The sequence below is a fragment of the Corvus hawaiiensis genome, chromosome 26, assembly GCF_020740725.1.
Source record: "Corvus hawaiiensis isolate bCorHaw1 chromosome 26, bCorHaw1.pri.cur, whole genome shotgun sequence".
Classification (NCBI taxonomy): domain Eukaryota; kingdom Metazoa; phylum Chordata; class Aves; order Passeriformes; family Corvidae; genus Corvus; species Corvus hawaiiensis.
The window spans coordinates 20,786,053-20,851,432 of NC_063238.1; the positions used below are offsets into that span (position 1 = coordinate 20,786,053).

Here is a 65,380-nt window from a genome sequence, read left to right on the forward strand (position 1 = left end):
ATGTTGCATTGTCTGTGAAGAATCTATCTTCAATAGGAATTAGATTGAGCCCTCGTTAGAAGAAAGTACAGACTGCAAAATCTGTCAAATGAGATGAAAGCTTGGCAGCTGGCACTTGTTTTTAAATGTTTGATGAACCAGAGGAGTCACTCTGAAGGCAAGCAGGGCAGGCAAAGAATTCATCTATGAATCAAGACTCTTTTAATCAGTTTGTCTAATTCATTCTTGAAAACAAAAATAAAAAGAGCAGCATAGTTTTGAGCTTTTAATGTAAGAGGTCTGATGTCTTCAAGATAAAATTACTTAATACTCATCTTCAGCCTGCTGTTTCAACAGCCAACCCAAGAAAAAACTGATTTGTATCTCAATTTCTAGCATTAATTGGATCAAAATACCATTTTCCCTATCCTGTAATAGTTGTCAAGGACTTACAGGGGTTTTTTTAGCTTTTAAAAATCATTACGGTATTTTTATTCTGTGTCATGTATCTTTCCAGTGGCGTGCACGTTAGAAAGGGTTAATAAATAAGCAACTTACCGCCTCCTGCAAATGAAAACCCTACAAACATTTAGACTGAAAATGCCAATGGAGAATTGGTTTTTGTTTGCAGAGAACAAACAGTTGCTATCCCTTTTTTTGATTTTTGTTTTAGCAGATTTCCCGCAGAATGCTAAGAAAAGATGAAGAAGAGGAGGACGAAGAAGATGAAGATGAGGTAGAAGAAGATGAGGAGGATGAATCTGGTGCTACTAAGGAAGTGAGATAACAAAGCTGTTCAAGAGGGGGGTTCTTTTACGGGGGGGAAAAAAAAAAAACCTTTACCTAAAGGCTTTTGTGTGTTGGATCTAAAATTTCACCAGGGCTATATATTTAAAATTCCAACAGGAGCAGGAATCAGCACTGATTCTGGAGTGCCAGATAACAAATGACCCATTTCAAAGAATGGAAAAAAATCTGCTGAAAGTGGAGAATTTCAGTAGCTAGAAAATTAGAAAATTAAATATTTAAATAGATGCCTGTATAATATTTGCATAGATGTTATATTGTAATCACATTTGCTTAAGCTTACATGATGAACAGTGTCCAAACACTGCACTAAGCTTTCAAGCAGTTATGAACATTGTTTTCTTGTTACTTTGCCATTACCTCTCTAGCTACACACCTCTTGAATTTATTAAGCACTCTAGCTGTACCTGTTATAATTGGGTTTATCCATCCTAAAGTAACTGTAGTAATCAAGAAACTGTTTGCAGCAACAACCTGTTAAGATTTCATTTTGCTATCCACCCTGGATGGCAGAAGGCAGGGTGAGGTGTACTTTTTTCTTACTTTTCATTTTCCTCAGGCTTTCATCAGGCTCAAATGACTTTTGATTCCTTTACACATACAGAATGAACAGTCACAAATAAGGACCTGGCCCAATATCTATGTTTAATGCTGCTTTGCTTTTAAATAAAAGTGCCTTCATGATAAAACTAGTGGATATTTTATGTAGTTGATGTTTATTATATTAGTTGACATGCTATACATAGTTCAAATTTCATGTGTTTAGCTACATTATTCAGTTACTGATTCCATCAAATATACAAGAAATTACACGTTTTGAGTGTAATTTCTTACCCTGTTTGGAGATGGTGGTTATGTGTGTTCATTTTTTAACAGTGTATGGTTGTCTGCCAGAAAGCTGATAGATACCACACTGTTCACCTCCAGCTTTAGTATCTGCTAAAGAACGAACGCAGAAGAATTCAAATTCGTCACTGGGAAAACAATTTTAAATTACAATGAAATATTCTTTCAGTTACAGAACTAAATCAGGAAGTTCATTTATAATATTGATGCTACTTTTCTCCACTGATGCGAAGTATGCAATGCATACCTGTTTTGACCTGTGAAAAAAAAGGTTTTGCCAAAAATTAATGTGATGAAAGTGAAAAGTTCACAATATAGGGTTGTTTTAAACCCAGAAAATAATTTTACACCAGCATTACATACTATTGACACTGAATTATTGTTGCAGTAAATACCAATGAGCAAAATTTTAAAAGTATCTAGGTAATTTATTCCCATCTATTTCAGCAACTAAGGCACTTCAATAAATAGTTGTATCACATCAGAATTCTGGTGATCACCACTTTACCATTTCATACAGAATGAAGTAGTCCGTCTCCAAAACAGATGGCTAACTTCATAACAATTTCAGGTTTTCATATACACATATGCAAATAGCAATTATTTGTGTACTATGTCTTGAGAAAGCAATTCTGAAAAAAAAGGCAGATGTGTTTAGATTAATTGCCCTCTAAAAGATTGGCAGCTAGGGTACAGAAAGAGATTTTTGTTTTCCCCAGCAGCATCAAATTCCTTCTCCCTACGTCACAAAAAAAAGTCAACTTTAAGAATTACAGAAAAACTTACAGAAAAGAAGTACAGTGTTGGGCAATTTTGTCCTGCATGTGTGATGTCTTAAGTTTGCACGTGCACAGAAATTGTGACCTCAAAACTATATATGAAAAGTCCCTGATTAAAATACTTCACAGCCAGAATAATTTAGAATGTTACTAAACAGTTAAATATTACCTAAAGATACTTCTGCAGAGAATTTTCTTATGGTGCATGCTGCAAGACTGACTTGCAGTTATTCCATTCACTCATTTGTATTTTTTATTACTGGCACCTAGGTGAGGCAGGTTTGTATCCATTCTCGCCTAAACTATTTTGCCGCTCTGTTGAACACACTGGCACATTCCTTTGGGATTAAGCATGGTCATCAGACTGTCCAGTTAGACCTTCCCTAAATGCCTCAAGGTGCTTTCCTAGCGATCACTATTTCTAGTTTTTGACAACAGAAACTGTTCTCCGTTACATCAGAATTTTTGGACAGTAGTAGCAAAAGCAACTTCAGAGAAGGCATAACTAAGGAAACTTGCTATGTTTTATATCAACATCACAAACTGTAGCATTTCATTTGTTACTCTTTACTATATGGATGGTACTTAAAAAGGAAGAACAGTATTTCAAGCCATGTTAATTATAGACAGTCTCTGATTTGTCCTTTGTACTGGAAATACAGTGCCTCCAAATTACTAAACATCTGATATTATAAAACCCAATTATCAGGAAATGCTGTCACCACACCATGCACCTGTACCACCTATTCAGGCAGAAGCAGAATATAATGCCCAATCTGGAGAGGCAGGGGGAACACAGACGGACACACATAGACCCAAAACACCAACCAGGTAACAGCTATAAACTAAGAATCAACTGTTCTATTAACCGTATTATTTAACTGATGTACTGGCATCCCTTCCCAATTTTCCTATGCTTCAGTGCATCTGTACATACTTCGGGGTACAGCTCTTCTCTGTATAGACCTTGAAAAAATAATTTTTTTTGGCCTACCAATCAAACATTTCAGATTAACCTAAAGTACTCATAAACTCTAATCTGGCTTTAAATGAAATACAAATCAGCTACAGGGCAAACAGAAGACCATTTTTAAATGCCTTAATTATGACCTCTGCTATTACAAGCTTTATGATACTTTTTATATGTTCACTAAGGGGGAAAAAACTTTTACCATCCCAAAAACTAATGCTATCTTACCAGCAATTACTCTTAACCTTTTCTGAGAACAGATAATGGTTTTTCTAAAAGAAAATCTCACTTTATTGGCAAAACAACCTACTAAACACCCTTACCTTTCCAGCCTGCAAGTTTGAAATCTCCTGTTGTGTTGTAGCTAGAAGAGCTTTAAAATCAACGTATCATCAAAAATGTTTAACTGGAGAAGTTAGTTGTATCCACATTTTCAACTCACCTTAGTAGTAAAGATACTAGTTTACAAAAACAGTCACAATGAAGTTTTCAACATGATGGTAACGTATGTGAAGTTTGAGGATTCTCATGTCTTTATTTTCCCTGCAACATCTTCTGGCTTCTTCATCTCTTTTACAGTAGCTATTTAATAAAGCACAAAATTGTTGAGTTTTAATTCCTTTTAAGTTCAGAGGATTCAAAACTGTATGATTCTGAAGCTAATTCCTACCGGAGAGCAAAAACCAGTATGCCACGTGTTCAGAATTTGAAAACTTGGCCATTACATTTCTTTGCTCAGAGGACTCTACATATACAGACCTTGCATTATCATTCAAAAAGCTTTTTTCCTGACACTTAAAACACAGAACAAATAATATGCAGAAGAAATAAAGCTACACTAACCTTTTGAAAATTACAGAACAAAAAATTCCACTAATTTTGTTTGCTTGTACCAAACAGTTGGCATGGAAGTCTTGCTTGCATTCATATTGACGACTTTACATAAAGTAATTAAGATTTGACCACCAGTGAGGGGAGATCATTCACTGGAAAGGCTGCCCAGACAGATCTAGCCTTAAAGCTATTAAAGATGCAATGGACAAGGCCTTGAGTAGCCCATTCTAACTTAAACTGCTTTGATGAGGGGATTGGAATAGAGACTTCTCCATGAATTTAGAATTTTTTGGTATTGCCCAAGCAAAGATTAAAAGTTTTCACTGCCAAGTTGCAACTTTGTTTGAGGGGACTGAGACTTAATTCTTTAATACTACAGATACTATCTTGCACAGTTGCAATGTCAAGGAAACTCCTCACCCACACAATGGAAGTTTCCTACTAAGCCTAGATTTTGAAGACACAGCTTTTCCAAGCTACCTTTTTTTTCCTTCCTAAAATTTAAATATGCTGGTACAAAACCAATGAAAACAACCCGTTCTAAATGCTGACACAAGCATTTATTACATAAGAAAATAACATAGTTGGCTGTCAGCTTGGTTGCCAGTGACAGCTGTTACTTAAAACTAATCAGAGATTGACCTGGAATACATCCAGACATCATTAGCAAGTTAGTATTCATATTATGCAGCATGTGAAGATAAAACAAAGACCACTGAAGTCAGAATTCTTGATCTGATTCCAACATTCATCTTCTGCCTCAAGGTACTACAGAGAACAAGAAAAAAGCCTGATTAATACAGCCTCTGCAATCTCTGTAAACTACCCCATCCTTTGCTGTGTTGACAAACTACCAGTTCACTCTTTCCAGAGGAAGCAGCCAGCATCATTCTCACCAGGACCCAGATCTGCTGAGCATAATAGTTGAGATCATTAAGTATACAAGTTTTAAATATAAGACACACATTTAAATGGCAATTTCCTTTTTATTTTAAAAAAGTTGCAAAGCCAGCTAATGAGAACAGGAAGCTCTTTAACAGGAATGCCTGCAAACACATGAAACCGAATAAAACCTGAAGAGTTTACACAAAAGGAAACAACCAAAAAAAATCCTCAGTAATTTTTAAAATTTTATTAAGCTAACTTCAGTAAGAATTGTCATTTACTAATGCAGATAGCACTGAAAATCTTCTATTTGAACCGTTTGTGTGGTCAGTCAGCCAGCACTTAGTTTTTATTTGATGCAAAGACATAAAACTGGAATTAATCTTAAAAAAAAAAAAAAAACAGAAAAAAAAAAAAACAAAGCAATATAGCTCCATCCCTTTACACCTTGATGTATGACATTCAGTATCCTACAGATATTTCAACCAAGAGCTAAACAACTGAACTGCGTATTATTTACAACTATTGATGGAAACTGTTTCTTTTGCATTTTCCAGTAATTAGAAGTTAAAATAACTGTCAAGACTGTCAAACCTAGAATGTGTTATTAGAGCATCTTGTCCTCCTTTACAACAAACTCAACTTAACTTTCCGTGGACCAATGGGCCTATCATTCAGTTCATTAATAGCAGCCATAGCTTCCTCATAGTTTGTCATAGCAACGATGGCATCACCGGAAGGTAATCCTTGTTCATTGTACTGCACAGAAACTGATTCCGGTATCACTCTGTAGCCATAGAAAAAATCCAGAATCTCATTAGGAGTAGCTTTAAAAGGTAAATTTTTCAATAGAATAGGAACAACACGCTCAGAACCACCACTGAAATTTGGATCTGGCATAAATCTTCCTTCAGGAAAATTTCCCATTTTATTATTCCCAAACTCCATTCTGCCAAAAGGTTCATTGTCACCACCAAAATCCATGAGGGGTGGTGGACCCCTAAAATTCTTAGGAGGGCACATGAAGTCCTCAGGAGGATTTCTAAATTCAGAATGATGCCTAAAGTTCCCAGGGGGACCAAACGAATGCATGGGTGGCCCTTGTGGTGGCCCAGATGGTGAACCAACTGGACGGGAGAGGTCACCTCTATCATACAGATGTGAACGACCATGCATTTCATTTGGTGCAGATAATGGTGCTGCTACACCAAACTTCTGCATCTGGTCTTGAGATATAAGTCTTATTAATACTTCTGTTCCCAGAAATGTCTGACGATTTAAATTTTCTGCTTTCATGGCTTGTTCTTCAGATTTAAATTTCACTAGTGCTTCTCCCAGTCCAACTCCTTTTTCATCATAGAGCAAGTAGATATCATCTTCATCAATATCAAATCTTGCAAAGAACTTTTGCACTTCAATTTTTGACACATCAAATGGAAAATTCCTTACATAAACACACGTCTTAGGGCTGGAATGACCTTCCCGGTAACTCTTTTCTGATATGGCCTGTCCAAAATGATCTCTGTCTGGTGATCTTTTCCTCTCACAAGAGTCAATTATTTTCAACATTGACTTTCTTGAAATTGGGAAAATGTACACAGGACGATTGAGAAGAACCTTTCTATGACATTCCAAAGCAGCCTGATATTCTCTCTCACTCCTTAACACTACAAAGGCATCTCTAGTCCTTTTCTGATGCTTATCTGTTAGAATCTTGATCTGTTTGCTGTGTATATCCAGATCAGGAAAAAAATCTCTCAAATCTCTCTTCTCCACATTAAAAGATAGATTTCTTAAGTGTATGTAATATTCCTGGCTGGGAGATGAACGAGAATGTGTTCTTTGTCTCCTTGGTGACCTTGAACGAGAATGCTTCCTTGAATGCACGTAGCCTGAACTTTTTGGAGAATGGTCTTCGCACAAAAAGTGATCCATTTCATCTGGCATGTCTATCCTCCCACCACATTCAATCCACCGTTCCTCTGTAGTTGGACTAATTTCTATAAACCTCTGATCCATGTATTGTCTATGACGCTTAAGTCCTTCTAAGGCATCACCAGGTGTAGCACATTTTACCAAGCAATCACCATTGTTTAAACCGTTGCGGTGCTTTATCAGAATCACCCCATCCACACGTATCCCCGAAAGGAAAGCACGTACTTCAACTTCCGTTGCAGAGTAAGGTATACCACGTAGAAATAGGTAACGATCATCTGGGTTAAATGGGTGAGAATCCTTTCTTAACTGATAGTTTGACTTAGGTATACCCATATCACCGTATCTTGTGCCGTTGGTATGGAAACCAGCCTCCAGGCGACTTGGTGGTCCGTAACTAGGTTTTCTTATTCCTTTTGGAGAAGCTGTAACTAAATGTGGTATATCTCCAACACTTGATGTACTAGAACCATTAGTACCTGTTCTTCTAGAGCCAGACATAGTTTCTCGTCCCCCACGGTCAAATCGTTTCCGGCTCATTTCTATGGTATTCTGCATCTCTGCCTTGCTGCTGAGAAAGAGCTCTATGCGCGAGTCCTTGATAAACCCTCCCGAACAGCTCATGGCACGCCGTGCATCTTCATCTGTTGCAAATATAATAAAAGCCTCCCCAATCTCTCCTCCAATAATATGCACACCTCCATCAGGAATATTCAATCCCAAGAAGAAACGACGAATATCTGGAGGACCCGCAACAACAGGAAGCCCCTGTAAACGGATGACTACAGCCATGCTGAGCTCAACCCACAGCAAAAATCACCTGCAGACAAAAAGGTACACATGATAGCACGTCTTTAGTACTCAGCTATTACAGTATCTTATCACTTAAGAAGCTAGAGCCTTTTTAATGAATGCCCTTGTCTCATCAAGAGAGAAAGTATCAAAAAACCCACAAGTTCACAAGAACAAGATTAAAACACAATTCACTGAACGTTGATTAGTCAGAACAATTAGCTACTCCACCAGCACACGTGCACAAATCTATCACTATTCCCTGCCCTAAGGGCAACAAAATCAACCTAAGTCACTCCGCACCATCCACAATACCTAAAGAACACCTCAAGTCTTTCACGGCATAGTTACTACATGCCAGAGATCTCTGCCCAGTCCTAAGGAACAAAAGAAATCCAGTTTACTTTTGAACAGGACACTAGCTGATAAAAGGACAAAGGAAAAAGAATAACTATGTCACTGGAAAATGAAGTAATTCAGAAACAGTGATGACTTTACTGCTTTGACAACTTCCTCTACCCAATGATCAGTTCTGTTCAATAATGTATGTTTTCTCAGCATTCAAAAATGTTGTATCTTTGACGTAGTCAGAGTATTAATTGCAGCGGCCACAAGCATATCCTAGGTGCCAGCCACAAGTCTGTGAGGAAAAAAGGCTGTGTATGATCTTGTCACAATACTCAGTGAGAAGTGTTAAGCTTTTGGCAGCTTACCTGTTTCTGCTTTGGAGACCTGATAAATTCTGTAAAATCAACTTAACTGTGGAAAGAAAACGAAACATAATTAATGGCCGATACCTGTACTTTGCTTTACACACTGTGCTACACTGCTGCAGCCCATCCATAGCAGTGGCTAATACTAAAACCAAGCATGTTATAAACCCATGTGAAGAATTCCTTCCATGTTCCAAGATGCCATGCACTGCATCTTTCTGTTTCCATTTTAGAAGCAAAAGAAATTCAAAATTTAAGTTGACTTCTGGAAATGATGAAAATACGATGAGATTACTTGGTCATCAATTGTGCCACTGAACTGTTGCAATGAAACAGACTGACAGTGTATCGAGGGAACAGTTCTCAACTGAGCTCTTCAAAGTTGCTTAGGTCCATCTCAGGATTACAGGACATGTCCATTCTTCTGAAATCCACCTGGTTTCAAAGTTCACAACAAGAGTATGCTACTGACCAGTCCAGCACTGCACTTAACATACACAGTGAAGACCATCAAATGAAAGAGCAAAAATATCCAACAAGGAGAAACTTCAGAAAGTACCTGAATTTACAAAGCCAACTTCAGTATTTTCCTTATATCATTACTGCCTTTCAAACATAAGAACAAGAAAAGCTTGAAAACACTGACTTAAACATACCCTGATTTTCAACATTTTCTAACATCACACAATAAATAGCACAATATTCTCAGAACAAACACAAGCCTCTGTAGCAGATTACTGCATCCCTTTAAAACAAACACAACAGCCCAACACTCTGATCGTTTGAGAACACTCCCCTACAAACCTTGCTCTATAAAGCACTAGATCCTGATGACGAGTTATCGGTCAATAACCATAACTGTCACTCCACCTGAACTTAGGAAAACAAGACCAAAATCCAAATTCTGTAACTAATGGACTGTGTCTCATTTCTGCACCAGTACTCTGTAAGCACAACAAACCGAAAACAACTGCCCATTTAGAAACTTCACTAAAGACCATCTGTTCTCTGTACTTTTGTGGTGAGTCGACCCCAGCCAGCAGCCAAGCACCCACACAGCTGATTGTTCACTCCTCGTCCCCATCAGCAGGATGGGAAAGAACAAAGTCAAGAAAACTTGTGGGTCAAGATAGAGACAGTTTCATCAGTGGAACGAAAAATGCAAAACAAAGGAAATCTCTCACCACCTTCCACAAGCTGACTGATGTCCAGCCTTCCTCCAAATAACTGCCTTGGGAGCCAAGAAAAAAATCCCCCCAAAGAAACCAAAACCATCAAACAAAATACTTCTTCCTCTACCTCAGTTTTTGTTGCCAAGCACGACGTTACATGTCACAGAGTATCGCTTTGATGAGTTTGGGTCAGCTGTCCCAGCCATATTCCCTCCCAGCTTCTCACCTACTCTGAGCACACTCACTCGAGGAACAGAGTAGGGAAAATAGATAAAGCCTTGATACTGTGCAAGTGCTGTTCAGCCACAGCCAAAACACCGATGTGTTGTCAACATTCTTTTAGCCACAAATCCAAACTGAACTGTATGGGCTGCTGTGAAGAACGTTAACTCCATCCCAGCCAGACCCAGAACACTTTACAACGTGTCTTCTCAACAGATGCAATGGCAGTGCCAAAAAGCATGGAGAATTCAAGGGAAGAATTTTCATACGGCACCTTCGTGTCTTGAAAAAGCAAATCCGCTGCCCTGCTACTTCATGACGTATTTAATCTGTAGTACTTCTGGATTCACAACTCCGTTTTCTTATCCCAATTTTTAAACATCATTCACAACAGCTCTCCTCCATAATTCTTCGGTGATAAACAGCAAGTTCTCCACGATGCACCAGGGATACAATACAAAACCTTCAGTGGTGAAAACCAGACACACTGATTCCAGATCATAATGTCATCTCTAAGAAGTCCACAAACAAATACAAGTTCAAATAATCAGCTCTTACTGACTGTATAATAAACAATCAAGCATGGGTAGAAAGCATAGACAAGCCATCCAACAATTTAAAGTGCATAATCAAAAAAAGTTGACTTGTCATGAAAAGTAAGAGCAATTCATTAACTAAACAAGGACTTCAGAGAACAAGGATTTGAAGAACAGACAACTTCATGCCACAAGTTAAAAGCACAGAAGTACATACAGTTTCATGAAATTTTATATATAAGCAAAATTGGCTAGAAAACAGTACAATACCTATTCTTCCACGGCCTCGGGAAATTCCAAACATCATTAAAACCGTTTAAGTAATCCACATCTTGTAACACAGTAGGAAACTAAGTCTGCACTAGACTAATATTTTTATCATAACACTGAAAGATTACACAGACTGTATGCAAGCTAGAAAGAACACCCACAGAAACACCCCGACTATGAAACTGGAGCAGTATAGAATAACCAGCGGAACAGGGAAAGGTTTCTTACTCTGTTCCTCAAAATAAGCCTTAAATAGAGGAAGCAGCCTGCTACTAATAGCAGTTTTCACAGTGCAGAGGGAAAACGTGAGTGAGCTCTGCAGCTGGGCCCGCTACATGGTCGAATGCAGCACGGAACCGCTTCCGAGCAGGTGGCCCTGCCGGCACCAGCGCTGCTGGAGGGCCCGGCCGCGGGCGGCAGGGCAGGGAACGGGCGAGGGGACGGGGCGAGGGGAGGCCGCCCCGCGCCACACGCGCTTCGGCCCGCCAGAGCCGCCGGTGCTCCGCCCCCACGAAGAAGCCCGTCTGCTGCCCGACACCGGGACAGGGCTGAGGGAGGCACCAGGAGCGGGAAAGAGGGGTGGGAAGCCCAGGGACAGGAGGGGGCCGGGGCACACGGAGCGGCCGCGCAGCGGTTCCGCGGGGGTCGGGCAACTGAGAACTGGCAAACTCCGCGCCGCCCGCGTGGTCTGTCCCTCACGCAATCCATCCACGCACCCACCGGACACGCCGCTCGGACGGGGCCCGCAGCTCCCGGCACGGCTCCGCCAAGATGGCGCCGCCTCCACTACCCCCCCCCAACGCTGAGGAGAAGCTGCGCTGCGCGAGCGCTTCCGGCCCGCGAGCGCGGGCCTGCGCGCGCACCCTCCGGGCGGAGCGCAGAACGCCGCGGCCCCGCGACCCCGCCCCCTCCGCGCAGCCGCGCCTGCGCGGGCCGCGCGCCCCCGTCGGCGAGGGGCGAGGCGCTGCAGGTAGTGCGCATGCGCTGTCTGCCCCGGACGTGCGTCTGCGGTCCCCGTCTAAGTAGATCTGATGGAGCTGTATAATAATAGATCTGTATGATTATAGATTTGTATACTGATAGACCTGTACGATGATAGATCTGCATATAGACATCGATCACACGGTGGCCGAGTGCCGCTGCCGTGCTGTGCGCTGTCCTCAGGCTCGTTCCCGTTCGTGCAGGCGCGTGCCGAGCCTCAGGCGCCCCTCAGCGCTGCTCCTCCAGGACCTACAGACACGGTTTCTGACACATCTCGGGGCTAGCTCAAGTCTGAGTTGTGAGAGGAAAGGAAGGCAGGGATGGAGGAATGGAAGAGGAGAAGGAAAGGTTCAAGGTGGAGGAAAGGGAAGGGCAGAGGCAGAGTACTTTGGTTGTGCAAGCAAGGTATTTTATCCTAATGTTTATCCTACCTGCCTTTCCCTGTCTTTGCTTGTTCTCCCCTGTCTTCCTATGCTTATCAGTATTTGCCTGCTCCATTTTACATAGAAAAAAAAAATCTGTACTATTTATGATAGATTCACCTAGCAATGTTGCCGATTTTAGGAGCTTTCTCAACACAGGCAGAGTCTTGTTTAGAAAAAAGACATTGTTTATTCTGTGCAGGGTACAAGGTGGAGGTTTCCACAAATCAAGCACACCAAGCGGTAAAAAGTTACATCTTTACACAGTCAAATTTACATAAACTTGAGCCTGCGGACAGGTATTTTGACTTGAAAACATCAACTCAACTTTTAAACATTTGTTGAGCCAGCAAAATATATTCAGTGATAAATAAACCATGCTAATGTCGAAAATCATAATAGGGAATTAGCATGCAGGAGAGAGACAATGAGAAATAATTAAAATCCAGGACACGGTGTCTTGCCAAGTTTTGGTAACATCTGAGGGAATAGGACAAGAGGCAAGAGGCAGAAACATGCACAGAAATTTCCACCTGAGCATGAAGAACTTTACTGCTCAAGAACAGGTTGCTCACTGATTCAAGAACTGTCCCAGTCCTGTGCCGTGTGCTCTGGGATGGCCCTGCTTGAGGAGGGAGGTTGGACCAGACGAGCCACTGTGCTCCCTTCCAACCTGACACATTCTGTGATTCTGTGGAATGCGAACAGAAGTGGGCTGACAAAGGTGTAAAAGGTAAAGGGGAGTAACTTTGGTTGTGCATCCATTGCTCTAAGCATATTCTGTGTTTTCACCTTGTTACAACTTTCCGTTCTGGGGAGAAATTACAAACACGTGTTACATTTGTATGATATACTGTGCACCAGTTCTAGAGACGAGGTACCGGAACATGCACGGGGCTCGGAGTCCTCTCGGTTCTTGCTCCCGCTCTCGCACAAGACGAACAAAACCCTCTGCAGACCGCATAGATAAACCCGAGCTTGTGCAAAGCGGACGCTTTGCGTGCTGCGGCGACGGGCCCTGGGCGCTCGCCGTACCGCGCGGCTCTGGCCAATCGGCGTGCGCGGGGGGGCGTGCGGTGGCCATGGCGACGCAGGGCCGCGGGACCGCTGCTGCCGCGCTGCTCATGGCGCTGTCGGCGGCGCTGCCTCCCGCCCGCGGCTTCTCCGTCCCGCTCCAGCGCCCCGCCGACTGCGGCGCCGACCGCTACTTCGACAGCTCCCGCCTGGCCTGCGCGCCCTGCGGGGCCCACCAGCGGCAGGGCGCCGGCGGTGAGCGATGGGGGAGGCGGCGCCGCCGCCGGCGCCTCGGGGCAGGCGGGACTCGGGCGGCTCCGCGCTGCATCCGCTCGCAAGCAGCGGGAGATGCACAGTCGGGGCTCAGGCTGTGGCGGTAAAACAGCAGCCCTCGGGCACGTCTGGGAAAGCCGCGAAAGGGCCAGGGTCCCGCAAAGACCTAAGAGCCCCCAGCACAGCTATGATGTATCTGAGATACAGCTCAGAGAAATGACTGTACACCTTTTTTAATAATCTTTTTTTTCCTCAAACATTATAGGTATTTGCATTTTCATCTGTAAAACTACACAGGACCCTGAATTTATGTTCTCGAACACTTCTGTAACTTGAAACTCATTGTCAAAACTTGAATTGGTCTGAGATACCAAATGTCTGAGATCCTCAGGCTGTGCCCATGCTCGTCCGAGTCGCACGTGGGAACTTGGAGCAGATACAGCACAGCTGGACAGTACTAAATGGAAAATACAGATAATTGGTTGCTTTCTTTAGGGCATAAGGAGGTATTAAAGAGTCCATCTTTTATAAATACACAGTCCAACAAGAGTGGGGGGTTCCCTGTTGTTTGTACAGACACAAATTTGAGACTAAGACCCAGCAGCATCTCTCTTCAGAACTGGTACTTCAGTCAGAAGCAGTGATGTGAATGGCTGTGTTCACAACTGCTGCATAAAAGCTGGTCACCTTTTCCACCGCCACCATGGTACCCTAAAGAGTAATCCCATAGTGCACTTACTGAAAAAAAATACATTATTTTTTTTCAGATCTCCTGATGACATGGGTATCTAGATCCATAACTCCCTTTTAGGCTGAATCTTCCTCTAAATCAAGGGCTTCAAGGAGAGGAGAATTCCAAGGGGAGGTCAGGGGTTTATTTTTTCCTTCAGATCTGTCTGGAGCAGTGTAGGTAGGTGCCACCTGGTGCACTTTGCATCTTGACTGAATTCCACTTTTGATTGCCCATATTCTCCCTGGCTAGCTCATCACTGTGGATTCTGCTTTCAAGTGACATGCCCAAAAATCTAGGTATTGTCATCGTGAGTGTCGCAACTCAAACTTTTCATTGATCTAATCCAATTGGGCTTTTTCTTCTTTAGAATTAAGTATAAATGGTTGATCATTTTGACAAATGTTTCTGTACAACTGGTCTCATTAGAATGTACTTTAAGGTTATAAAGCTTTTCACACAATTTGACGTTATTTTTACCCGCACAGTTCAATAAGCTTAAATGATAAAAACAGTTTATTAGTATATGTAATCTATTTTGGTTTGTAGTATGTGTTTAAAAGTACAGAGAGAAATTCACGAGAGTGAGACTGGAAAAGTTCCTAAAAAAAAGTTGTTGAGCACTAGCAGATGGGCATTGTACTGTGCCATGAAAGTAGTGTTTAATTTCATATAAAATGTTAACTGTGTTCTGTTCACTCACTGAAAACCATTCAATATAAACCTTGATCCCCATGCACAGTTTTAAAAGCCTCGAGTTTAAAACAGCTTTCCATACAACAGTTATATTTTGAAAAACCTTTTCATAGGAACACATTTTGGTTTTAGGACTGACTTCATATTGAAAAAAATAAAACCTATATACAAACATATAATGCTGGTGGTGTAGAGAGGGAAGGCTGTGGCAAGATTTAGATTGAGAGATTATATCTATTACAGACCAACTGGTAAAGTTTGGTTTAATTAAAAAAGGCCACAAAATACAAGCTCCAGGTCCCTGTTTCACCCTGGTAGATCAGTCAGCCTTGTAACATTCTCCTCAAACGTCTGTGTGCAAACTGTAACACTCTAGTGAAGGTTTTTTAAAAAGCAAGATGATTTTCATCCACATCTCATGTAAATATTTTTATGTGTCTATCTCATCTTCATCTCTTGAGAACAATAGCAGTTGTTCTTAGTATTCTGTTACAACCAGTCAGTTTTATATAGATTAAAAGTGCATCTGTTTTGGTTTTTTAAGGTAGTTCCTGTGTATGTGAGCCAGGATACAGGATGATTTCTAGTAATGGTGGGTTCTCTGTTACTTGTGAAAAATGCCCAGAAAATATGGTAAGTATTAAACTTTTCATGTTTGCCATAATGATATAATACTAATCATAATCATACAAATCATAATCATACAAACCATAATCATTATGGTTTTTTAATTTTAAATTTTATCCTGATTGCAAGTTATTTTTCATTAATTTAAAATATTTTTACATAATAGTCTTTGCTTGGGAATTTTTAAGACCGTGCTTATAGCTATTATTTTTTTCGACTTAGAATTGTCTATTACTGTTATTTTGCAGGCATTTTTTCATTACGAGTTTGACTCCACAGACAAAATAAGAATTTTTTAAAGTGTTTCAGTTCCTTCCACTGCTTTTCTTCTCTTCTTTGTCCTTGCCCAGACAGCACAACTCTGTACAGTGTTAAAGATGCTTTTCAGCTCATAGGTATCTTAACTGATTACTTATATAAATACTATTATTGTAATATTTAGGCTGTATCTTTATAATCCGTGATATTTCATCTTCTTACTTCAAAATGAGCTGCTCCTGCCATGTTACTTTAATTATAAATATAGTTTGGTCAGTTCTTTTAACCTTCCTTGACAAATTAAGTTACAATTTTGTGTCATAATCACAGCATTGAGCCAGATACACCAGGCTTAACCAGATTTTTCCCACTGTAGTAAACAAAGGAATGTATTTTTCCAGCAAACCAACTTTTGAGGGTGAAGCCTTCCTGAATACTTCTTTCCCTTCAATAACTCTAGAATAACTCTCAGGAGAGCAGCTTAGTTGCCTGAGTTATGTGTTTAGTGGCTAATGGGCAATGTAGGTAATTTCCCTTTTCTTCTCATCTTCTTGTTGTGTTAGACAAAGACTTTGGCACACATTCCTTTGTGTTGTGATATTTTGCTGTTTCTTCCTCTTTCCTGCAATGGTGGCATTTGCCTTTGGTCTACTGCCAAGGCTTTTGCAAAGATAAAATTATGATAGTGGGGAAGAGAGAAACAGCAGTAGCAATTGAGGATAAGCAATTATCTTCATTTTCCTCAATGGTTTTTATCTGTTGTGCAGTTACTTCATAGTATATAATAAGTGTGGATGTGAACTGTCTGGGTAGGTACAAAATTCCAAGCAGTTATATAAGCTGCTTCACTTAGAACTTCTCCATTTCCATTACTTCTGTATATTTATATGTAATTGTCTATGTATGCATTATTATGTTTATTCAGTGTAGGACTTCTATATCTCTTTTTAAACATTCCACTTTGAATTTTTACTGAAGGTGTAAGCTAACAGGTTCAGAAGATCGTAACATTTTTTTCTGTGTCTGCATAGGAACTACTTTTGCCAGATTGTTTAGCTTTTTTTAATCTTTAAAAGCTTCATGAATGTTATCAATGTTTTATCTGAACACATTTTCTAGTAACTAATGGCTGGATAAGGCATTCTTCACAGATACTGGGTGATGTCTTGTCTCGGTTTTGAAAGACAGGTGTCTGCTAAGGAAGGCAGAGGCCCCCCTTGAAGTGGCAGATATAACCCCTTTTCCCTCCAAGTTATTATATTTTGAAATCAAGGGCCTTTAGGCAAAGATGTGGGAAATAGGAATAACAGTTCTTTACTCTATATATATATATGTGTATAACCAGTCAAACAAAACAACAACAACTATGGCAGTAACAGCAATCACAAACCCAGTGCCAGCCTTCTCGGCTGTCGGGCCCTTTCCCCTCGGGTGCAGTTCCGCTCGCAGCCGGCAGGGGCGCTGGCGGCTCCCGGTGAGCAGGGCAGGTGCGATGGCTCCCCCGCGGCTGCAGGGGGCGCTCCGGAGCGAGCTCGGGAAACCCGCGGCTCTGGTGCCCTGGGATCCCGGGAAGGATGGAACAAAGGCTTCACAAACCCCTGGGCAGCTGATCCCGGGCTCTCAGGAACAGCAGGCTGGAATGGCAGGGACGAACGCAAATCCCGGGTGGCAGGCGAGATGTATCCAGATGGGAAAAACCCACGGAGGCCCAGGCAGGCAGGGTGAGCAGGGCTACAGCGTAGCGAAAGCTCGAAGCAGCAGCGGAGCAGGGCAGCCACAGCTCGGTCTCCAGCAGGGCAGGGAAAGCGGCTTTTGGGGTCCCGGCGTTGTTTCCAGCAGGAAGAAAGAACGGCCAAAAAGAAAGCAGCAGCAGCTCCTTTCTCTGCAGCTTCTTTCTCCGGACGCTCAGAGCGAACTGTCCCCACACCCAGGTGTAGACAAAGGAGTAGCCAGGCCCGCCCCACTCCCCTTTTTGTCTTTCTTAAGTACAGCTATTTGTCCCCTAGCAACATGCATATGGGAGAAAATTCCTTTAACAGGAAAACCTAAGACTAAACTAAAACCCCAACATTATCCACCCCGAATTTTTTCCCATACTAACATGTTACATGAAACTTAACTTTTTTTAACCATATAAATCTATGCATTACCCAAATTATATACAAATATACATGCTGATATTGATACAAGTACAGAGCCATGGGTAGTTCACCCTAAAACAAGGTCCTCTTGAGGTAAGCATCGGGTCTCTCCATCCTTTTGCATCACCCACCAGGTGCAACCTGGTCCCTGAGCAAAAACAACCCCACGGATGGGTTTGTCTTTGCTCAAGGCAGACTTTACTCAAACAGTTTTTCCAAGCATACCTCTCATGTGCACCACTGGAACCTTATCTCCATCTGTTGTTTGTAGGGGTTCAGATTGGGCAGGGCCTGCTCGGCTGGTGGAACCTCGAGTGTTAATTAACCAGGTGGCTCTTGCTAAATGCATCTCCCAGTTTTTGAAAGTCCCCCCACCCAGTGCCTTCAAGGTGGTTTTAAGCAGTCCATTACACCGCTCAACCTTCCCAGCTGCTGGTGCATGGTAAGGGATGTGGTACACCCACTCAATGCCATGTTCTCTAGCCCAGGTGTTTATAAGGCTGTTCTTGAAATGAGTCCCATTGTCAGACTCGATTCTCTCAGGGGTGCCATGCCTCCAAAGGACTTGCTTTTCCAGGCCCAGGATGGTGTTCCGGGCAGTAGCATGAGGCACAGGGTAGGTCTCCAGCCACCCAGTGGTGGCTTCTACCATTGTGAGCACATAGCGCTTGCCTTGGCGGGTTTGAGGCAGTGTGATGTAATCAATCTGCCAGGCCTCCCCATACTTGTATTTGGACTATCGCCCGCCATACCACAGAGGCTTCACCCGCTTGGCCTGCTTGATCGCAGCGCATGTCTCACAATCATGGATAACCTGGGAGATACTGTCCATGGTTAGATCCACCCCTCGGTCTCGTGCCCACTTATAGGTGGCATCTCTGCCCTGATGGCCTGAGGCATCATGGGCCCATCGAGCTAGGAACAGTTCTCCTTTATGTTGCCAATCCAAGTCTATCTGGGACACCTCTATTTTCGCAGCCTGATCTACCTGTTTGTTGTTACGATGTTCTTCATTAGCCCGGCTCTTGGGGATGTGAGCATCTACATGACGGACCTTCACGGATAGCTTCTCTACCCAAGTGGCAATGTCTTTCCACTCTTCAGCAGCCCAGATTGGTTTTCCTCTGCGCTGCCAGTTTGCCTTCTTTCACCTTTCCAGCCAACCCCACAGAGCATTGGCTACCATCCATGAATCGGTGTAGAGGTAGAGCTTTGGCCACTTCTCTCTTTCAGCTATGTCCAGAGCTAATTGGACAGCTTTGAGCTCAGCAAATTGGCTCGATCCACCTTCTCCTTCAGTGGCCTGTGCAACTTGTCGTGTGGGGCTCCATACAGCGGCTTTCCATTTCCGGCTAGCGCCTACAATTCGGCAGGAGCCATCAGTGAAGAGGGCGTATTGTCTTTCACTCTCTGGTAGCTCGTTATATGGTGGGGCTTCTTCGGCACGTGTCACCTGCTCCTCTTCTTCTTCAGAAGATAACCCAAAAGTCTCACCTTCTGGCCAGTTTGTAATTATTTCCAAGATCCCAGGACGACTTGGGTTTCCAATTCGGGCGCGCTGCGTGATGAGGGCAATCCATTTGCTCCAAGTAGCGTCGGTGGCGTGATGCGTGGAGGGAACCTTTCCTCTGAACATCCACCCCAGCACCGGTAGTCGGGGTGCCAGGAGGAGTTGTGCCTCAGTGCCGATTACTTCTGAGGCAGCCTGGACTCCTTCATAAGCTGCCAGGATTTCCTTCTCGGTGGGAGTGTAGTTGGCTTCAGATCCTCTGTAGCTTCGGCTCCAGAATCCCAGTGGTCGGCCCCGAGTCTCACCAGGCACCTTCTGCCAGAGGCTCCAGGACAGACCATTGTTCCCGGCTGCAGAGTAGAGCACGTTCTTCACCTCTGGTCCTGTCCTGACTGGGCCAAGGGCTACGGCGTGAGCAATTTCCTGTTTGATCTGGGCGAAGGCTTGCTGCTGTTCAGGGCCCCAGTGGAAATCGTTCTTCTTGCGGGTAACCAGGTAGAGAGGACTCACGATCTGGCTGTACTCGGGAATGTGCATCCTCCAGAAACCTATAGCACCTAGGAAAGCTTGTGTTTCCTTCTTGTTGGTCGGCGGAGACATTGCTGTGATCTTATTGATGACCTCAGTGGGAATCTGACGTCGTCCATCTTGCCACTTTACTCCCAGGAACTGGATCTCTCGGGCAGGTCCCTTGACCTTGCTCTTCTTGATGGCAAAACCAGCTTGCAGGAGAATTTGAATTATTCTCTCTCCTTTCTCAAACACTTCGGTTGCAGTGTTCCCCCACACAATGATGTCATCAATGTACTGCAGATGTTCTGGAGCCTCACTCTTTTCTAGTGCAGTCTGGATCAGTCCATGACAGATGGTGGGACTGTGCTTCCACCCCTGGGGCAGTCGGTTCCAGGTGTACTGCACGCCCCTCCAGGTGAAGGCAAACTGAGGCCTGCACTCTGCTGCCAGAGGAATGGAGAAGAATGCATTGGCAATGTCAGTAGTGGCGTACCACTTTGCTGCTTTGGACTCCAGCTCGTACTGGAGCTCCAACATGTCTGGCACGGCAGCGCTCAACGGTGGAGTCACTTCATTCAGGGCACGATAGTCCACAGTCAATCTCCATTCCCCGTCAGACTTGCGCACAGGCCAGATGGGGCTGTTGAAGGGTGAGTGGGTCTTGTTGGCCACCCCTTGACTCTCCAGCTCGCGGATCATCTTGTGGATGGGGATCACAGCATCTCGATTTGTCCGATACTGCCGGCGGTGCACTGTCGAGGTGGCAATTGGCACTCGTTGCTCTTCCACTTTCAGGAGCCCAACTGCAGAAGGATTCTCAGATAGTCCGGGCAGGGTGTTCAATTGCCTAATGCCCTCTGCCTCCACAGCAGCAATCCCAAATGCCCACCTGAGTCCTTTTGGGTCTTTGTAGTAGCCATTCCGGAGGAAGTCTATGCCCAGAATACACGGGGCCTCTGGGCCGGTCACAATCGGATGCTTTTGCCACTCCTTCCCAGTCAGGCTCACCTCAGCTTCCAAAAGGGTCAACTGCTGTGATCCCCCGGTCACCCCAGCGATGGATACAGGTTCTGCCCCCACATGTCCCGATGGCATTAAAGTACATTGTGCCCCAGTATCAACCAATGCATCATATTTTTGTGGCTCTGATGTGCCAGGCCATCGGATCCACACCGTCCAGAAAACTCGGTTCTCCCGTGCCTCTTCCTGGCTAGAGGCAGGGCCCCTCTAGCCCTGGTTATCATTCTTTCCCTGGGCGTACATGCTTGAGGTACCTTCAAGGGGATCCGATATATCATCCTCCCTTCTGTAATGCCTGGCAGCTCGGTCACGGGAGGCTGAGGCTACCTTCACCTTAGCGGAACCCCCTCAGTTAGTGCCTCCCTCCTTGAGTTCACGCACCCGCGCTGCCAGGGCAGAGGTGGGTTTCCCATCCCACCTTCTCATGTCTTCCCCATGCTCACACAGGAAAAACCACAGCTCAGCTCGTGGGGTGTACCCTCTCTCTCTAGCAGGGGGACGACGGGCTCTGACTTGGGGGCCTGTGACTCGCACTGGTGCCACACTGACCCTCCTCATCTTCTCCCTCATCTCCTCCCTCATCTCCTCCCTCATTTCCTTCCTCATCTCCTTCATGTCCTCTTTGAGGTCCTGGACCACAGCAGAGACATGAGCTTTCAGCGGGCCATTGATCATGCTGTCATAATGCCTGAGCCTGTTGGCAACGGAGCCCACTGTTTCTCGGGTATTGTCAGCATCAATCGTTGCAATGAAGGTGGTGTATTGCGATGGCCCTAGCCTTGCCAGGTTCCACATCATCTGTCCTGTGCACCTGACCTTATCGGGGTCATTATCATGCTGTCCATCCTTCCCAAAGAGTACCTCTAATATTGCCACCTCTCTTAGCTGTTGGATCCCTTGCTCGAGTGTCTTCCACTGCATTCTATGATGATACTCCTGCATTCTTTCTTTGTGAATGAACCTTTCTCTCACACTCATTAAGAGCCGCTCCCAGAGAGAGAGAGGCCCTGGCTCCCTCACAAATATCTGGTCCACACCTGGGTCCTGGGTCAACGATCCCAGATACCTTGCCTCACCACTATCCAGTTGCACACTTGTGCCCATAAGGTCCCAAACCCGAAGCAGCCAGGTGGTATAAGGCTCACGCCCCCTTCGCACAATGTCGTTTCGCATAGCACGGAGACTGTCGTGCGACAGGGACTCAGTGATGACTTCTGGCTCTGGCTCTCCTGCTGGTTGTGAGGGCCCTGGTTGCCCATCATCATTAACTGGTCGTACTGATTTGGTCTTATACTTCCTCCTTTGCACAGGGGCGACTGCTGCTGGCTGTGGTTGTCTTTCTGGTTCAGCTGAAGCCTGGACGGTTGTAACATCCGTGGGTTCCACTGCTGCACCATCGGACTCACCCTCTTTGGGGCAGGGAGAGGGTTTTTCACTAGCTGAGGAGGTGTATTCCCTTAGCAATTGGCATATCTCCTGGCGCACCTGGCCCATCTCCTGGCACATCTCCTTGCGCACCTGGCCCATCTCCTGGCATATCTCCTGGCGCACCTGACCCATCTCCTGGCATATCCCCTGGCGCACCTGACCCATCTCTTGGCACATCTCCTGCATCCCTTTTGCCAGTACCCCTACCCAGTTTGGGTAGTCCATTTCTGAGGTGGACTGTTGGGCAGTATCAGTCTGTGGGGCGGGATCTCTAGTGTCTGGGGCTGTGGCAGGCTCTGGCTCTGGGGTAGGATCTCTAGTGTCTGGGGCCGTGTCAGGCTCTGGGGCAGGATCAGGCTCTGGGGTAGGAACTCTACTCTCTGGGGCCATGTCAGGTTCTGGGGCAGGATCTCTAGTCTCTGGGGCTGGTGTCCGGGTAGATATCCAAGCCAATCTCAACTTATCCTTGAATGCTAAATAGAGTAGGCCTATCAGCAGCAGATGGTTAGTATTCAGAGGGAATTTAAACCCTTCGAAAATTGATGGGGTGGGCCCAAAGAACTGGTTGAGGGGTTGAGAGAAAACTTCCCCTGGTGTCATTTCCTCACAGAAGGTACCATTGTTAACATAACCCCAAAAACATGTGCTCAGTGTGTGATAGCTGTTTATCCATGTGCCCACATTCCGGAGGAAGTTAAAAACCCATGAATTCCTCACCTTCTCGACCCATAACGCAAGCTGGATAACAGCAATGGTAGCCTTAGTCAGAGGACCCATATTCAAGTAAGGAGCTGCAAAGGGGAAGAATATAGCCACGGCTACATGCCACCCAAACCAGGGTAAACTAGACCACATAGTGCTGCCTAACAAGGTTCCAATATCCAGCACACAAAATAAAGTTATCGAGGAACTGTTATTCCTTTTTCACCTCTATCTCTTAATGCCCTCAGGCCCCACGTTGGGCGCCAAGATCTGTCTCGGTTTTGAAAGACAGGTGTCTGCTAAGGAAGGCAGAGGCCCCCCTTGAAGTGGCAGATATAACCCCTTTTCCCTCCAAGTTATTATATTTTGAAATCAAGGGCCTTTAGGCAAAGATGTGGGAAATAGGAATAACAGTTCTTTACTATATATATATATATGTATATAACCAGTCAAACAAAACAACAACAACTATGGCAGTAACAGCAATCACAAACCCAGTCCCAGCCTTCTCGGCTGTCAGGCCATTTCCCCTCGGGTGCAGTTCCGCTCGCAGCCGGCAGGGGAGCTGGCGGCTCCCGGTGAGCAGGGCAGGTGCGATGGTTCCCCCGCGGCTGCAGGGGGCGCTCCGGAGCGAGCTCGGGAAACCCGCGGCTCTGGTGCCCTGGGATCCCGGGAAGGATGGAACAAAGGCTTCACAAACCGCTGGGCAGCCGATCCCGGACTCTCAGGAACAGCAGGCTGGAATGGCAGGGACGAACGCAAATCCCGGGTGGCAGACGAGATGTATCCAGATGGGAGAACCCCACGGAGGCCCAGGCAGGCAGGGTGAGCAGGGCTACAGCGTAGCGAAAGCTCGAAGCAGCAGCGGAGCAGGACAGCCACAGCTCGGTCTCCAGCAGGGCAGGGAAAGCGGCTTTTGGGGTCCCGGCGTTGCTTCCAGCAGGAAGAAAGAACGGCCAAAAAGAAAGCAGCAGCAGCTCCTTTCTCTGCAGCTTCTTTCTCCGGACGCTCAGAGCGAACTGTCCCCACACCCAGGTGTAGACAAAGGAGTAGCCAGGCCCGCCCCACTCCCCTTTTTGTCTTTCTTAAGTACAGCTATTTGTCCCCTAGCAACATGCATATGGGAGAAAATTCCTTTAACAGGAGAACCTAAGACTAAACTAAAACCCCAACATGTCTATATTTTTGAAAATCCTAATAGTTTTGTGTTTTATTTTAGAGCGGAGTTACTCAAGATGGGTGGAATTGTATTACTTGCCCCAAAGGCTTGACTTCGAAAGGAAATTGTAAATGCCCCAATAACGAAATACTAGGTAAAAAATATATGCCAATTATGAGATGATAGCACTTGTTTTAGATATTTGAGTTTACTAAGTTATGCTTTTCCGTTAAATAAGAAAGAAAATTTTGCATATGTTTACATATCTAATGTAAAAATTCAACATTCCTCTTGATCTTAATCGTCATTTCTGAAAGATGATGGCTAAATCTGTACCATTGCTCATTTCAATAAAAACTATTATGCAAACATTCCATAAATGAATATTGCTCAACGAATACTTCAAGCTCCTTGGCAGCAGATAGAGTTGGAATAAAAACAATGTCAATATAGACTATAAAAATATTACAGTGTTTTGAAGTATAAAAAGCAGTAAAGGAATTATACCTACGTGAGTAGGTGGAAGAGAACAGCCTGAGCAAGTCAAGCAATGGCTGTGCATTAGTGTCAGTGCATTTCATGCCTCCCTGAGACACCTGTACCTGTGGCTTTCTGAGATGTGCTTCCCTATACCTATGCTTCCCTATGTCTGTGCTTCTTACTTGATGCTCTCTAGTAGTTGCAGATGATTTCCAGTAGATAGAAAAAAATTTTAGTGTTTTTATTAAATGGATTTCTGCTTATTTTGCATAGTATAGACCTGAGAGCAAAGTCACATCACTGGTGTAAAACATAAAAGCTCTTGGGACCTCTACTTTTCCTTATTTTCAAAGACATGGAATGCCTATAATTCTCTGAATAAGTATTATAAATGTCCACTTTGGTTACATTTCCAACAGGGTATATTGGAGAATCACTGTTTTCCAGATCAATAATTTTTAATTTTCCTAGGAATCTGGAAAACAGTGAATACCAGTCTTCTACCTTAAACTTTATGAGAGTTACAAAATGTTTTCTGGGCCTTTATGGTAAAATACTGAGAGCAAAGCTGAATCCATAATTTGACATGCAGGAAGAACATTAGTATTGTATTTTTTTGATTCTCTTTGATTTGGATTTTTTTTTTTAATAATTAGATTTGAAATCTCTTGCCAGATTATACAGTTGGTGGAAGATGCCATTTTGAAACTTGGAAATTGTGACATTTCCGTGAATCATTTCAGATGAAATTTAATTTTTTTTCCCCAGTAATTTGCAAACTTGTTGTTTTGAATTTTTGCTTTGCAGTGAGGACTTTGTTTGAAATTTGACTCAGAATAAATAACAGAGGAACAGCCAAACTAGACAGGAAATGTTGCATTACTCATTAAAACTAAACTGCATGTGCACAGCTACAAGCAGTGCACACATACATACATGAATGTGCATTTCATAGTGGATGTTATTTGCAAGTTTTGCTCTTGATTTTTTCAAAATAAACTCTTTGAATTTATTTTAGATCTGCACAGATGCTGAATTTTTTCACTTATCTTAACCTGTGTGACACTTTGCATCAGGCAATTTTATCACAGTTGCTTTTCTTTTCTACTTAGTGGAAAGAAGCATCAATGGCATTTTGCTTAATGAAGCATTGTGCTTACATTGTAATGGAAGTGAGCAGTCATTCTCTGCCTCAGATGCATCAGGAAGTAGGTGGGTGCTCTTTGCCTTTTGTGATGATAAATTTGAACGTGTCATGCTACCATTCAAATGGAATATTGCTGAGGAACAGACTGTATCTTTGGGATGACAGTTTTGAAGGCAGGGAATTGGAAATTCTCAACCCATATCAAACCCACCGTGTTTTGTGCTGACTGAAGTCCTTATAAGGCCAGCAGCTTGGTTTTTTGTCTTGCTTTTGTGTGACTAAAAAGCATGCTTTGGATTGGAAGCAGAACAGAATTCTTATTTTGATAATTAATTATTTGATTTATTTTCTACTTCACTGATAGTAGAAACAAATCAATAATAACTTTTGAATTTCAGTTCAAACTAGTGAAGTTGCTGACACTGTTCCCAGGCATACTATGTAATCAACTTTCACTGAGTACTAAATCTCATACTTAGCTATGTTTTAAGTGCATTCTTCATGTTTGTGATCCATAGGTGTGTAAGATGTGAAAAGACATTCATCCAAGTAAGCAAGTCTTGTGACTGCAACAGCCCAAACATTTTAGTAAGTAGAAGAATGTTCAGAAGTAAGTAGAAGAAAGTTCAGAAAAAGCAAAGTGATTTTTACAAGTGTATCAATATCATATCAGTATTTTTTTATTCTTTTATTTCTTTCAGACCGGGGGATTGTGTTTTTTGGCTCGTGAAGGCTTACCCCCAAAGGGAGTTGCAACTGTTCGTTTTGCACAGCTAGTAAGTGCATTTATTGTAAAACACTTCTAAGCTTTCTCATTACTTACTTTCAGTATGTATTTCAAATTCCCATTCTTGGAAAACAAAGGTGGAACTTTTTGTCTGATCACGGTGATTGTAAGGTCATTTGCATCAAGATGGAGTGTAGGTATGGACACCAAGCAAGCATTGTTCTAATGGAATAAACTTCTAAAAATTCATGCCCTCTTGGAAACTGAAAAAGGGAAGTAATTTACATTACTTTAGTATCAAAACAAGTAGCATGTGGCCTTTTGTATTAACTGTGTGCATTTGAAGCATACCCTTGTATCACAAAAATATACTGAAGAGTCCATGAGTGCCTCTGGACTTTTTTACTATAAAATTTGTATTTGTGTAAAATATTTGAAAAAAGATGTAAGGGTTGAGCTTACTGCTTGATCTTAGAGCTTATAGAAGAAAATGAGATTGTGTATGAAATTGCTGAACTCCTTGAATTAGCTAATGAATGAAAATATATTCTATTGAGAAGAACGAAGGGGTTTTCATTGTTTTATCTAATGAACTTTCATTAGTTATGAAATCTGCTCAAAGTTAGGACCATTTGCCAAGTAGTTCTGAATTCAGGAAATGCCATGTGGCTAAGAAATGTACTTTGTTCCCAAATGAATTAATGTTAAAAGCTACTGCTTGAAAGAAAGTAAAGAGCAGTCTTCAGTTTTTCTGATATGAAACATTGTTTTGCTCCCTGAAAATGCCATCTTCTAAGTAACATTTTATTGAAAATATGTCTTTTCATTTGCTTACAGTATGTATGAATGCTATGTGTAGTTCGAATGTGAGTAGTTGTAGAAAGGAGGTTGTGAAATAATTAATTTGGCAAATTTGGTCCTGAATTAGATTTACCATCAAGTCTACTTCTTACCCTTGAAATTGTTAGTACTTCCCTTGTGCAGTAAAGAAGACTTCTGTGTCACAGAATCCATGTTCAAAGCTTAAATATTTCAGCTCTTGTTCTGTATACTTTGTCTAATTTAGTGAAGTGAAAGAAATCATTGCATTTTGATTGTGTTTTGAACTGATACTGTTAGACTGAGATATTTACGAAGGACAGAAAGCTCTTAGAAAAAAATAAGTAGCATCTTCTAGCAGACACAGTTTTCCAGACTGTTACCTTATGGATGAGTTGTTGTGAACAAAGACAGTGAAAAAGTTCCTTATTTACAGGGTATAACACTGACATCAGCATGGTTTCTGAAAAACCTGCAGTCCTCAGCCTTTGCCTGTTGGGTGAGTTTCATTAGTGTTTGCAGTTTGCTTTTTTATACAGAATGGTATTCTATAAAAGCATGTCACTTTTATTTTTGAAAGTTACCTTGCTTAGTTTTAAAGAATTTTATTTTGAGGTGAGAATAGAAAAGAAATAATTACATATACAGAGTGCTTAGAAATATTGAGGGCTAGTCAATGTTACTGCAAGTCTACAGGGTTGGAATTTTCACAAGATGAATGGTGTTAAAGAAAAAATCCTTCAATATTCAGTAGCATGTGACCTACTATCCATATATGTGGATATAAAGGGATCACTCTGAAAATTAATTTCTTATATATTCAGTATTTATTGGCAGCTGCTCTTTACCTCTTAGTTGATTTTCAGTTATTCATAACCACAGAACCACCCTTTTTAGCTTTGCTTTATGTTATGCAAGTGTTACGTACCATTATGTTGCTCTGGGTGACAGTAACCATGGGTGAAAGAGTGGCTGCAGCAACAGAGTCACAGACACTTGTGAAGGGCATGTGCCTCTGCCTCCCTTTTACCAACTCTGTTATCACACATGCTCATTTTCCTTCTGTACTGCTCTCTTGAAATCAGATTTTATACTTCTCAGGTTCTACATTTTGTCCCTGTGGGTCACAACCCAAAGGGTTACTTGGCCTAGACATCTCTAAAGATCACAATATAGATTTGCAGGATTGTGTAATACACAAGCGCATGGAGTCTTTATTTCCTGCATTTCTTTATTAGAAATTATTACAAATTATTCCTGGTAAAGTGAGTATATTTATGATTAGTAAAGCAAGTGTGTATGTACTGCACTGGTAGCAGCAGTCAATAGTAGCAGCAGACATACATTTCAATATTACAGGTTGCTGCAGAATGATCACTAGGAAAGCAGCAAATGTGCTTATGATGAATTACCCCTATGCGTGTATATTATTCCAATAGTATCAGTGCAGGTACTACACTGCCAGCAGTGGGGCCTCAAAACTGATGACAGATGAAGTTTCACTTCAAAGATGATCAACATTGCAGAATCTGGAGTCAGTCAGGCATCCCTAGCCACAGACTGATAACTGGCCTAGGAGAGCTCATAGAAAAATTTGTGTAGGGGACTTTCTCTGTGTGTAGAGATTGAGAGAGAGAGACAGGGACGGATTCATTCCCCATTTTGGGTAAAAAGTAATTTTTATATCAGAGAGACATAAGGTGGTGTAGGACAGCACCACCTGGAGCAGCCAATAGATGACAATGTTTTAAATTCTCTCAGGCTACATTTTGTTTTTTCCAGACTCTTTTTCTACTCTTTCATGTACAACAAACAACAGCACTTGCCTATGTCTACTCCTTTGGAATGTTTTCCCCCTTCTAAACCCTAAGCCTGTTCTAGACTCTTTTTCATCTTTCCAGATGATAGGTTGCCATTACTATTCCTTGAGTTTGTGCTTATTGATGGTATCTCAGAAGGTCTCTGAAGTTCGAGTGCCCAGCTGCACTTCTCAAGGATGTTTCAGACTCCCAGGCCATGTTCACAGGCTGGCAGGTGTCCTCTCAGTCAGTGTTTCAGCAGACTTCTGTTCAGAATTTTCCCAGATCACCTTTGTGGCTGCTCCCATCACCATCTCATAAACACAGCTCTGAGATATATTCCCCCACTGGTCCCATTCTTTACCACTGACATCAGTTTATCCTGTTTGTCTGCCTCACCCTGCTCAGCAATTCAGAGGTGCTGCCTCAATGTGATGAGCAGCTGCTGGTCTGACCCACACAAATGGGGGTAAGGAGGTGGCAAGTTAATACCAGTGCAATGACCACTGCACACAGATGCCAGGTGTCACCTCTGCATATCACTTGGCACTGCTGTGTTTAACAAAATTGAACATAAAACTGAAGAGAAAATTCTTAGACTACATGCATCTGTAGTTGTCAGTCTGAGGTCTTTGCTGGAGTCATCTTTGCCATACAGCCTAAGTGGTATTAAACATTTTGATTTTTACCTTGTTTTCTAAGTGCAGATATTGACATTTCTGTCACTTTTTACCATCCAGCTGATGCAACTAAAATAAGCTGAGAAAGTGAGAATATTGATTTCATGCTGCCATCTGCAGATCTATAAAAATATGGTACCTGAATACCTGGGAGAAAATATTAGGTGTTGACAAAATGAAATTACTTTCAAGTGAAAACAAGGGTTTAGGAGTGGCTTCTTAAAAATAACATTAATTTTCTGGCTGCCTCACAAAAAGGAGAGGTGATTAAATACTTTTTTCTGTGTTCTTGTGTTTCTCCACTGCAGTTGTACTCTAATCTAACAGCATGCCAAGCTCTTGGAAATATGTGTGTGATGAATATGAACTCATTGAGTTCTTCAAGTACTGATGCCTGTGGTTTGTTTCAGTATATTTTTGTCAGTACAGCCAGGGTAGGCATCGTTCATTCAATACCCTACTGGTAAGTTGCCTTTTCCATAAGTTTTGGTCTTTAATAGCTTTGTATGGAAATTATTATTCTAAATGTTATTTGATGAAAAAGATTATGTTTCTTTAGAGAAAACATTGTTATTCTTTTCAGGAGACATAATCTTCCATGGCTGTATTATGGTGACCAACCTGGATTAGCATCCCAAGTGCTTGAGAAAAATCATTTTCCTACAGCCTTCAGTTTTAAGGGAACAGATAAGGTAGGTGTTGGGTAGTAGACATAGGGAAGCATACGTTAGGAAGAGGACATAATCACATAAAAAGGTTTAGATTTATTACAGATGTGACTCTACTGAAGGTAAATTTTAGGCAGTGAATGTAACAAAACTCAGTGTGAGATCTTATGGAAGAGGAAGGTGTTATTTACGTAAAATAATGTCTAGTCACTTCCTTTGCTTACACTCTCATAGCCACATTCTCATAAGGCCAAGTTGTGCTTGCCTGAGTGGTCTGACCAGGGCACAAGGAGCACAGGATGCCATCTTTTAATTGTTCAGTGTGTCCCCAAGGATCTGGATTGGCAGTGGTAAATTTGTAATTAGACAAACCTTTTAGACACCTTAGGAATTCATAGTTGTTTTGACATTGTCTTTTGTTTCAGAGTCTTGTTTACTTCCCTCTTCACAAATCTGAGGCAAAGTTGTCTTTGTCTTTTTTCCATGTTTGAAATATGTGCATCCTTTTGTCAGATTTTGTGGTGAACTAATGTGAAAAAGAGGGGTAAATGTGACATGCTGTATCTTTGCTGCCACCCTTCTGGTGTGCCAAAGTGCAGGGTCTTTTGCTGACAAGTTGTCTATGCCAGGTTTTATCACAACCCATTTATCATCTCTGTAGCTGGGAACAGTGTTCTTCATCACTGTTTTGTGGTGTTTAACCCTTTCTATTGCTCACACACACTTTTCTCTCCCTATTTGATTTATACCACTTGTAATATTTCTGTTACAAATCTCTACAAGCTGATTGTATCAGAGGTGGAGTCAGTGTATTAGAACCTCTTACTGCAGTCAATTAGAGAAAAAAAAAGAGGTGAGGAAAATAATTTTAATGTTATCAAAGCCAGATATCCATCCCTGAGAGGAACGGACTGCTTAAGTAGCTTGTTAACTGGCACAGTTTTATGAAGAAATCGGAGAGTAAATAAACAGTAAAGTGATTTATTTTTCCAAATTCACTGTAAAAATAGAGTAGCTGGAATAGGTTATTCAAGTTCAGGTAATCACAGAAAGTAGTATTAGTGATAACCTGTTTGTCAGTTGTACTGCCAATTTATCTAGAGTTTTCTTCCTGTCTCAGAAATAAAATGATAGCCTTTTTCAGCCATATTCTACAAGGCTGTGTTTTAAATTGAACAATGTTGCAATGCAGCAGTTGTTTTAATTACTAAAATACTTGTTATTCCTCCTAACACTGAAGGTCCTGGAAGCCCTCAATATTCCAGCATAGTATACATCAGAAATCTGCATAGATTTTGAATTAGTTTAGGGCATGTCCACCTGTGTCGAAGTTCCTCTGGAACTTTTTCCATTCACCAGTAAAGCTGCAGAAGAATGGTATGGTTTTTTTTAAAAAGTAAACTACAAAACCCAAGATTAAAAACAAAATCAGAAAGGGGGAAAAAATGAAGGATTGTGCTGGAAGTTTTAGGAAACGTCAAACAGTTGGAGAGCAGTCTCTAAAATGTGAATGTCCACTTCAGGGCAGTTTCATTGTTCTTAATCTTTTTTTCATCATCAGGATGTAAAGCTGCAATTTATTGCAGCCTCATTTGATGCTGCAGGAAACTTTCTAAAGTGGCAAAGTTTGGAAGGAGGCATCTTACAGGTATGTTTGATTTTAATTATCTTTTCTTGATAACACAACGTTCTGAGTGTCTTTAGCCCAATTAAGGCAAAGGCCAAGAGTTTGGTTACTACACTAATGACAGTTCATAACTGTAGAGCTAGGTTAGGGAAAATAGCCCTTTATTCTCGCTCACAATGATCTCTACAAAATCAAAAGTATAAATTCATCAACACTGCCTTCATCCTTTGGACCAGCATAAATCTGGCATATTGGAAAGCTCTGAAAAATAGTGTTAGTAATTTAGAACCAACTATCTCTGTCTTCCATTCAGCATAGTTGCTCACGTGGGTAGTTTCTTATTAAACCTATTTTTCTTGTTGAGAAAAGTGTATTCTTTAGCTCTTTGTCCACATGTGTTTATAGATGATTCTATGAGTATGTCCCTATTAGATGCTGTCACCTATTTGCACACGTCATGGGGGTGACAACCAAATCAGTGGTTATGTCACTGTCAAGGCAGGTAGGAAAGCTGATCTACACTATTTTCTTTGTGTCGTCTTGGAATTTTTTGCTTTCTTATTTCTTTTGTTTTTAAATATAAAATGTACACTTTGACCGGCATGTGCCTGTCTTTTTAATAACAGAAAGTTATAAATACTTGGTGGGAGACTTTACATAGGAAGGGGGACTACTGGGTAGAAGTACCCTTGGACACTACGCCCTTAGATTTCAGGGACACGGACATTCTACTTCAGCAGTACCATGCTGCATAGTTAGGTGGTGAAAAATGCAAGTTAGCAGCAATTAGAAAGTGCAATAGTAATTAGTCTATCAGAGAGAACAATTGGCAGCTGCAACATGTTGCAGAATAGAATTTGTTTAGCAGTCCAGTGGTGATCTAGGCACTCAGTACTTCTCTAGGCAGACAACAATAGGAACACTAGCAAGAACAATTGGGAATTGTCCGTCTCTTTTCTATTGGAGCACGTCACTTCAGACACTCCAGTGTCTACAGAAGAGCAGCTGACATTCAGGATTTATTTTGTTGTGCCTCAGGATGAGCCATCTTGCATCTGCATCTCCAGTTTTAAGGAAAAGTAGTGTCTGACAGAACAGGTTACTAAGATAGTTACTATGCCTAGAAAATTATATATTGACATAGAAGTTTAGGTTTATTGGGGCACATTTTCTAGGGCAAAGCTTTTAACAGCTATCCAGAGCAAATGGGAAAGGAATAGCTTTCCCATTCAAAGCCTCTTTTAATGTAGTAGGTTGTGCATGATGATAAGACATTACAGTGCTAAAGTGGTCTCAATGCATAATTGTAGCAATTCCCAGAATTTCAGTTTCACACTAATAGAATTGTGTTTTATGAAAATTTAGACTTTATTTTCATTTCGGGAAAATGGCTATGCCCTCCACGAAATGCCATACTCATTTAGTTAGACTTTGGCCCATTTTTTTCCAGATTCAGTTGAATCTGCTGTTTTTTGCTGAAAGTATAAATGTTGTATTAAAAAAAGAAAAAAAAATCTGTTATTTGCTATAACTTTTATCCTCTGAGAATGCCAGCTTAAGAGAAACAGGGCTGTGTGAATGTGGACTTCTTTTCTTATGGGATTCTTGAATTTAGCAGAAGCCACTGATTGAGCTTGAGGCAGCACAGTGCATTTAATATTCAGTCCACAGAAAGATTGTTCTTGCCTGGTTGGATGCTGCTGTCCACAGATTTCTGCGATGGAACTGAAAAATGCTATGCAAGTATGAATAAACTAAACCAGCATTTTAAGAACATCAATATTAGTGAAATAAATAACTGTATTTACTCCAAAATCAATCCTTCTCTTATTAAAAAATAGAACAAAATATCTTTTGTGAGAACTCTGAATGCATAAGTGCTTGAGATGCCTGTAAATATTTTTTGCATGAGAAAATGAGACCTTTGAATTAACCTAATTATAACCATGTTTTATTCAGCTTTGTCCTGATACCCAAACTAAATTGAATGCAGCTTTTGCTTTTGGAACAACTTACCAACAAAGTGTAAGTAATATATAAAATGCTATTTTGAATTAAGCTGCCTTATATGTCATTAGTTATTCAGTGCATATTGAAGAATGTTTGGAGTTTAGACATGAGCTGCAACATGGAGTTCCGTCTTGTGAAATTGAGTAAAGTAAGTGTGGGGTTTTTTAAATTATTTAACTGTATCACAAAACTTGTTTACTACATAGCATAATCACAATAAGTTAAACTGGCATTTGTATTTGTGAGGTCGCTGACTTAGCAGTTGAAGAACACAGTGCCTAAATAATGACAGCCATATGCTTTGTATCATATCTCCTAATTTTCCTACCACCATCTTTGGTCAGTTTTCATAGGGAAAGAAGGCAAATCCAGTCATGTGGTGCCTCTATATTGTTCCCATTTACTTTTTATTGTATGCCCTGATTTTAGTGAATTCAGTAAAGAGATTGAAAATGTGTTTTAATAGAATAGGTGACTCATCAGAGGAAAGAGATTCTTTAGCTGTCTTAACTATGAAAAAAAACCACTGGGGTTTTCCTACTTTACTAAACACCAGGAAAGGAAGAGGGGATAGAACACTAAATCATGTCAGCTGCAGAAATGGTTCTGCCAGTGATAAAGTTTCAATTTTTGTCACTTAATGTGTTAAATGGGAAGGTGGTACTCTCTTTGGCAAGGGAGTGGAGAAAGAAGCATCTTTATAAAACTCCATATGTGTGCACAGCATCTCATACCTCTATATGAATATTGTTTATTAATTACCATCTAACATTGAAAACCATTCCCCACATTATGTGTTGAAGTGTAAAAATATATAAACTCTGGATGCTATTTAGGTGGTGTGAAAGTCTTGGAAGGCTGTCAAAGCTTAGTCTGGGAAATTTAAAGTGTTTACCAAATAACATTGACAAATCTTTGTTAAATATTTTTATTCTTCCATATTGTTTAATGTTGTTTAATCCATATTTCAGTATTTCAGACAGAATGAAAACATGTTCTATTTAGGATCACTGAACTAGTCAAGTATGGGGGTTTTTTTCTTTTTAAAATCTTGATTATTTGGTCTTGAGTCTGTTATTACCTGTTATTCAGTATTAATAACAGTTAATATGGTTGGGTTTGAATACACACATCAATAACTTACTGAGTACTTTTTAGTGTAATTATTTTCATCCATTGTATACATTACTTTTTTTTTTCCATATGGCTTTGGAGAAAACATGGTTGACAAATTATATGAGTATTTAAACATGCATGGTTGTTCACATATGCAAAAAGTTACCTACTTTCACATGTAATTTCTTCACACAATCATAGAGTGGTTGAGGTAGTCGGGGACCTCAGGAGGCTGTCTTGTCCACACCCCTGCTCAAGCAGGGCCATATAGAGCAGGTTGCCTAGGACCATATCCACATAGGTCTTTATCTCCAGGGAGAGAGACTCCACAGCCACCCTGGACAGCCTGTGTTAGTGCTTGGTCACTGTGACAGTGAAAACCTCTGTCTTTTGATGCTCAGAGGGAGCCTCCTGTTTCAGTTTATGCCCATTGCCTCTGGTCTTGTCACTGGGTGCTGTTGAAAAGAGCCTGGCTCTGTCTTGTACACCCTCCCTTGCACAATATTTGTACACATTGATAGGATCCCCCTGAGCCTTCTTATCTCCAGCTAAAAGAGTCTCAGCTTTTCTTCATAGCAGAGATGCTTCAGTCCCTTCCTCACCATAGTGGCCTGTGCTGGACTGTATCAAGTAGCTTATTTTCTCTCCTGTACTGGTGGGCCCAGAACCAGATTCAGTACTCCATGACTTCAGCATTTATGTTTCTTGACTTTAATGTTTACACTGTTTCAAATTTTATGTCTGTGAGGTTCGCTAGGATATTTTTTCCAAATCTGTTGAAAAATGTTAAGAGCTTCATTCTCCACATTAGTCATTCCAGTTAATTGCAACCATTTCCGAGAAGTTTGCATAAAATCATTAGTACTTTGTAATTGTTTGCAGATAGCTGGAATGCCTTGTCTATCAGTACTTCACTAAAGCATTTTGACACCGTTTCCCGCAGCATTCTCAAGAAACTGGCTGCTCGTGGCTTTGACAGGTGCACTCTTCACTGGATGAAAAAATGACTGGATGTCAGGCCCAGAGAGTGGTGAATGGAACTAAATCCAGTTGGCAGCTGGTCACTGGTGGTGTTTCCCAGGGCTCAGTAGTGGGTCTGGTCCTGTTTAACATCTCTATGAATGACCTCGACAAGGGGATCAAGGGCACCCCTCAGCAAGTTTGCAGATGACACCAGGTTGGATGGGATGTTGATGTGCTGGAGGGCAGGAAGGCTCTGCAGAGGGATCTGGACAGGCAGGATTGATGGGCCAAGGCCAGTTGCATGAGGTTCAACAAGGCCTAGTGCCAGGTCCTGCACTTGGGTCACAACAACCCGCAGTGCTCAGACTTGAGGAAGAGTGGCTGGGAAGCTGCCCAGCAGAAGAAGAACTGAGGTTGCTGGTTGACAGCCAGCTGGTCAAACATGAGCCAGCATGTGCCCAGGTGGCCAAGAAGGCCAATGGCATCCTGGCCTGTACAAGGGATTGTGCAGCTGGACCAGGGCAGTGATTGTTCCCCTGTACTGGGCACTGGTGAGGCCTCACCTCAAGTGCTGTGTCCAGTTCTGGGCCCCTCACTGAAAAAGGACATTGAGGTGCTGGAGCATGGAGAGAAGGGCAACGGAGCTGGTGAAGGGTCTGGAGCAAAGTCCTGTGAGGGAGCTGAGAGTGTTTAGCCTGGAGGAAAGGAGGCTCATGTGGGACCTTGATGATTCTGTGATAATCTCTTTTGTGAAGAAGTGGGACAGATTCCACAATAATTTTGTAGGGAAGGAATCCACAGCTTGACAAAATAATTAAACAGTTAAAGTGATCTTTTTATTTTCACATTTTTTCCTGTAGTGCAAAATTTCAGTTTCTAAGATTTTATTGGATTTTGCTAATCCAGTCTTTTATGACCTGTTCCTTGAATATAATGGTGGCGATGGACAACGACATCTTTGGGCCGTGCCAGTTTTAAATTTGAATCTTCAATACAATGAAAAGTTTGTTAATCAAGGTAAGATGATGCTAGTAACATGTCTGAAATTAAACAAGCTGAAAACTTCAAGTAGAAATAATCTATATTAATTACTGTTACTATGTTGTTTTTAAAGATACCACAACACGCCATAACTTGTTTCCATTTAAAAAATTTAGTATTTTGTGGGCAGGGCAAGTTCTGATAGTTTAAGTGCAAGCTTTGGTTGCATACACTGTTCCAATCAGTAATATGCACAAGTAGAATAATCTTATTTCATTATGCATTTGTATAAATTGAAAATAAACAATTTTATATCCTAAGTAGTTACCATGTGTTATACAATCATATGTGTTGTTTCTAACACATTTCATTCTTTTTATGTGTTGAATAATGTGTGTGAAACTGTTATGTTTTTTCATAGGCAGTAATATGAACAACTGGCTTTTGACTCGTCGATTTTTTTTGGTGGATACACTTAGTGGAAAAGAGAATGACTTGGGAAAACCACCAAGGGTAATTCGGATTGCTAGCAAAATAACAATAAGGTGATTAACTCATATAATATATAGTACATAGAAAATAAAGCCAGTGTTGCACAGTCTGCATTTTATTGTCTTAAAGTGGTTTTATTATGTATTTTCTAATATGTCTAATATGTAATATATGCTGCTTTTTCCATTGCATATTTTGAAATAGCATGAATTTCCATAGGTTGTTCTGATGAGTGAAAGAAAACAACATTGACTTGTGGGAGTTAAAATCACCATGATTCCCTTCCAGGTACAAGGATCAGACCGTGTTTGCATAATGCAATTTAGCAGGTGTTCAGTCACCTCATAGAAGCAGGTGTTGTCTGGAAAGGCCTAAAAACTCCTCTGTTCATTCTTTTTCAATGTGTGTGTTGCTGACTATACAAGGGTGTTATTTCATACTCCATATTATTTTTTGCAGTATTTTTACAACCTGTTGCTTATTCTGTTATACAATCCAGAGTAGGCTTGTAGTCATTTAACTGAAATTGTGAGACTACCTGTTAGAGTCAATACTAATTGCTCATCTCAGCTGGAATATATTTTGGAAGAAACTTCTTTTCTCCTTCTTTTTGTGATGTCCTCCTGTGAGATGCAGACAAGTAAAGATTGATTCAGGTATTTTCTTACAAGTAAACAACGCTTCCCATGTTTTTCTTTTTATATATTTGTGTACATGCCTTTGTACACTCCAGTTGCTTTTAAAATGTGAAGTGCCATGTCATTGGGTTAGAAATTCACATTTTATTGATCAGGCTGTTCTGTTCATTTAGTATTTTCTTACAAGTACAAGTTTCAATGATTGCTTTCCAAGCACTCATCCATTTTTTTGTATTAAAAATCATACTCTCTATTTCTGCAGTATTCGTCTGGTATCTCATACACAGAGAGGAACTATATACCCTCCTCTAGTTACTGTTGCTTACACAGATGTGCTTATCCAAAACCCTGAAACCCAGAGTGTCATGGTGAGATCTTTGTGCTACCTTAATTATACTTTTAGTTCTGTTGAAATTCTGGTTTTTGGCAGTGGGTTATAAAAATCTAATAAGCAGTTTCTCATTCTGATCAGTTTTGAAGTTATAAGTTTTCACTAACACCTTTTAAGACAAATCAGTTAAAAGAATTCTCTTTTCAATTTTTCTTCAGTCTTTTTTAACTTAAAATACTTAGAATTTGAAGTTGGTTTTATAATGCTAAATTAGGCTACAGTTCAAATAAAATTATACACACAGTAATAGGAAAATAACAGATAAAGGACTCTATAAAACACTGCAAACAATTTATTCAAGGAATTATTATTTTTATTTAAACAATGCATTAAGGGGAGGTTGTTATGACACAAACATTTCAGGTCACCTGTAGTTTAGGTTAAAATATTGGTAATGTATTTAAAACATCCTGTAGTGTTTGGTCTTTCTGTACTGAAAACCACCAAATTCTGCTGTAGCAGATGGAGAAGGGGCATTTCCTACTTGCCCTTTCGCCTGCCTTCATGGGCAGCAGCTCAGATGTCCCATTCTTCTGCCTTGTTTGTGTGTTAGATCACACTGCTTTAAAAAGTAAAAATGTTGATCTTAGGATGGTAGAATAATCATTCACCTATTAAAAAAAAAAAGAATATTAGCATTTTCTGCTTGTCAACCTTCAACAGTTCAGACTTCCAGTACAAAGAGATATCTAGCTAGAAGAAATTTGTGGTGCTAGAAGCATTCCTTGAGTTCCATATTAGTTGCATGAAAGCAAGAGAATTAGAAAGTAGAAAAATCAAGACAGTTTTTGCATGCTTAAGTGATATCTTTGTTTAACCACTGAAACAGCACTGTATCTACAAAGTAATTCATTCAAATAGTGATGGTAGGAACAATTGTTTTCAGTTCCTCAGCTTTCTGTCATATGATTTCATCCTTACATCTATGTGAGATCTATTTGGGTATTGTCAATTTTGGATGTCTTGTTGCATTTAACAAATTTTATGCAACTAAAGAGAGACACTGAATTTTGTTACCAGTTTCTGTAAACACTGAGCTTCTAGTAACTGAGGATATCTAGACTTAAGTCCAAGTGCAGTGATAGAAGGAGGTCTGACAGGAACAAGTGTTTGGGGAAGACAAGGTGTAGGGAAGGACGGATTGTTTTGGGGGCATGGAGGGTTGATAGTTCTTTTAAACTTAATTAAAAATACTATTTATTATCATATTTGTGTTAAATTTAGCTGTGTAGTGACAAAGACTCAGGCCAGAGTATTACAAAACCAAGCCAAACATTTTCTCTTCCATGTACAAATTTTTCAGACCAAAGTCAAAAGAGGTCTTGGGTTAAATTTAAGCTAGAGGGAACAATTCCGATGCTGCATGACAATTTTTATTTCATTCAAGCTGAAAAAACCCCAGTATCTGAGCTATGCAAGTTTACCATATGATTTTGCACATTGGTGTAATTACATCAAGGTTGCCTTTAATCACTGATGAAAGGGAAAGTATCAAACATTCAGTGTCTCCTTTCAGGAGGAAAAAAATCATGCACATTTGAAAGAATTCCAAATAGGTATAGCTGGTAACTTGCAGATGGCAGGCACCCATCCCCAGCATTGCTGCTGGTAAAATCTGCAGTAAGAGTAGCATAGCACATGCCAGTACTAAGCCTGGCACCAGAGCACACCAGTCATATGCAGTAAAAAAAGATGTATGTGGTACTTGTATAGTAGCCCTAGATGGGAATTCCCACCAACTGAAACTGTGACAGCTATCACTGTCTGTAATGGTTGTAGCACTTCAGAGTTCTATGCGTGTTTACTTTTTGTACTTTAATATTCAGGTTTCTTTCGCAGTCAGCTACGAGATGAATCAGTCAGAGGCTCAGATTCAGACTGATGTAAGTTGTAATTCCATTTAATTTGTTAATATAATGATTTACTTCTATTTTGTGGTTTTTTAAAAATATCTGCAAATAATTTTTTGTTATTTTCAGATTGCATTGGGTGTGTTGGGTGGACTGGCAGTGTTATGGTCCCTTCTCAAGACTGCAGGCTGGAAGAGGCGGACAGGAAGCTCCATAATTGACTTGCAGGTATGAACAGCTGGCAAACTGAGATGGGATATCTCTTCCTCTCTTTAAGGACACCTTTGCTGTTGTTCCCTGTGATTATAACTATTCATCTTCTTAAGGTAACTGAAATAATTTCTAGCCTAGCTGCATAGAACTGTGCCCCAGAGTTAGGCTCACTTGAGAAAGTAGGTTTTTGCATTCTTTTTGATGCTGATATTGTCATTCAGGAAATGCTGCTCTAAAAAAAAAGGTATTTACAGAGCTATTCTGATCAGTTGAGTGGACTTAGTTTTCAGATTAATTCTTCTTTGAACAAAGACCAGCATGTAGGAGTTTCAGCTAGTCAATATACAATAAATATATAACTAGAGTGGAAAACTTTTGTTCAGGGCTACTTTTCAGTACTAGAGTTTCCTATGTGAGCTGCATAACATTTTATATGAATGCATTATGAGCATATGCATTACTTAATTAGCTTTACAGATGTCTACAGCTGTTTTTCTAATTGCAGACGGTTTTCAAGTTCTTACTGTTCTATGCTGGAGACCTTGCCAACGTTTTCTTTATCATCACCTTGGGCACAGGGATTTATTGGCTTGTGTTCTTCAAAGTAAGTGTTTTTCCAGATTTGGATGTATAAAAACTTAGTAATATTAAATCTGTTTTTACATTAACACTAATTTTCTTTTTTCTTCTGTTCTTTCTTTTTTTTCTTGTCAGACTATTGAGGCAAGTTCTATATAATATTCTGTTTTGTGTGCTTAAATTTTGTGTTCACCTGTTTCTTTTCCTTAGGATTCATTGTACTTTCAGTCTGCTTAATAGTCACTTAAAATAATTTACACATTCAAAATGATTGCACATTAAATATTGATCTTTTTTTGGAAAAGCTTATTCACACTTAAGCATTTATTACAGTTGTCACATATGCCAGGTGAACTGTTTCAATGTAACTTCTCGATTATAGGCTCAGCAGTTTGTATCTGTCCTTTTACCTCTTCCATCTCAAGAAGAAGATTTTGTTACATACATAGCGTGTGCGTTTAGTTTAAAGGTAAATAATTTTTTCCTCGCCATAAAATATATGTCAACATGCTTCTGTATATTTTCAGTAGGCTTGTTTTTAAGAATCTTGTATAGTTATTAGTTGTTAGTGTGTAGATGTTATGTCCTAATAGTTATATTCTTCTAAGAATTAAGTCATTTTTCCATAGAAGTTTATTTTGTGGAGTCCTTATAGGAAAATAAGTATCTCAAGATGGTTACAAAAGAAAGACTGAAAAATCATTCTTTCAAGGATAAAGGTATAAAGAAACCCAAATAAAATAGCATCGTGTCAAGAAAGCAAGTACTTTTGTTTAAAGCAGAATGGAAGTGCTGTGAGTTCCTGATTAGAAAGAAGATAGATTTAAATAATTATGTTCAAATATGTAGAATTCTGAGATCACTGTTCTGCCTTCATGGCACATACAAATATTGTATAAATTATGGGTATTGTATTGAATTGGAATTCGTAGTGCAGGTTAGTATGTTACGGGGAAATATTTAGTCAGTTTTTTTAATTTGTTACTTTGCTGTATTTTCTTCGTAATTTTGGACATCATCACATGACTTACCATTATTCCAAGCTTTTAAACAAACATAAAAATTATCAAAAGCTGGTAATAAAGTTGCAGTCTCATGTATAGTCAAGATATTGCTTGTTATGTTTAATGAATAATCTATGCAATGACTATTCCTTCATCACTGTGTATATGCTATTTCTGTCCTTACTTCTTGTGTTTCTCCATTTTCTCTCTTAGGCTCTACAATTTTTACACTTGCTGGTTTCACAACTTACTATTGATATTTTCTTTATTGACTGGGAAAGACCTAAGGGCAAAGTTCTTAAAGCAGTTGAAGGTAACTCAAACTACACTTGTTTGTATAAGCAGCTTTGGTGAAATTCAGATATTACTCTCAGATATTTAATTTTAGAGTTTACTGTATGTACTCTTTTTAGGTGAAGGTGTTATTAAAAGTGCAGCTGCGCCTGTGAGCATATGGAGGACATACTTTATAGCAAATGAATGGAATGAAATTCAGACAATGAGGAAAATAAATCCTCTCTTTCAAGTGCTTGCAGTTCTTTTTTTTCTGGAGGTAATATTACTATTATTACTATTATTATTTATAATTCATAACCAGAGTGTAACATAAGGGTCTGGTTTTTAATTCTTGCATTCTGTGTGGTAATAGGGAATCACCTTTAAATTCACTTGAAATCATGTAAAATCAAAATAATTATTTTACAAGTCATTGCAATATTTCATTAAGGAAGACTTAAAAAAAAAATCCAACCTTTAAATACCTTAGAGACCTTTGATAGTTTTGTTTGGGGTTTCTTTTAAGGTAATGAGTTACCTTAAAGGGCTTAAGAGACTGATAAATCTGTGTACACACTCAATTCTTTATTTGCCTACTAGCCCATTCCTGCCAGAGTCTATTGCTTTATTTCTGATTTCATATTTGTCTGAACTGCTAATTTGCTGCAGAATTTGCTAATTCCTTCCTGCTAATTTGCTGCAGTGCCCTTTTCTAATGCAGGAAATAAAATGTGCCAGTTCTGTTCCTGATGGCAGTATGCCTTCAGTTACAGCTTCAGGATATGTGAGAAACTGTGCTTTAGCTTTTAAAAAATGTTTTGGTTTGTTTCTTTTAGTAATTTTTTGTATCTTGGGAAGTATTCTTAGTGTTTAGCATATAGTTGTTTTTGTGAGGTTCGTATACATATTTTAATACTCTTATTCAATTTTATAGTCAATTTTTAAATTTGTCCTTTAAATTAAATAATGAAAGTCCTGAAACTTTCCTCATTCACTACGTGAGCATTTTTGCTGTTGGTAAATACCAGCCAGGACCAACTTAGTGCCATGTTACATAAGAGGAATGGGAGAAAAGAGAGCACCTGTTCTTACTGCATTCTGCAGCTACCTGAAGGGAGGGTGTAGTGAGGTGGGTGTCTCTTCTCCCAAGTATTAAGCACTAGGACATGAGGAAATGGTCAACCCACCACCAGTATATTTTGGTGCAACTTCTGTTCTGAAAGATTTTCACTCATTTTTCTCCTCTTAAGTGTTTCAACACATAGTGTTCCTCTCATCTTTTTTAGTTCGGAACTTTTTCTAGATTTTTTGTTTAAAATAGATTCAACCATACAGATGGTGGAGGAAGATATTTTTCTATTAAATAAAAGCAAAAAAAAAATAAGTCTTTTAAGAGTTGCAAAATACGTTACTAAAGTGCTTTAACACTGGAATATATAGGACTAAAGAGCTGAAATTTTGCAGAAATTATATCCCTATGCAATACAGCAGTAGAATCTTCTGGAGTTTTTCAGTAAAAACCAATATTGTCTTTCTGTGAGATTTAGCTGCATGTTTTTTAATTTATGTATCAACTCATATATGTACAGGTTATGTTTTAATTATGTTTCTCAGTAACAACACTGGATCACACAATTGAGCTCTGTCATAGTGAGCATGCTACTACTCCCAGGTCCATTTTTCATTATTTTTTCTTAGTTCCTGTTGTGATGGAAACAACAGGATCCTAATTAATACTATTCATTGTCTCCTGTTGTTATATTGACCTTCTTGTCTCTTCAGGTGGTGGGATTTTCTAACCTGGCTTTAATGGATGCTTCTTCCAGTCTTACAAGAAGCAGTGAGAGCTATGTAGCTCCTTGGAGCCGCATTTTAAGATTTGGTGTGTCTGCTGCACTCTGGGTAGCCATTGCCCTCTTACAAGTATGTGAAACACATGACATCCTGAATTATCATTTTCAGGCTGGTTCTTGGAAGCTAGAATAAGTCACTAGGCTGTCCAAACTGCTTATCATAGCACTGGGTATGTTCTTAACTGTTACGTTTAGTTGTTTTAGCGTAGTACACCTTTGGGACTCAAAATTAATCTTCTGAGATATGAGACATCTCAGTTTGGAATCAGAATTTTGATCCTCTCAAAGACGTGAATTTATGCAAATGCTTTGTTTTATTTTAAATTACTCTGAAGCATCTGACAAGTTCAAAATGAAAAGCGGGTTCTTGCTACAACTTTCCTTCTTAAAGGAAGTATTATGTCAATCCTGTTTCATTAAGTCCAGTGCAACAGTGGCCACTACAGAAGTCTATTATTTGTGGGTGTTAAGTGGTGAAATTAATTGCTTAATAATGTCAAATCTGATGAGCTAATAAAATTTGGTTGATTTATTTCAGGTTACATTTTTTGCTGTGTTTTATGAAAGATTTGTTGAGGATAAGATAAGCCAATTTGTTGATTTGTGTTGCGTGAGCAATGTAAGTATTTCTTAGTCTCATTTGTAGAGTGGCATTTTAAATAGAATAGTACATAAGATAGTTTTAAGAATAATAAATAATATTTATTCATTTAATTTAGATTACTAGCTGACAGCCAAAGCTGATGTTTCTTACAGCTCATTTTATTGGTGAACTCTGTAAGATTTCAGTTAAACTTTAATTGGAAAAAGATTCCAGAAGCATAGGTGTTGATATGTTCTTTTATACCTCTGATTTTTAGGGGTTGTTTTTCTTTTTTTTATTTAAATTGGTTGCATGTGCTGATACAGAATTCAAAAGTAACACGTTATAACAGAAATTAGGTGTGGAAGCATTTGCTGCCATTCTGTATATTGGTTTGTGTTTTAATCCTTCTGACTTGCAGGTTGTCTTGGTTTTATTTAATACACTTGTGTTCACTTTCTGCTCCTATCTTGTGTTTGTCCCTCAACTGCTGAACTTCCTTTTGTCCCTCTTAACAGTTACCACCTTTTGCATGCATTTTCATTTACTCATATCTGAACTACTTCCCTTTCTCTTCTTTACATATGGGTCTTGAAGCTTTGTACTGCAGAAATTCCCTTTTAACCAAAGAAGAGTGCAGTCAGAGCAGACTGGATTACCTCATTTGTCCAGAACTTCTTAAAAATACCGATTCGCCCCTTTTATCAATCTTTCCAGCCTTAGTTATTCCTCTTCTGTGAAACACCCATGTAGCACCTGGGTTGTAGAGAGTTACTTTTGGAGTTCATGTGATGTAAGATTGTATCATACTGAATGATAAGCATAGTATCATACTGAATGAAGCTCTGTTAAGTACAGTCTTTTAGGAGTTCAGCTGGAATCATGCCTGTGTATTATGTAGCACAGAAATAACCTTTGAATCAAAATAAAATCTAAGCGCTTTAACTTCTTGGCTCAATGGAATTAAGCAGGGTCCTTGCTGTGATAAACTAAACTTGAAGCTGGTATGTGTTTCCAGTTACATATAGATAAAACTCATTAGTAAAAGAGTTGGTAAATATTTTTCTCCCATGTTTTTTTGGTACCTGCCTACTGTGTATTTGTAGCAGGGCTGGCTGGTTTGACTGATCTTCACTGTGAATTCAGAAGATCAAAAGTAAAATGATAATTGTTGATTAAAGTGTTCTTTTCTTCCCCCATCTCTTAGATTTCAGTGTTTCTCTTGTCACACAACTGCTTTGGTCATTATATCCATGGTCGCTCAGTGCATGGACATGCAGATACCAATATGGAAGAAATGAATATGAACCTGAAGAGAGAAGCAGTAAGTAAAAGTATTCAAGTTTATACCTGCTCAATTATTTATTTTATATAAAGACCCTGCACCTTTGCATTATGGATCTGCAGTTGTGCACTGCATTGAACCATGTTACCTAAAGATAGCAGCTGTTAGTATGTAAATATATGACTCAGTAGTTCTTTTAACTAGCTCTTTATCTTTCTTTTTCTTCACTATTTCTTCTTGTTACTTCTTCAGATTTCAAGGATATAAAATTCCTGTTTCTGTAGAAAGATGTTTTCACGTATTTAAGAACCTTCTTTTCAATATTTAAGCTTTTCATAAGGTCACAGCCACATTCAAAATGGTGCATACCAAAAAGCTTTTGTAAAGAGACAGATCTGAAAAACTAATGCAGAAACACGTAACCTTCCAATTAATTCTTTTAGTCCATCTCTTCTACTACGGTGATACAACCCATTCTTTATATAAGTTAATTTGCATAAGTATTTTTTCTAGTTTGTCATATGTTGTATCTTTGCTTCAAGATCAGGCAAATATAAAAGGTCTAATACAAGATCAGAAACCGCACTAAATTTCATGACATCTTGTATCTTTTTAGGGACAACTATGAAAGTACCTTAAATAAGGATATTGCTATTTCAATGTTAAGTGGACAGAAAAAAACCATAACCATGTGAAAATTAAATCTCAAACACTGAAATATAGAGGAATTTTATCAATAATGTTTTTGACTTGTGTGTTCCTACAATTTTTTTCCTAATTTCTTATTTTCATATAATTTTGGGAAAAGCAGGGGGTTTTCCCTATGAAGATGTCAATTTTTTTATTTTCTTGGGGTTTCTCAGATTTCTAAAATGTGACCTGAAAAACATATGGAGAAAGTCAGGAATCCAAAACAAAGAAACAAAAAAAGCGAGACAAGTCTAGAATAAATTATAGACCTAAAAGAAAGGTCTTGAGAATGAATATCAGAATATGTATTATTAGAAGGTAATGAACCGAACACAGGTGAAAAGAGAACTATGACTTTGTGACAGCAGGGGTCAGGATTTCATGTCCTATGGAAATCTTGCTGCAATAGAACAAGAGTGCAGTGGATTCAAATATTTAGAGATATTAAATATTATGTATACATGAAAGAGAGGAAATGAAAAGCTTTTTGACTATTTTTGGGTCTATGAATGGCATTAATAATGTTAATTTACAATTGCTTTAATTGTATAGGAAAATCTGTGTAGTCAGAGAGGTTTGTTACCAAACACAGATGGCCAGACATTTCAGATTTCCATTTCAAGAAAAATGCGACTGCACTATGACTGGATTCATGAAACCTTAACAAGAGTAAGTGAGATATTGGTATTCTTTAAATGTTATTTAAAATACGATTTTTTTCTGCTGAAGTCTTGGTCTTGTTCTATTTCAGAAACGTGGTCCTGCCAGGCTTTTGGACTCGTTTGCAAATACTTTCGAACAAAGTACAAGGGCCTACAATGCCATGAACAAATTTCTCAGTTCTTTTATTGATCACGTATGTATGTTGACATTACTGTATTAAGGAAAATATACTTATTCTAAGTAGCTACTAAAAATTGTAAATCCAAAGGAACTGTAATTCCTCTTCAAGCATATGTGCTTTAAGATTTGTTGTTCTATGGCAACCAGAACAGTGCTTCATTCAAAAAAAAAAGAAACAATTGGAATGCTGTCCAGCAGTGCAGACTGCACTTAAAAATGACAAATCCTTTTTGTTATGTACTTATTTTCATCTTGGAATAGACCAGTGGGTTTTGTTTCATTCATAAAGATATAAGTAGCTGTACTTCACTTCGTAGCAATTTTGAAATCATAAAACAAGTGTTGTTTTGCCTTTTCTTACAGGTTCACAAAGAAATGGATTATATTGTTAAAGATAAGTTGCTGCTTGAACGAATCCTTGGCATGGAGTTCATGGAACCAATAGACAAAAGTATTTTTTATAATGGTAAAAAGACGTGTGGTGTTTGTATTATTTTAAGTATCACAGTTTCTGTGTAGATTCCTTTCCCAGGATTTACAATCTAAAATGGACTTTACAGCAGGAGGGATCATTCAGTGACTGCTTGTGAGGGAGGTATTTAAGAGAAGTTCTTTAGGTTACAGAAATCCTATTTATAATTTGTCGTTTGACTGTGATGTTTTTTATTTAAGGCAGCTGAAAGGATATACAGATGTGCATGTGTTTATGAAGTTCATAATCATAAGCACTGATAGAAATACATTGTTTGATAGTCTGGACTGCCATAGTTCCCAGAAGTTTAGATACAAATCAGGATTTCATGGCACTGAAATACACAATTTGTAATGAAAATACACTGTTTCAAATCAAACCTGTATTGGACATTTTTTGAAAAAGTAGGAAGAGGGAAAAGAGTAGGTTTCCTTTAATTGTTTACATTTTCTTTTCTCTTTTAAAAGTGGTGCTTTTTGATAAAATAAAGAAGTAGATAAATGGTCTAGAGTACTTTGCCTATGAAAAACGTACTTTCACCTTAAAAGACCCATTTTTTGGGGCACTGTTAACCATTAAACAAAAATAATGCTCTGAACCTCCTCCATAGTAAGGCATTAAGTATATGTTTTTATGATCTTGTTGAGTTGGGGCCAGAGCTAATAGTTACTAAAAATTTCAGTGACGAGGAAGTTACATCTGCTTCTCGGTTTAAAACAACTTTTTAAAATAACCTAATTGAGATTTCAGGAGTAAATAGAGTTGAGTGTGACACATGGGTTTTACCTGTTGTGTTCATCAGTATGATGCCATTTTATAAGTGAAAAGTTTGTGTTATTTTTCAATAGAATGACAGAACTATCTCTATGTTGCCATGGAATGCCATAAATTGCTATATCTCTGATTTTCCTTTTTCTTATCAGCTCTCTCAGCATAGACTGATGAAACTCCACAAACTTGCAACTTAAAAATAATAATTTGTAAAAGAATATTCTCTTTCCACAGATGAAGGACACTCTTTCAGTGATGTTCTCTATTATGGCAATGAAACAACACTGCTCATCTTTGATATCCTGTTTTTCTCCGTTGTGGATTTAGCTTCCCAAAGTTTTGTTTTAGCAGCTATTCTAACATACTTGCAACAAGAGGTAAATTTCAATTTAAGAACACAGTAATATTTTTTAAATGGGAGTCAGTATGGCAGTTTAAATAGTTAACTAGATAATAGAGTTAGCAGTATGCAGTGACAGAAGATTATACTGAGAACTTATAAAATAGTTTTTTTATTTATTTTGTCAAATAGACTTGTGAGAAATTAATTTTGTTCACATGGTGATCCTGAATGAAGAGGTTACAAATAATTTGTAGTAGAAAACACAAATACCTGTTAAAATTAATCACACGTAATTCTATCGTAATTTAGGGTGGAAAGGTAGTGGAAACTTTTTAAAAATGCTAAAGGAAGTTAAGCACCTAATACATTCATATTATTCACAATTTAAAGACAATCTGAAGTTACTATTTTATCTTAGATACTGAAACATACTGATGTAAGTATTTCTTCATTAATACATGTTTACTAAAATGCTCTTAGATATTTAGGTTTATTCGTAATACACTTGGGCAGAAGAATTTGGCATCCAAAACCTTGGTGGATCAAAGATTTCTCATTTAATTAAGAAGATGAAGAACTGTTAAGGATTTAATCATGGAAAATACGAACATGATCGAAGCGTCTCTGACCTGCGGATTAATTGTAGTGCACTTTTCAACAATAACATGTTGTGTGCTATTAAGCTTTATTTTTCTGTATTTATAGGGGTTTTTTTTTTTAATTTCTGAGCACTAAGCCATAGGCCTTTAAAAAGAAAGGTACATGTGAACAAGACAGAAGTAAACTTACTACTGTTTTTATTAAAAAAAGATAAAAATTCTTTTATGGCTTTTGATAAGATATGGACCACTGACTTTGAGGCAACAATTTGAGCATCTGATTGACAGCAGAGGTTGCCAACTCTGAAGTTCTGTGAAAATACCTTCAATCTTTTTTCTTTAAGTAATTTTGAGGTGTGATGTTTACCAAATATATGTCGAGTTTTACACAGCATGGCTTTTGTTCTGAATTAAGGTAGTATTTTAGGAGGACTTTTTAAAGATCACTTATTTGCAGCGACTCCCACTTGAAAATTTACTTTTCTTTCTTGTGTCATACAGTATTGTATGATTCTGTCTCTTCTCTTGGAGTTTATCATTGTTTTTCTTGGGTGTGGCCTACACATGATGTCCCATGTGTTTGAGGTACAGTGGTGTTACAGTGATGTAGAAAAAGAGGCTATGATGGAGCAGAGGAGATGGTCATCAGCATTTCGGATTTTTTCCTGATCTTCTGTCATGTGATGCAAGATGCTCAGGGAAACAGCAGTAATTATTCTGTTCACTTTTTCCACATGAGTGAAATGGAAACAATTTTTTAAAATCTTTTTAGAATTGTTTTCACAGGTGCTCATGTACCTTTGGTCTCTTAATTTTCTGACTTTATTATCTTTAGATATAACAGAGACCATAATCATTTTACCATCATCATATTTTTGTAATTTAGGCAAGTTAATAATTACTCAAGTGCCACCTACTAAGTGTTAAGGGAGGTTATGAATGGCCTTCAAACCACCTTAAACTGAGATGTCTACCTCCCATATTTATCACTGAAAAGTCTCCCGACCTTTTTATACTTAATGTTTTTTCAGTAAATGGTTAAACGTGAATAGTGTTTGCTGGGTTTATAGCTGTTACTTGTCTTTAGATGATTCAACAAGAGACTTACACGAGCAAAAATACCAGAAAAATATAAGTCAACATCATCTCATGTTTATTCTGAAACAGAGACTGAGGACATGGTTGGTTTAACTTAGCAGATTTCCAGTTCAGACGTGCTTATCTGAGTTGAAGCAGCATTGCATTTCAGATGGTTTTTGGCTTCCTAAAGAGGAACATGTTCTCATGTTGGTACCATGTCATATCGTATGAAACTTAGAGTAACATGGACGTAAATCTCACAGTCGCTACTGCTGCACTGCATTTGCTTTTGGTGTTGCAAAGCCTGTGTCGCTTCCTAGTCCTATACAGTTGCTATTGACTGATAGAATGTGCCTGCCAGTAAGGCTGTGACCAGAGAGATAACTGAAAAGTTGATTTCCAGTGGGACATCCATTTATTAATGTGCAGTTTAGCATGGGCATTTCCATGTCATGCTTTTGTCTGCTTAAGGACACAATTCTTAATTAGTTGGTGCATACTATGCCTCAGAAAAGGTGTGAATACAAAGCTTCTAATGGAGTGGATTGTCCAAGATAAATAAAAATAAGGTTGTTGCATTTATGGTGAATGTAGTAATTGAAGTGTCCATTAGGTTCTGGATCTGTTTAAACAGCCAAAAATCGTATTTCCACTGGGAACCATGACTGTATGACCTCATTAGTTGTGAGGTTTCTTGTCAGTGATCTACTGAGAGCCAAAACTGTAAATTAAGCTAAGGAGCCATCTGAAAAAGAGTCTGCAGTAGGACATTCACAAAGCAAAGTTAGCCTCACCTGGTGTCCAGGTATTTCTTTGGTGGATATCTTTGCACAGCTTCACTGAACTTAAGTCCTTACAGGTTCTACTGCAAAGTCAGTGAACGAGAGAAAGTAAAATCTTTGTCATGTGACCGTATTTACTCAAGCTAACAGATGTGACTGAAGGGGTGTAGGGCATTGCTGTGGTGCATTAATGAGCGAGGGTGACCCTGATGAAGTGTCCTAACACTGGTCCAGTAGAACTGTGCGTCACTGTCAGTGGTCACAGGCACAGGCTTGTTCTCTGTGAATTCTGATGATGTATTCATGATTATGCAGTTTTTCCAGGGAACAGAACCACACTTCAACCATACGTTCTCCAGAGTGGTCAGATTTATGACCAACTGCAGTCAGAATAACTAAACTAACTAGACTTGGGTGAATCAGAGAATGTCTGAAAGCAGAATGAAGATGTAGTTGTGGCATCTGTAGATGTGTGGTTTTAATTCATTCGGTTTTTATCAGTTCTGTACCAGCAGAAATGGAGACATTTCACCATGTGGGCTCTCACTCTGGGCTCTCTTCTCATTGCTTGTGCTAACCAGGTACACTTGTCCATACAAAACTCCTGCTTTGAGTTTGCTTTAGATATGCCTTTAATTATCTGCTGCACAGAAAGGCACGTGAAAGCTTTAATGACCTTGAATTTTGCAAGAACTACTGCTAAAAGCAACTCTTCTTACAGAAAAATGATAAATTAATCTAAAAACATCCTGTCAAAACAGTTCAGTCACTTGGCCCTCTCTTTCTCCTCAGTGTACACACTACTCTGTTTTATTTTTCCAGATCATTTGTTAATATGTTAATATAGCTAACATAGGCACTCTGCATGATTTAGGAAATAATTACAGGAGTCAAAAGCTCCAGGAATTCATAGAAGCTTTTCTTCATTCTTGCTGTCCAGTGAACACCTGGAACAGGTTGACTGAGCTTTGTTCCCCTATTCCGTGATATTTTTTCAGGAAATACCAAGCTCGGTATTTGTTCAATAAATATCTCTTGTGATTGTATTTCCAGCTTAATGGTTTTGGGTTTTTTTAATTAATATGCATCTACAATGTGTTGTTCATGTGATGAGTGTCTTTCAGGTTTCTAAATGTTCTGTTTGCCCACATGGTATTTCAGTCTCTCCTGTCTGTTTCTCTGAGCAATAAAAAAAAAGTCAAATATTGGAGTTGGGTTTTTTTCCACTTGTTAATTGAGTTGACCCAAACCTACAACGTGTTTCTCCTTCCATGCACGAGAGTCTGGCCAGAGGCTGCTGCTGGCTCTACAGTCCAGAGAAGCTCTGTCAGAACAAGATTGAGAAATGGGTTTTGCAGTCAGTGCAATAACAAAGGATATGATTTTGGATAGCCAAAACTAATGGAATGAGATGGATGTTTTTTGCCAAGTTAGAGACCAAAGGTACAGTAACTTCAAAAATATGTTAAAATTTACAAGTTTCATTTACTAGTGAGGACTTGCCATTTTACTGCAACATTCACTTGAATGGTAGGGGCAGATGTGTGACTGAGGCAAACCCTACCAGAGGTGAGAAGGGGAGCTGGCAGGGTGCTCAGCTTCCACTCTCCCATCAGCTGCTGCAGCGTGGGCAGCACAGTGATGCCAGCCAAGCTGAGCTCCAGGGGTTTTGGTTTGTTTTCAGGCTCAGCAGGAGCGTTTGAGCAGTGGGTGAAGGGGACAATGGCATTGTGACACACTCCTAAGAAAATCACAAGTAAACAGATGGTGGAAGGAGGTAACTACCAAACCTCTCAAAACTGGTCTCCCTCAACACTACCTGCTTTCCCCTAACTTTTCTTCTCTATCCAGTACCATGCCCGTTTCTCCTGTACCTTTTCACTAATTAAAAGCCCTAATCCCCTGTTCAACTCTCCTGCGCCCCAAGCCACTGCCTTCAGGCAGTGCCTGACACAGCCTTCTTCACCCCATCACTGTCAGCTGAGATGCAGATCCTGCCCCTCCCTTCCTGCAGGTCTGGCAGCCAGGCTCTGCCGGGGCAGTTGCTGCCGAGCTGGGCAGCACTGTGCGCCAAGCTGTGCCTTAGGGTTGCAGCACAGGTTCTTTGGTGAGAAGAATGAAAATCCAAACATAGCCTTAAAAGTCAGTTTAAAAGTATGAAGTCCCAGGTTCATATGTCTAAAAGGAAGAAGGTATGAAACCAAGATGCCTCCAAAAAACCTGCTCTTTGAGCATTGGCTTCCTCCAGCATTGCCTATATACCATCTCCATCCCAGAACACCGCTTTCCTTCCTTCCCAGCCTCTTACCATGACACAGCAGACAGATGACCCCCGCCATAGGGGGCTTGAGAAAGTCACAGTCCTTGCTGGCCCACCACTGGCTGCCAAAGGGAGCGGAGCTGTGGATGACATCCTGCAGGTGGCTGAGCTGTGCCAGCCTCCATGGGCAGAAGTGTGTGGGCAGGTCTGGGCTCCAGTGCCCATGGGGAGGACCTGGATCCACAGGTTGGGCTGGGGATCCTGGAGCCTGTGGAACAACCCCCAGGAAACTCCATGGGAGATGCATTTGCCTCTCCACAAGCTGAGTTACATTTTACCCTGGTAGAGCTTCAGTAAGCTGTGATGGTCCAGAGCCCTGACCAGTTTTATCCCTCTCTGTTGCAGACTGCTTTACCAAACCACTGGTGCTACTCAAGACTTGTCACCCCTTTAGTTTTCCCCTGTCACTTCAGTCACAGCGGGAGTAGCTCCAAGCCTGGGAGCTGGGGAGAGGTAAGGCGGCCCTTGGGGTTAATGAGGAAATACTTGATGTTCAAAGCTTGTCTGTGGAATAGCTCTGCAGAGATCAGGAGGCAGCACTGCGTTAGCTGACATGGAGAATTTCCCTTTGAATGTTCAGAATTGTTCTTTTGTTAATCTGCAAAAGCTGAGCCCACACCTGTCAATCTCCTCACAACCTGTGGTGTGCATGGAATCAAACCAGAGGCTGAATCTGAGCAGAGAGAAGGAAATATACTTGCCATAGTACTAAAGCTGTTACTCCTAGAAAACATGCAGCAAGTAAGAGACAGATCTAGATGGTTTCTTTCAGTGGCTGGGTTTAGATTTGGGGTTTTTTACATATGTGCCTTTTATTACAGAATTATTGAATTTCCATTTTACAGGTCTGTGTGTCAGGGTGGCAGAAAGGCTCAGGCAGTATGGAGGAAACGGGAATGGGTAAAATGACCTGTAACCCCATGGTCTCCATAATCTTCTCACCCTGATTTACAGCTGCAGGAAAATAATCCCCTTCAAACCATACAAGAAATACGTCTCCAGTTCTTCCTGCAAATGCTGAATGGAGATATTTGCTTTTGGCTTTGCCTGATCTCTGGGACAAGAAGAGTTGTACCAACTGACCTTCCAAGCAAACAGCTCAGTACATCCCAGAGCCTGATCCCCTTTCCTATCCATGCCCTGCCACCAGCGGCCAACCTGGGATGAATAAATTTTGCACTTTCATGTGCTATAGTTCCCCCTGAATCCTCTACACACTCCATGGAGCTGTTGGGGCAGCATCCCTCCCTCCGCAGCCTCTCAGAGGATGGATCTGGGCACTGGCTTTAGGGCACATCCCCAGGCTGCTGCCCTACCTGCACCAGCCCTTCTGCTCACCTCTTCCTTTTCAGGTTCACCTGGGCCTGCAAGAGAGCCAAGCCCCAGAAACCTTGTCACGGGGATTGCAGGAGTTAAGCTGAAGTATTTATGTTTAGCAACAGCTGTGCTGAAAGCTCAGTATTTATTGCACTATCCTGGAAGGTCAGAGCAGCAATGGTGCTGAGAGAGGGACCCCTCAGGTGTTCATTTCTCCTAAAAGCATACAGTCAGAAACTAGTTTCTGGTTTTTTGACAGTTTGAGACAGGGAAGGAAAAGGCTGCATTTCTCATTTGCAATATTTTCTTTTTTTTGTGTATGTGGATATTAAGTGATGAGCTTCACTATTGAAAAGACCAAAATTGCTCTCCTGTACCTCATAGTGGAAGTTATTCTCTCTACAAACACTGGAAAATATTACTGCATGGCCAGGCACATGACAGGATATGCAGATGGCTTTCTGTGGGGATTACAATGCAGAGGGTGTTGTGACATGGGGCACCCAAAGCTCAGTGCAGAACTTGATGAGATTCTGGGTTCTCCCCACATCAACCTAAACCCACAGGGACAGGGAAGTATATCTTTTCATAAGGATGGAGGCAAAGCCTGACAAATTCATCTGTGTAGACATGGTTACAGTTCTTAAAAAAAAAAAAAGAGAAGGAATATGGCTGCCCAGCTTGCACAGGCAGCTGCAGCTCTCACTGCCAGCTGATCTTACTGCCTATTATTTCTCTTAGGTGACACCATGCCTTTGCTTGTGCAGAAAAGCCAGCACCGTGCTGTTGGGAAGGCAACACAACTGAATTCCTTTGAAGGCTGCAAATGCTGTGATGAGTCTCAGGGATTTGTGAGCATGGTGATGGGAAAGCATTGAGTCTGAGACCTGTGGATCAGGACCATCTGGTCTGTCAACAGCAAGAGCAGGATCCTAAAGTGATGCTGTCTGGTTTGCAGCTGCAGATGTGCAGCTGTGACACCCCTGTTATACAGGTTGTAAGGAAGGGTTGGCTGCTGTCAGTGAGGAAGTTTTGCTTCCTCACCCCAAATACTGTGACCAAACCACAATTTCCTCAATCTCTTTAGCTGTTTAGCATTGCTCTCCAGTGGTTTATTTCTGACAGTCTGAATAAATGCAGAGCAGTGCTTTGATGACGTGCTTCTTGGAAATAATAATATTCATTGCCCATGCTCACCAGACGAGAAGCCAGAAGAGACCATGAGGTAATGGAGCTTCCCCTGGTGGACACTCAGGGCTCTTGGCTCCCCTGGCACGGTCACACTGATTTCCCATCCCGTGTCATCAAGGGAAACGCTGCCTTCTCAGCAACCATTGCCAGGGAAGGGCTGGGATTCTTTTCAATGCAATTAAGTAGGAGACATTTAAATGTATCTAGATGAGGGAACAGAAAGGAGTTGGTCTGCTCTGGGGAATGACTTCTGTTTCCTGAGGCTTCTAGCTTTCTCTGCTTCCCCTTTCTCTCCAGCACTGTTTGGTTGCAGCTGCTTTACCTGGGAGAGCTTGAAATGGGTGCAGTAGGTAAGGGCAGAAGTTAAGAGAATTCAGGAAGCTTCACTTCCCGCCAGTCATTGCCATGCCATCCACAGTTACAAAAGCTGTACTGGAAACCACAGTGTATAATTAGAGGAGTTGCATGTTTTCACATTCTCTGTGTGTATGCAGGAGTGTAAAATCCTGGCTGCTCTTCACACGTCTTTTCAGTCTCTCAGCTCAAGGATGGCATAATAGACATCTGCAAGGAGCATGAGCTAGAACTCAGCTCACAGCTGGGAACAAGCCTCAGCCCCTGAGGGTTGTTATTATCTGTGCAGTGGCACTGAAATGGATCTAACTGGGCAAGTGGCTCAGAGGGTTGTTTGTGAGCAAAGAATCCCGGCAGGGTTTGCTGTCCTGCAGGGCAAGGATGATGCTGGCGGCACCAGGTGAGGGGAGAAAAAGTGGAGGAGCCAGGCCTGGGAAGAGGTGCCTGGGACAGCAGGCCTCAGTTTTACCCAGAGACACTGGAGCAAAGCACAGGATCAGCCTAGAATCATGAGCTCTTTCAGCTGTTTTTTGGCATTGCACAGGAAATATAAGGCAGTCCATTCTTGTGTGCTCCATCTCTTCAGCCCCTTTGTCACGAGGAGAGCGTGCAGTAAATGTGAATGCTGAACACACGGTACCGCCCCATCCCTGGCTGCCAGCAATCCGCACACCCAACATGGGCAAGCTGGGACTACAGTGAGGGTCCCAAGCCAATGCAGCAGGGACAATCACCCAGTGATGACACCTTCTCACATGGTTTTGTATTCAGACCTTAGCCAAGAATTACCAGATTCCATTGTCCCAGCAAGTATATGAGAAAGGCATTTCTTGAGAAAGGTGCCTACAGTCCAGGAAGTTACCATCTTCAAGATTTTCCACGTGACAAAGGCACAGGAGATCCACGGTGCAGAAGGGTATATGCACCAAATTAAACTCTGTGGGAGGACTGGAGCCATCAGCAAGGTGGAGAGTGGAGAGAAACATCTAGGGCTCCCAGCAGTGGGTCTGGGTAACCCCAAATTGCACTTTCCTCCTGCAAACCACCTCTGCAAACAAACCTGATGTTTCCCAGCAGGGTGGCCATGCTGGCAGGTAAAAGGTACCTGGCCCCTAGGTGTCTCTAATCATTAGCCCAAGAGCCAGCAGAGACCAGTGACCTTCCTGGCCCCAAGGCATTGCTTAAGAGTTTAAAGGAGGGCTGTAAGCAATATAAAATGCTCCAAAGCTCATATTGCTGTCCAAAATCTGGGGATGCTGCAGGTCTGTGTCTCCTTTGTTGCCAAGGAGTGATTTAACTAAAGGAAATGGGAAACCACCCCATTTACTTTGGCTGGAAATGTTTTTCTCAAAGAAACGCACCAAGTACATGCTGAAACCCGACTGGTGGCCTGATCCCCCTTGCTGTGTCATAGCACAGGCTCTTGCACAGTTTGCTCCCAAGGTATTTATTTTTAGGGTTAATTACTGAGCAGAGGACAGTATTCATGCTCCCAACAGACTACACTGTTAAACACAATTTTCCTCTGGGTTTACACACGCATAAAAAAGGCTGTATTCAAGCCAAACCTGGAACAGAAATGTTTCAAACAACCTCCCTCTTGTTTGCTCAGTCCCAGAGCAGTATTGATTTAAGAATATTGTCTTGATGGTGACCTGATGGAAAAGTTTAAATTTCTTTCACAACCTGGAGAGAAAAGAGGGCCTCTCAGTGAAGGCCTCTCTCTGCCTCTCAGTCCCAGTAGTGGCAGAGGTTGGCACTCCCCAGGCAGCCAGCTGTGCCCATTAATTCTCCTGGAAGGCTGCATTGACTCATCATAGGAAAAAAATGGAGGGCTCTGGAAAAGCACAAATTAAAGTAGCTGGTAGAATTACCTATACCTGAGCATGCACGTTTAAATGAGATACAGCTTCAGAGCAGTGCTTTTGGAAGGCTGGGCCAGTGCTGGAGCCCTGCTGGGGTTGGGCTGTCTCCTGGGTCAGGGGACTGCACTCCCAAATCACGGAAGAGAGCTGAAAGCGGCGATGTATGCAGGGGCATCTTTGGGAGCGTGTAAAACTGTGGGACAAAAAGCACACTTGTGTAAGCTCTGGAGGATGAAGGAGGAAGGGTGTTTTCTGCCGTCCCTTCCTCTCTCCAGCTGCTGCTTCCAGCGCAGCCGCAGCAGCGCTCGCACGCCCGTGCGCCACCCACCTGCCGCCGAAAGGGCCCTTTTGACAGGGAAGCGCCGCGTTAGGATCAAAGCCATTGCGCAGCAGCAGCTCTGCTGTCAGGCCGAGCTCTGGTCAGCAGGAAACTCCTCACAGCTGCAGAACGAGGAGCCGCAGAGGCTCTGGGCAGCGCCCGAGGGACAAGGAGCAGCTGTCACGCTGGTCTTAGACATGTTGCTGGGGGTTGCTTGGCTATCGCCCCAAACTCCTCTTCCCTCCTAAGCTCCCAAGTCCACTCGTTCAGCCTCTCTAAGGACACTTCCTCACTTTATGCACCTGCCTATCCTAAATCCCATACTACAAGGCTCAGAGCGTCTTCCTGTCCCTGTGTCCCACAGCAGACAGTCCCACTGCCTTGCAGTCTCTTTGCAAGGACACGGCGGACCACTGAGAACGGGTGCTGCTGGGCAGCTCTGGCTACCACGATCCTGTCCATTACACTCAACTGCTGACAGAAGTCAGGCCAGCCAAAGCCAAGCATCTTCTTGGACATAAAGGAATTACAGGACCACCCTTGGCCCAGGAAAATTCTCCATCCATGACCAATACAGGATTTTATCTTGTTTCCTTGGATAGAGAGCACTGGGACGAAGAGGGTAAAAACATCTGGGAACATAGGAGAAATGCCTTTTGATGAAATTAGCTATTGTTTTCAAAAAATAACTGGGCTGATTGCTGAAAGCTTTGGTGTGGCAATTTAATTTATGTGATGCAACTGCAGCACAGAGAGCTGGGGATGCCCACAGAGAATGGTGGTTGAAACACGCCGGAATACTCCCAGATACTTTGCAAAATGTTGTATCACCTCTTTGCCATTGAGTATCTGCCAAGCACTTGGAGGTCCCTGGCCCAAACCTTCTCTGTGCAGCCTGCTCTTGCACAAGGACAAGTTCTAGCCCAAATACTGCCTTTCCAGCAGTGATCCCAACACTGCCAGCAGGGTTTCAATGCTAAGGCTTCTTCAAAGTGAACAAAACCATGACCTTCTCTGACCATCCCATCCATTGGCTGTGTATCAGACTCTGCTTCTGCTGGCTGCCGAGGGGCCAAAGCCAAAGGAACAGCCTTCCACTTCTGCTTGTGACAATCTCTCCACTGAACTCCAGTCGAGTTATTAAGTGCCCAGCAAAAACATAAAATGTATATTAAAGGAACTTCAAAACAACATGCTTGGAATAGGAGCTCAGTGAGGGAGAGACATAAACATGAAAATATAGTCTTAATTAAAGCCAATCTCCCTGTAATTATCTGAAGTTAATGGTCATTTTGTAATGTCATGCCTACAATAATCTGAGCTAATGTTCTTTTATGTATATGTTATATATATTGTTATAAAGAACAACCTGCAAATCACTTCAGGGTTATCAGCTTCTTGTCATCCCCATCTATATCTTATGAATTTTATTCTGAAAGTATGAATTGAGGCAAAATAGCTAGACCTTAAGAAAGCCTCAGTTATTATAGATCAATTATGATCAGAATACACTTACATGGGGCCATATAGCCACCTGCATACACATACATTCCCTGGTCATGAACTCAATCAATTCAGGGGTTAAAACGCACATTTTTTCTCACCCCCAGTGTAGTGAAATGTAAATAGGCCACGTGTTTTGCTGCTCTGCTCCATGTATCAGCCACAGAGGGTCCAGAAGTTAGTGCTTAGCTGGCAATTTTGCTGATAATGAGGGAGGCAGAGCAGCCAGTTCATTTACAGCCGCATCACCTCTGCTGACAGAAGTAAAAATGGGCTTCTGTCAACATCAATAAACAAATTAGAAACTGCTCTGGAGAGACAGAGCTTTGGTAGCCCCATTGTGTCAACAGCGAAAGGCCACCGGCTGCAGGGATATGAAGGACTTGGCTGCCTGTAACGCTGCTCCTCTCTGCTGCTGGCCTGGTGTGAAGGCAGGACCTGGTTCGTGGAGCCTGGTGAGGTGCAGACTGAGCCGGGCTATGCTCCCTGGGTATGGTGGCTCAGAGTTTGTTGGCCTGGCTCCCACTGGTCACTGCAGCTCCGGCAGGCAATAATGGATGTCCTACAGCTGGCAGGAATTGTCTTCAAAACAACAGGTTTTTATCAGAAAATGCCAGTTCATCAAATTCAGCCAGCTTTGAACCAGCAGAGCAGTTTCTAATCAACTTAAAGAAAAAAAGAAACAGATTCTTTTCAGAACCTGCCTAATTCCTTCCTGGTTTCTTGAGCTGCACATTTGCCAAGGACTCACCCATCCACAGCTCTGCAGGGTGGCTAATATCTCAGACTTTTTATTTTCCAGGGCTGAGAAGCCTGGAAATGCCTAGCGGGAATAGGGCTTATGGGTCCCTGCAGCACAGAACAGAGCCTGGCATCCTGGAGGATATCATATCACACCAAGGACATAAAGGTTCCCATGCCCAGGGAACAAGGAGCCTGGACACATTGAAGAGGACTTGGATAACACAAAATTAAATTCCTGGACTAAAGGAAGTTTATAGGAACACCAAACCCTAAACTACCTAAATTTAAACCCCAGGATCTCCATTCATGTTTCATACTATCAAAACTTGATTTTGAAATTAAACATCTCCTGTGTTGTCTGTGAGGAACAGACCCACCATCTGTCCTCCCAGCCCTGAGAAAGGAGAATACTTGTGCTTTCTAATTCTCCATCCTTTTCTCTCACTTCTTGCAGTATCTGCAGGCATTCCTGCACATTTCTTATGGGAAAATACATTTACCTCAGTGCTGCCTTCATGGTATTGAGGGCACACAATTTGTCGTTTTATCCAAGCACTTATCTCTCCTGTGTTTGATGTTTATAAGAGCTATTTGCCAACGATTTCCAAGGTGTTTTAATAACAGGTGTTGCTTCCTTTATGTATGCCAGAGTGAAATTGCTTGTATGAAGATCCAGGGATAGGGCAAAAAAGGGGCATACTGGCTATGATAGTCTCTTCTTCTGGATAGATGTTTCCTTCTACCATCCAGAGTGTGACTGGATGTCCAGTTGGGTGGGTCATTTAATGCTGCTGGAGGGAGCAAAGGCTACTCTGTGCAGTCCAAGGACTTTTCATGCAAGGTGACAAGCCCACAGCCCTCATTGTCTTACCCATGCAGAGCTGTTTGGATGCCTTTCAAACCCACAGCTCAGAGAAAACTGGTCTCCAGGGCTTACACGAAAGGTGACATTCAGGGGCATTTTGTAGACATGCAGGTGCCTATCTCTGAGAGACACACTTCCCAGACTCCAAAGGGACAAGGCACACATTTATAACCTCCCTTATAACCTGGAGTGCTTCCATTGAGGTTTCTGGATTATTACCTGTGGCTAACCATCTGCTTAAGCTTGAAATTCTTATTAACAACCATATCAGATATCCACACATTCCTCCAGAGCTCTGGTTCAGCCTCACATGGTGCTGGAGGGCATAAAGGAGCACCAGCTACAAAGGGTGTCAGACCCAAGCTGAGAGCAGAGAAGGTGTCCCAGAGTTCCACAAGGTTTTGAGGAAAGGCACTAAATACATCCCATTTCTTTTGCTTGTGGGAAGTAAAAGCAGTGAGTGAAATAGGGAGCAACAGAAGAGAATATGAGGAAAGGTGATGGGGAGAGAAAAGGTTTCCCCATTGTCACCACAAAGGCTTTGTACCTGTAGCAGGGATTATGAAATGACTTCTGATGTCAAATAAATCATGGCCTGATGCACCACCCTATTTTCCTTACAATTACTTGATTACCAGACCACCTTGTGCATTAAAAGCACCTGCCTCAAGGTTGTAGTATTGTGCCTTCAGCAGAAACCAGCAGAAATCATCACCATGCTCAGCATGGTGCCTTTTTTGGTCAAAAAACCATCAGAACCGCAGGCAGCTCAGATGACAATGCTGCCCTCTGTAACCAGGTGGCCACACCCTCAGAAACAGAACAGATGAAAAAAAAAAAAGTTTAGAAGAGGTTAGGATTCAATAAATGGAGAGACAAGCACTTTGATTTGGGGAATGGCCTGTCCTTTTCCCATCCTGATGACATAGGTTTACTGAACTCAGAGACACAGGACTGCTCAGTCCTTCACCACTTTCTCGTTGGTTGTCTGCTTTTGCTGTGTTTGCTGCTGGCAGAGTGAGTTCTGCACTCAGTCCTCACATCCAGATGTCATATCATGATCAGCACTTTGCACAGACACCTGTGCACAGAACATGCCTTTACTGACTGACCTCCATCTCCAGCACTACTTCGCTCTGGGCCTCATCAGATTTCCACCACAGCACTCCTTCCACTGCTTTAGTGTTGATTAAGAAGGTAGCTTTAGTTCTACTCATAATTTTTAAGAACTTGGCTAATTTTAACAGAGCTTTTAAAAAAAAAACAACCCACATCATTTTTCGTTTTATAATTACTGCATCAAAGCTTAAAAAATTATAGATTTGCTACAGTCCATGCTTCAGATGAGGGCTCAATGCCAGTTTTCCACTGGGGACTAAAGATAAAGCAAAGATGAAAGAGTAAATGCAGTCCTGTGTGTTCAATACAGAAGCCAACCATACTGTTTCAAGGCATGTTTCAGACACAGCCACATAACTGATTTAGAAAGGAAAACTCAGCTACAGTTTGAGAGAATTCAGTGCTAACTGGAGCAATGATCGCTCTCTCTCATAACAGAACTTTATCAGAAAAACAAAAACATCCTTAATAATCCTAGCACAAACCAGGCATGGATCCAAAAATATTTTACCTCTGAGTAACTGGGGAAATGAGCTTTTTCCACCGTGCGTTCTACTGCAGTGACTCACCAAGGAACTCAGCCCCCAGTGTAAGGCATCCTTGCACAGTGATCCATCAGGAGCAATGCTCAGCCAAGCATATGGCATCACAATCACAGGCAGCAAGCAAACTGAAGATTTATTTCACTATGGGTATGAAATGCATATTTCATTATGTCCACTATGCAGATGTGCTGGGCATATAACCTCAGAGAGCTCGATTACAACACTAAAGCATGGTGAATGCTGGTTTTCCTTATAGTTCTACCAGGATTGTATCAAACATTCAAAACAAAGCTCTGTTCATGTCAGTTTTTGGTGGTTCGTCCCAAACAACCAGGAGATCCCTTCTATACGGCACATACCTGCATAATCCTGTCTGGGAAAAAAAATCCAGGAAAATATTCACAGGACAAAGATTGGCCCTATCCCATCTTGTGCTGTGAGTGTTCCCTCCCACCCACCATCTCAGGAGAATAAAGCATATTTATTCTCGCTACTGTATTAAGTAAGAGGTGCTGATTGTTTAACAAATCCTATGGTAACACACACACCTTTAAGCTCAAAAGCCACAGCTTGATGATGGAAAAGAGCTAAGAGGACAAGCAGACCTGCTCTCCTTGCTCCTCTTTGCGACCTGGCTCCCCTCGCCCCGGCCCAGTTACTCCTGCCTCCTCTATGGGCATATTCAATTCACTGAACCAGCAGTATCCAATGCTGTGAGGAAAAAAAAAAAAAAGAATAGTCATCTATTTCCAGCTTTGGAAGCTGTGTTGTCCTGGCAAAGGGTCTGTGAAATATGACAGCCGGCACAAGGAAGGGGGCTGGGCTGCAGGTGAGAAATGCGGGAGCGCGGTGAGGATGCGCTGTCGCTGCTGTACCGCGGAGCCGCTGCCCCGCTCGGGCCCGTGAGCAGGGGAGGCGTCGCTCTCACCGGTCAGCACTGGGCAGAGCCAGATATGCCGAGTCCTCACCTGCAGGCCCGTACGACCCAGATCCCAGTCTGCTTTGTAATGACTCAGGAGCCTGACAAAACGCCTGAATCATTGCCAATTATTTATGTGTGATTTTTGATGTGTTAGAAAGCAGCTCATGGAGACAAGTTGTTCTGACAGTAAGACATACCTTGTTATTACTCAGCTAGGGGAGAAGGCATTTGCTTTTCAGAGGATACTACATGAAGTCCTTGACGATTCCTGCTTACCAGCCACCATCCTGAGACCTATCTAGACCACACAGAAGTCAGTGTTAAGACCTGCCAGCTCCAGT

At 41.1% G+C, this 65,380-nt stretch overlaps 3 protein-coding genes across 12 annotated transcripts in view; 2 read left to right on the forward strand and 1 right to left on the reverse strand.

The window, feature by feature from the left end:
• The window catches only part of CIBAR1 (CBY1 interacting BAR domain containing 1), a 19,885-nt gene extending 19,083 nt beyond the window's left edge, over positions 1-802 (forward strand). For all 3 annotated transcript variants that reach the window (XM_048286163.1, XM_048286164.1, XM_048286165.1), the window contains one exon: positions 653-802. In XM_048286163.1, coding sequence (XP_048142120.1) covers positions 653-766 — 114 coding nt within the window. In that variant the 3' untranslated portion in view covers positions 767-802. The remainder of the gene's footprint in view (positions 1-652) is intronic.
• A 4,379-nt stretch (positions 803-5,181) lies between these two features.
• On the reverse strand, positions 5,182-11,598 carry RBM12B (RNA binding motif protein 12B). Of its 5 annotated transcripts, none has more exons than XM_048286158.1 (3): positions 11,461-11,598; positions 8,541-8,586; positions 5,182-7,855 (listed from the first exon to the last, which is right to left on the reverse strand). In XM_048286158.1, exon 3 carries the CDS (start codon positions 7,825-7,827, stop codon positions 5,728-5,730), a length of 2,100 nt encoding a protein of 699 aa, XP_048142115.1. In that variant the 5' UTR covers positions 7,828-7,855; positions 8,541-8,586; positions 11,461-11,598; the 3' UTR covers positions 5,182-5,727. The 5 variants fall into 5 exon arrangements, with proteins under 5 accessions (XP_048142115.1, XP_048142116.1, XP_048142118.1 ...); XM_048286159.1 differs by having other exon boundaries at positions 8,541-10,446; XM_048286161.1 differs by having other exon boundaries at positions 11,457-11,598.
• Positions 11,599-11,914: 316 nt separating this feature from the next.
• Positions 11,915-53,185, forward strand: TMEM67 (transmembrane protein 67). Of its 4 annotated transcripts, none has more exons than XM_048286737.1 (29): positions 11,915-12,126; positions 15,401-15,489; positions 24,275-24,368; positions 25,807-25,906; positions 26,360-26,429; positions 26,543-26,617; positions 27,824-27,886; positions 30,175-30,329; positions 30,450-30,558; positions 32,096-32,182; positions 34,121-34,186; positions 37,111-37,267; positions 37,653-37,776; positions 38,624-38,729; positions 40,579-40,635; positions 40,732-40,830; positions 41,321-41,419; positions 41,530-41,538; positions 41,777-41,863; positions 42,612-42,711; positions 42,812-42,951; positions 44,457-44,597; positions 45,066-45,146; positions 46,318-46,434; positions 47,638-47,754; positions 47,837-47,941; positions 48,292-48,394; positions 49,406-49,548; positions 49,995-53,185. In XM_048286737.1, the coding sequence occupies exons 1-29, from the start codon at positions 12,042-12,044 to the stop codon at positions 50,073-50,075; spliced, it is 2,859 nt and encodes a 952-aa protein (XP_048142694.1). In that variant the 5' UTR covers positions 11,915-12,041; the 3' UTR covers positions 50,076-53,185. The 4 variants fall into 4 exon arrangements, with proteins under 4 accessions (XP_048142694.1, XP_048142691.1, XP_048142693.1 ...); XM_048286734.1 differs by lacking the exon at positions 11,915-12,126 and adding an exon at positions 13,226-13,412; XM_048286736.1 differs by lacking the exon at positions 11,915-12,126 and adding an exon at positions 13,226-13,412 and having other exon boundaries at positions 50,003-53,185.
• Positions 53,186-65,380: the final 12,195 nt, after the last annotated feature.

What these genes read in the sequence shown, in the direction of transcription:
- RBM12B (XM_048286162.1), bottom strand. Translation starts at nt 7,827, where the DNA reads ATGGCTGTAGTCATCCGTTTACAGGGGCTTCCTGTTGTTGCGGGTCCT.
- TMEM67 (XM_048286734.1), top strand. Translation starts at nt 13,226, where the DNA reads ATGGCGACGCAGGGCCGCGGGACCGCTGCTGCCGCGCTGCTCATGGCG. An exon ending in CGTGTGCGTTTAGTTTAAAG is followed by an intron (nt 41,864 to 42,611) that starts GTAAATAATTTT and finishes TTTCTCTCTTAG; the next exon opens with GCTCTACAATTTTTACACTT. An exon ending in CAGTTCTTTTTTTTCTGGAG is followed by an intron (nt 42,952 to 44,456) that starts GTAATATTACTA and finishes TTGTCTCTTCAG; the next exon opens with GTGGTGGGATTTTCTAACCT.